The following is a 72,089-nucleotide window of genomic DNA, read 5'->3' on the forward strand; positions in this document are numbered from 1 at the left end:
CATATATAATTAACTAGTTCAATTATATCATATATAATCGAACTCCCTCTTGTCAATTTGAACATTTCAAACTGACCCAAAAACTGATTCTCGACTTTATCCAAGCTACCTAGGGGACCTTATGAACCTGTGGCTCGAAGCTCTAATAGTACGTGAATAGCTGACTAAACTCTTTAGCCACGAGATCCACCATCCGTTAACTGTCAAGCATTCCACTAAAGACCAACAGTTGAACTCTTCTTACCACAAATATATTTATGTGTCCATCGGATATAACCAATCATGAGTATAATGACCTTTCACAGATGCTCGTAAGTACAGCTGAGCCAATTTACCGTTTTTCCCCTGTAGTTACATCTCACTCCTTGAGTACCACTGATTCCTCTAATGAATAATACAATATAGTCCAACTATGTGTGAACACCTCTTGGGCCAAGAGAAGATGTGTGGTGCTACATCGTTCAAGCCCTGAAATCAGCCCTTAAGGGAGCTATCTATCTACTTGCCCCTACTTCGGGGAAGGAGGGAATTCCATCTTGTGTAGCTAAGTTCCCACTCCCAAATCAAACGAATCCCCAAAATGGTAGGTTTGAATCGGCGACCTGGCCACTCGCACCCATACAAATCAAAGGACCGCCCTCAACTCAATCAGGATTGAGATCATGTTACATATGGTCATCTTAGTGAAGTGAAGTCTCTGTCATGAACGATGTTATTGAAGGAACTCTTAACAAAAAGCATCCATGAGCGCATTTGGATTTTTTCAATTTCATCGTGACCGACATACAACTCATACATTCCAACAAACAGTTATGTAAATTAACACTAATTAATAACATGCTTCGAACATAAAAATACAAGGGAAAGAGTTCACATACAAGTTGAAGACTCTCTTCAAACATCGAACTCAGAAGCAGCAGAAGAACCTCTACTCGAACTCTATCGCCCAACAAACCAGTCAGCTGCAGCAGCACGATCGTCTACACGAACGACAGTAAACGAACAGACAATAACAAGTGAACAGCAGGGACGATACCACCAATTGGCGCACTTGGTATTCTCGGAGTGAGAATCCAAAGTGTGGTCTTTGGTGAATTTGGTAGAGGTCGGAGAAAACACAAATCGTGTAGACGATAAACAAGTGGGAAAGAAAGAGCTATCGTATAACAAAGGTACTTATCGTTTAGAAGAAGCTACACGATCGTGTCGGTTTTACTAAGCGATCATTTAATAAAAGGTAGACGATCATTTAGCAAATGCGGCATGTTATACGATCGTTTAGGAAAGCTAAGCGATTGTTTAGGGATGGGCGTGGGATCATTCAGGCACTGGTGTACGATTGTTTAGGCGATGAGCAACTATCTTATAGGCTCTCAAACTAGGCGATCGTTACGTTTTCACACCGAATGCGAATTTTCGAACTTTTTTGCAAAATGAAACAAATTTTCATTTTATTCTTCGGTTACAATAACCGACTTCGGATTCTCCCACTAATGAACAACCAAGGAGAGTTTTCGGCCAATTATCATATAATTAACCAATTTAATAATTAAGAAATATAATCATATTATATTCTTACTCTATAGTTTGATATCACATATCTATTATAGTAATTTCTCCTCCACTTGATATAAATCATATTTATATCTATTTTCCTCCAAAATAATGTATCTCATATATTTAGCCAATTATATCATATATAATTAACCAGTCCAATTATATCATATATAATCGAACTCCCTCTATCAATTTGAACATTTCAAACTGACCCAAACACTGATTCTCGACTTTATCCAAGCTAACCAGGGGACCTAATGGACCTGTGGCTCGAAGCTCCAACGGTACGTGAATAGCTGACTAAACTCTTTAGCCACGAGATCCACCATCCGTTAACTGTCAGACATTCCACTAAAGACCAATAGTTGAACTCTTCTTACCACAGATATATTTCTGTGTCCATCGGATATAACCAATCATGAGTACGATGACCCTTCACAGATGCTAGTAAGTACGGCTGGCCAATTTACCGTTTTGCCCCTGTAGTTACATCTCACTCATTGAGTACCACTGATTCCTCTAATGAACAATATAACATAGTCTAACTATGTGTGAACACCTCTCGGGCCAAGAGAAGGTGTGTGGCGCCACATCATTCAAGCCCTGGAATAAGCCCTTAAGGGAGCTATCTATCTACTTACCCTGCCTCGAGGAAGAAGTGAATTCCATCTTGTGTAGCTAAGTTCCCAACTCCCAAATCAGACGAATCCTCAAAATGGTAGGTTTGAATCGACGACTTGGCCACTCGCACCCATACAAATCAAATGACCGCCCTCAATGGGAGGAGTTCCCAACCCACTTAGGATTAAGGTCATGTTACCTATGGTCATCCTAGTGAAGTGAAATCTCTGTCATGAACGGTGTTATATAACGAGACGTTAACACTTCGTTGTCAGGTCTTTACAAACTCTTTGTATAGGACGCCCCCGCTCGCATGTCCCCAACACGAATGATCAGGATCAGACCATCTCTGACAAGTCACAATACTTGTGACCATTCCACAAAGCGGGCCACATCCGTAGCGTTACCAAGATAAGGTTTCCCTCTTATATCCATATAGTACAGACCATTTTGGTTATCACTCAAGACATGATCCAATTGTATGTCACCACATACATGCTTAAGTTACATACAGATAACTAGGGATTTTATGTTTATTGGTTTGTGGTAAAGCAAATAAAACATATAATTGAGCAAAAACAAGATGTGAAGTAAATATCATATATTATATAACACAATCGTTCGAACAAACTGTTTACAAACTACAGACACGAGACTTTAGGGCATCAACCCCAACAATTATATAACGAGACATTAACACTTCGTGGTCAGGTCTTATACAAACACTTTGTATAGGATGCCCCCGCTCGTATGTCCCTATACGAATGATCAAGATCAAACCATCTATGACAAGTCACAACACTTGTGACCATTCCACAAAGCGGACCACATCTGTAGCGTTACTAGGATAAGGTTTCCCTCTTATATCCATATACTACAGACCATTTTGGTTATCACTCAAGACATGATCCAGTTGTATGTCACCACATACATGCAAGTTACATACAGATAACTAGGGATTTTATGTTTTTTGGTTAGTGGTAAAGCAAATAAAACATATAACTGAGCAAAATCAAGATGTGAAGTAAATATCATATATTATACAACACAAGCGTTCGTACATACTGTTTACAAACTACAGGACACGAGACTTTAGAGCATCAACCCCAACAATAAGCTCATCAAACAAGAGCCAATTACAAATTTAAACGAGAAATTAAAGTTCAAAACTCAGAAAACCATATCAGTACAACAGTTTCATATTTCTTATATAAAACACCCACCAAACCAAAATTAAACCAAATTGAATGCTTATATGATGCTCTGATACCAATTGTTGGAAAGGTAGCTGCATGCAGTAGAAGCGACGAGGATCGATAAGCACTCTAATTCATTAATTTTGGCAGAAAAAAAACATGCTCAAATAGAATTTAATGGGTTTCAAGATATACCTTTGCAGAACCGTTGAAATCTCGAATTTCAGCTGCTAAATCCTCCAAATCTTTGTGCAGACCACCACAAGATGATCCCTACTATTCTCTTGGTACTCTAGATTGAGTTGTGGAACTTAAAATAATCTGGAATCAAATGAAACTTGGAGAATGCTCACCGTAACAACCCAATGTAGAACACTTTCTTCTATTCGAATTTTTCAGAAAAATTCAATCGATTGCCTTCACTTTAACTTCACTCCAATGTCTTCGATATATTGCAAACTATCATGCAAAGAGATTTGTTGCATGGGATGTAGCTCATGCTTGGAGTTATTGAAGGTTGAAGATAATGGGTTCTTTGTGAGCTAGATGAAGATGAAGTTGAAAAATCCAATTTTTCATTTTTGTGTTTTTCTATTTCCAAAATCCATTTTTTATTTTAAAATCATATTTTATTTCTAAAATCAAAATTGATTAATTTTACAAATTAATTTCATAAATTACATTTCTAATAAAATTAATAAATAATTCTAATTAATTTAATATCCGATATTAAATTAATTTTACACAAATTCATCTTCATATATTTAAATCATATTTAAATATATATTATCCAATTCTGTTTGATTCTAATTTGAACGTTTCAAAGTAACTTATCACGCTACTCTATAGCTAATCCATTTCCGAGCTAGTGGGGACCTCATGGACCTATAGATCATGAGCTCCAACGATCTGAGATTAATCTACTAAACTCATTAGACCAATCTAATCCTCATCGTTAGCTAATGGGTCACTCCACTAAAGCCCATAGTTGAACTCCCCTTACTGTAGGTATATTATGTCCACTCGATATAACCATAATCAGTAAGTAAACCCTTCACAGGTTGTTCGTAATAACGGTTCGGTTGAATCTCTGTTTTACCTCCGAAATTACCTCTTGTTCTTTAAGTCCTCACTGATCCCCTAATGAACAATTTTTTATGATCCAATCAACAAAACCAAGTCTCTCTCGGGCCAATGAGAAGGCAGGGACCTGATAACTTGTAGAGATACAAGTTATTTATGCTGCCTTATCTAGATATTGTGGCCAAAAGAGAAGGACTATGCGTCGATTGTATGAAAATGAGCTCAGAAATACAATAATTATAAATTATCGTAATTACACCCACTAACAGTGTCAAGATTGTAGAAGAGGATACTTTTACTCTGTTTTGCAGGAAACCAAGTCACCGCTCGCGATCAAGGCTCAACGAGAAACTGAACAATGCATCTCTGTTACATTGTGCCTGTCAATCAACAATGAAAAGACTATTAACGCAGTGACGGCGCAATGCGACAGTCGATCCTGAGCTGAATTTCAACCGCATGCGGTAAACACCGCATGCGAGCAATCGATCGAAAGATGCATCTGAGCAACGCAAATGCGAAGGATTATGACACATGTACGACTAACCGTTGTGCAGATTTGACGGTCTGATTACATAACAGAAGGAATATTTTCCCCCATCTTCGGAATTTCCATAACAAGAAGTGGGGTCCACAAGCCAAGAGTCAAAGCTTTTCACCTATAAATACCCCCATAGAATTCAAAAAGATATACAGGATACGGGTATAATTGATGTGAGTGCTAATTGCTGCTAGATTATTGAGAGAAAAGGCTGAGCTGAGTACTGATCGGAAGAAATTTGGGAAGAGACGAGACAAGGCCGAGAGGTGAGTCTCAGTGCGAATCTGCCAGATCCCCGTCGAGAAGCTCAGTGCTTAGATCCCTGCTGCCGGTTGAGCAAGCCTGAGAGGGAAGCTCATCCATTCGTTCACTCCATCTACGCCGACAAGAAAATCTTCATCCAGATTAGCGCTAAGACATTGGTACTTATTTGTATTTGTTTCTAACTTTATTTCATCAAGTGTATTTCATCTTCTAAATCTCTTCATTCACAAATCATGTATCAGACGCTAAATAGTTTTATTGAATGTCTCGATCACTTTCACTACCACTTTTCTGTCTATTTCCGTTCCTCCATTAATCGATTTCTCTATGAAGTTTTCTTAATACCTTAGTAATTAATATGGATTAAACGAGTAACTTAATCTGTGCTAAAGAGATAAATGCGTTTAGCTAAGGCATGCTAGACGACATCTTCACCTGTGAGAGCAGAAGTGAAGGTGTCATTCTGATCTGTCGAGAGAAGGTTAGAAGAATGCGTTAACTAAAGCGATTAGTACTTCCAGAGATGGAAGCAACATTGCGTTCATTATGTTCATCCCTGTTTCACCACAGAGATGTGGGAACGTGGCTGATCACTGAGAGGTGTACGCCAAGGGAAAAGCGGAACAGTACTTATATCTTTAGCGCAATTAAGGAACTTGCGCTGTTTATATTACTTATCTTTTTTATTTATGCTTCATACATAAGACTTGCCACCACATTACACGATCTTTGCATAATCTTCACAGCTAGCCTTGACCTTAGTATCTTGTATCATAAATCCTGTATCTTGTATCATCTTAGCTTAGTTTTACTTTATCGCAATTTTACTTTAACGTAATTTATGTTATTAATGCATTTTTACTGCTTTACTTTACATTATCGCATGTTTAATTTCCTGTACACAAGAACTTTATTAATTTGAAAAAAAAAAACCCTGGTCGCATGTATCACAAGCATAATGTAATAACCTAAAACAGTCCCTATGTTCGACCTCAAATCACACCGAGAAACTTGCAGTGAACTTATACTTGGTTTCAACGCAAGGAAACTTGTGATAACGCACAACATACTACAAGAACATTTGTCAATAAAGCATATCTAGAAATAGTATCACATATCATCATCGCATAAAATCTATGTCACAACAAATTTATGACGCATAAGATTACATTTTGCGTTTACAAGTTTATGGCATGGACATGCATTGCATTATACAAATTTTGCGATTGTCAGGCCCCTTGTTCAAGACCCAAAATCAGCACTTAAGGGAACAACCTTTCTACTATCCCTAAAAGCGGGTAAGAGTGAATTCTGTCTTGCACCCTATGTCCCCAGCTATCTATCCGATCTTACCCCTGAAATGAGAGGTTTATTGTGCCGACGCTGTTGAGCCAACCCTCACTTATACAAATCTAAGGCTAATTATAAATAAACAGAAGTTCATAGTTAGCTCAGGATTAAGGTCAAGTTACCTAGGTCATCGCTTTGAAATAGTCAGTCTTAAACAGTAAATAGCGTTATAAAGTAAAAGTAACTAATTTTTTGGTCCGATCTTGTACAAACTCCTTTGCACAAGGACACCCTCACTCCTCATGTCCCAACATGAACGAATTAGGATCACTTCGTTTGTAGCACTTTACAACTCCTTGTAAGAACTACAGAGCAGACCACATCCAATAGTGTTACCAGAATAAGGTATCCAATCTTATTCATATACTATAGATCATTTTGACTATTTACTCAAACTCGATCCACCTTTATGTCGCCACAAAAAGTTCGAGTATTCATCCAATAGTTAAGGGACTTTTAGGTTTATTAGATTTCTATTTAAGCAAAACGTCTATTCAATAACACCATATTGAACTTTCAGAATAAGTTCTATTATTTACATACCACGAGTTTTAGGACATAAAACCCAACCATTCCTGTAAATTCAAGTAGATTTGCAGGCAAATGAAGGTTGAGAAATAGGACGTGTTGACCTATTTAGGGAAACACACTCTAAAGGTGGCAAGTTCGTGAACGAGGCAGTTGAAAATGAACATGTGACGTTTTTTTGTTTTACTTTCATGTTGTTTTTCATTTCTAACTTCAGTCGCTTGTACTTACATATTTAATTAATATGTTTAGAATCAAATATTAGAATTATAATCCAACCCCACTTCAGAAGGTTCTCAACCAGTAACAGGGGATGAAACCTGTGAGACGGTTTTGGGTAGATGACCCAGATATTCAAAAGGCCTAGGTTGGGACCCTAAACCTAAGTCAAGAAGGGGTAGTAGCTCATCAAGTTCGTCATCTACTCAAGGAACAGAGAGGGAGGTAAGGGAATTGAGAGCCAATTTTGAACAGTCTCAGTCGAGGATTAAGGAACTTGAAGACGTTCAGAAACAAATGAAAGAGGATCGTGCAAGACAAATAGAAGAAATGAAAAAATGATTGAAGACTCGATACGATCACAGAGAGGAGGCCATCGAATTTGAAGGATCTCATTCTGAGAGTTCCATGAGCGTGTTCAGATCGCTCCGATTTCACAGTGATCGAAACACAAAAGATATACATTCAACAAAACAGTTATGCATATTAAACCTAATTATCAGCATGCTTAGAACACAATAAATAAAAAAGAAAGGATTCATACCAGTTGAAGACTCTCTTCGCACGTCTGACCCCTAAACAGCGAAAACCCTCCAACAGATCTACCAATACCCGGCTATATGTCGACTGCAACAGCACGATCAGTACAAACACGAACACTACAGTGGGGATGACACCACCACAAGTGAAACCTGAGTATCCTCAGAATCAAAACCCCAAAGAGGGGGCTTTAGTGAGTTTAGTAGAGGATAGAGGCAACGTGTCATGTAAACGATAAGCAAGTGGGAGAAAAGAAGTGCTATCGTATAGCGGAAGTGCTTATCGTATAGAAGAGCTACACGATCGTGTATGAAAGGCTGAACGATTGTAGGAAATACGTATGCGATTGTTTTGAGAAATCGTGAGGTAGACGATCGTTTAGACGAACGAGCTTCTATCGTATAGGCTCTCGTGATCGCTTTCACGAATTTTTTTTGGGCGCGGACGAAAATATGAATGCACGATCTGAAAAATGAAAAACAATTTTCATTTTTAATCCGTCGGTTACCACAACCAACGCAGCCCACTTTCCACGTCCAAACATAGACAAATTAGTTAATTATCAAATAATTAATCAATTAATTTAATTAATAAATATAATCATATTATATTATATCCTATAGTTTGATATCACATATCCACTATAGTATTTTCTCCTCTACTTGATATAAATCATATTTATATCTAATTTCCTCTATATTAATGTATCTCATACATTTAGCCAATTATATCATATATAATTAACCAGTCAAATTATATCATATATAATTGAACTTCCTTTTGTAATTTGAACATTTCAAATTAACCCAAACACTGGTTCTCGACTTTATCCAAGCTACCCAGGTGACCTAATAGACCTGTGGCTCGAAGCTCCAACGGTACGTGAATAGCTGACTAAACTCTTTAACCACGAGATCCACCATCCGTTAACTGTCAGCGATTCCACTAAAGACTAACAGCTGAACTCTTCTTACCATAGTATATTTCTGTGTCCATCAGATATAACTAGTCATGAGTACAATGACCCTTCATAGATGCTCGTAAGTACAATTGGGCCAATTTACCGTTTTTCCCCTGTAGTTACATCTCACTCCTTAAGTACCACTGATTCCTCTAATGAACAATACAACATAGTCCAACTATGTGTGAACACCTCTCGGGCCAAGAGAAGGTATGTGGCGCCACATCGTTCAAGCCTCAGAATCGGCCCTTAAGGGAGCCATCTATCTACTTACCCCTGCCTCGGGGAAGGCGTGAATTCCATCTTGTATAGCTGAGTTCCCAGCTCTTAAATCAGACGAATCCTCAAAATGTTAGGTTTGAATCGGCGACCTGGCCACTCGCACCCATACAAATCAAATGACCGCCCTCAATGGCAGGAGTTCCCAACTCACTTAGGATTGAGGTCATGTTACCTGTGGTCACTAAGTGAAGTCTCAGTCATGAACGGTGTTATATATTGAGACGTTAACACTTTGTGGTCATGTCTTATACAAACTCTTTATATAGGACGCCCCCGCTCGCATGTCCCCAACACGAATGATCAGGATCAGACCATCTGTGCAAGTCACAACATTTGTAACCATTCCACAAAGCCAGCCGCATCCGTAGCATTAAGGTTTCCCTCCTTTATCCATTTACTACAGACCATTTTGGTTATCACTCAAGACATGATCCACTTGTATGTCACCACATACATGCTTGAGTCACATACAGATAACCAGGGATTTTATGTTTATTAGTTTGTGGTAAAGCAAATAAAACAATTAACTGAGCAAAATACAAGATGTAAAGTAAATATCATATATTAACAACACAAGTGTTTGTACATACTGTTTATAAACTACAAGACACAAGACTTTAGGGCATCAACCCCAACAGAATTAGGTATGATTACAACATTATTTAGTTGTCTAATATATTGCTATCCTGCAGTTATGGTAGCAAAGTAGTTATGTCTTAGTAGCTTTATGATAAATAATTGTTGGCTATCCTCCAATTATGGTAGCCAAACAACTAGATTTTGATGTGCTTTTTGTCGATTAGTCGTTTATGTGTGTTTATGAATGTTTAGGTTTTTTTTAGTGTTTTTTGATGTTCTGGAGGTTTCATGTTTGTCGTGGGAGGTGGGTAGAGGTTGATTATACTCGTTTTGTTGTTGAGCTTGAAGTTTTTGTGTGTTTATGAATGTTTATGAAGTTCTAATGTGTTGTGGAGGGTGAGTGGAGATTGGTTTAGATTGTTTTGGGGAGAAAGTTTGAGTTTTATGTGTGTTCATTCTTGTTTATGAAGTTTGAATATGTTGTGAGGGTGCATAGAGTTCGATTGTAATCGTTTTGTAGTTGAAGTTATAGGTTTTTGTGTGTTTTTTTTTTATGTTCGGGAGGTTTCATGTTTGTCGTGGGGGGTGGGTAGAGTTTGATTATACTCGTTTTGTCATTGAACTTGGAGCTTTTTTGTGTTTATGAATGTTTATGAAGTTCTAATGTGTTGTGGGGGGTGGGTCGAGTTTGATTATACTCGTTTTGTCGTTGAATTTGAAGTTTTTGTATGTTTATGAATGTTTATGAAGTTCTAATGTGCTGTGGGGTGTGGGTTGAGATTGGTTTATATTGTTTTGGGGAGAAAGTTTGAGTTTTATGTGTGTTCGTTCTTGTTTATGAAGTTTGAATATGTTGTGGGGGTTAGGTCGAGATTGGTTTAAATTGTTTTGAGGAGAAAAATTGATTTTTATGTGTGTTCGTTCTTGTTTATGAAGTTTCGTTTAGATTGTTTATTTATGAAGTTTGGTTGGACGTGTTAGCTTTAGGTCTTTAATCAAACCAAGTATTTTGATGATAACAAACTCAGATTTTTTGTACTAACATTTTTAGTGTTTCAGATTCACTATCTTGTAGAGCTCGAAAAAGCGATTCCAACGCAATTTTAATCGCTCAAATCGGAGTTCAAACGAGAAAGTTATAAGCAAAAGAAGATTGGAGAGGAAATCCAACGTGGCAGTGACACGTGGCACCTTACTGACGTGGTACATAAACGGTCAATATTGATGACGTGACGCTCCAACCGGTCACTTTTTGCTGACGTGGCACATGATGTGGCAGTGACGTAGCGACCGTGGACGAATGAGATAATGACAAATGGCAGTCACCCAGCTTCACGCACGGACGCGCGCGTGCGCCGCGCGTGCCTGCGGTTTCTTCAAGAATGCGGCGCGTGATACTCAATCTCCTCCCCTATGCGCATGGTGCTCATATCATCCGGCTATTTTTTATTTTCATTTTTATTCTCTAATTTTCCTTTAATTTCTTGATCCAATTTTCTCCAAAATCTCACAAAATTTTAGCCTTTTCAAATTTGATTTCCTTCCTAAATTTTCATTTTTCAAATCCTTTTTATTCTCCTCTTTCAAAATTCCTTTTCAAATCCTTTCCTTTTCTATTTTTATTTAATCTCCACCCTTCATTTGCTATCATATCCAATGGCCAAAATTTATCCCCCTCACCTATAAATTCAACTTGATTTTACTCTTCATGGACACACCAAAAGCTATCAAGTCTTAAGCTCTCAATTCTCTCTACTCTCAAATTCTTGTCCTCCTTGCTCCTAAATTGGCCTAGAGTTATTTTTGTGAGTTTTTTTTCTGAGTGCTCAACTTGTGTATTTAGCCTCCAAGAGGTAATATTGTGAGGTTTTCTTTTAATTTTTGGAAATTGTATTAAGGTGTGGGTACACCTTGGGTTGTGAGAAAAAGAAATTGGTTTGATCCTGAACCAGTAAAAAGGATCTTGGGTTTCTCTTTAGCATAGGAAAAAGAGGGTCGTGTGTCGGTTTAGTACTCACCTGCAAGAGGATCACTTAGTGAAATACCCAAGGAGTCTTGGAGAGTGAAGTAGGCAATTTGCCGAACCACTATAATTCCCGTTATTTTCTCTTCCTCTCTCTCTTTTATTTCTTGTTTTCAAATTGCATGATTTAATTTTTAGTATGTCATTTAAATTTATCCTTGATTAAATTTTCTTTAAATTTGAAGTTATCATAGCTTGCATGATTTAAGTTTTGTCTTGCATAAATTTTCTTTAATCAAATTAGTGGGTTAACTTTATTGAGCATTGTTTGGAGATAAAATTATTTAAGAAAAAAAATTGGTAGCCAACCCTATTCACCCCTCTAGTGTTGCCTTTAGATCCTACATTATGACATTTGTGGATGTTTTGTTTATGAAGTTTGAACGTGTTGGGGATGTTTAAAGATTATGTCATTTTAATGTTTTTGTTTTATTGTAGGATTCTGTTTGGAGATGAGGTTGGACGATTGTTCAAGATGTTGTGTTCCAAACGTTGTTTTCTTTTTTGTATTTATTGATGTTGTTTTCATTTTATTTCTTCTATGTATTTGTGAAAACAAATTTCTTTTATTTAGTATCGATTTTGTTTTATTGTAGGATATTGTAACTTTTCATTTATTTGTTATAGTATGGACTTCGTTTTCTTCATTTTATTTATTATGTGAATCTGTTTGAGTTGGTTAATTATGTTTTACAGGTTATTTAGATCAAATTTTTTTAAAAAATTACAAATTATAAATTAAAAAAATTTAAAAGACAATATTCAACTAATGAAGGAACCCCCCACGCATATTTTAGTGTCTAGTAACTCCCGACAAATAAAACAAACCGTCGGGAGTTTGCATGAAACAGGGCGTCGAGAGTTAGTCGAAGAACTCTCGACGTATGTATAGGGTGTCGGGAGTTCCTCAAACTGCTGACGCCGTATATAATGCATCAGTAGTTTGAGGAACTTCCGACGCCCTATACATGCGTCGGAAGTTCTTCGACTAACTCCCAACGCCTTGTTTTATACGTCGGGAGTTCCTCTCTCGATAGATTTTTCCCGACCAAACTCCTGATGATCCATTATTCGTCGTGAGAGGTTCTCCCGACGCATTTTCCACCCTTTTCCGACGATTTGTGGTATCGGGAGAAGTGCGATTTCTTATAGTGATCAATGTCATATATAGACATTGATATAAAAATGATAGATATGCAACACAAAATTTTGGTAATAGCTTTTTATTCTCGGTGGCTTTACAGTTTAGTATCAATCAAGAACTACGTTCATTCTCCAGTTCAAGCTTATCTAGTGAAGATTTCCTTGCTTGCATTATATTCTTAACAACCTAAGAAAAAAGAGAATGAATTAGAAACAAGTATAAAATAGTAAATTAGATAGCATTCGAACAACAATCATGTAATAATCAAATAGTAATCATATGACAATCAGATAGCAACCACATGACATTTAGATTGCAATCATGTGATTAGGAGTCAGAATTGAATAATGATACAAACAACTATTACTAAAATAAAAGGTAATTATATGACAGATAATTAAATGACAAAATCAGAAACTGTTAACTATGTGACAAAAAAAAGTTAATGAGATGACAATTAAAAGGTAATCAAGTGGCAATCAAATGATAATATAAAAAATTACTGGTTATATGACAATAAAAGGTAGACATAAAATAGAAGTAATCACATTGCAATCAAAAAATAATCAGATGACAATTAGAGACTAATAACTATGTGACAGAAAATGAAAGATAATCAAATGACAATCAGAAGTGAATATTAGGAACTATTAATTATTTTTAACTTTCGTCTGCCATTTAAACAAAAATTGTGCAGCTTCCAACAATGATGTTTTCAGGATCAGAGGCCGAAATAAAAAGACGCCATCTTTCAAGCAGTCGTAACTTTTCATCGCGATCTGCAAGCAGCATATTAAATTTCTTTGAAAATTTCGAACTAATCTCCAACTTCAACGTGTACAACCCATTTTCTTCTCTAACGCAATGATTTTTTTCCCTCAATTCTTAGGTAAATCTCATCCTGCATTTGGTCGACAATCAAGATCGAAGGTAACTAATGCTATATCTTTCGATGTGTGGTTTTGTTTTGGGTGGGTATTTTCAAAGAAATCAAATAGGAACTGGAGAGGAAGGAATCGGCATTGAAGGAGCCCAAATTGATCCAAAACAAAAAAAAAACTCTAAAGTTACGTGAAGATGAAGAAGTGGGTGCGAATTGATTCAAAATGTGGGTCATTTTCGTCTTTTCCTTTTCAATCCATTAGTGAATACATGGCATATGGACCTAATTTTAAAATTCATTTTTGGCATAGCTGCAACTGCCCCTTTCTCTTACTGGAATCTATTTACTAACAAAGCAACGTTTACGGTTTTAATGAAGTTTGCTTTCAAAAAAAACAAAAGACAAAACAACGTTTACTTATTGATTATCCATTGGATTTAGAATATTATTTCTTTGTTCTTATTTTGTAAGACTTAATTTAGCATTACTGTAACTCTAAAGTAACTGGTGGTTGTTGCTCTTTTAAAAAAATCAGTTGTGAGATGAACTAAATTAATGTTTTGTAAATTTTTAACTTTTTTAGATCTTGGTAAATTTTAACTTTATATTAGGAAAAAAAAACTAGTTATATTGTAGGTAAATTAACATTAAATTTGTGTAATCTAGTTATATGAATTAAAGTAGACTTATTATTTCAATTAATTTTTCATTGATAATTAATTTATAGTTTATTGTAATACATTTTAAAATTTTATATGATTTGAATTTCATCTAATTTGTTTAATATAAATTATTTGACAAAAAATAATTGTTACATAAGACTGAACCAAATAAGATTTGATAATAATATAAGTGGCAAAATATATTTATATAGAATGATAAATTTAAGATTGTATTAGAAAAAGAAAATTAGATTTGTGGTTGGTAACCAACATCAGCTTTTTAGAAAAACTAAATCTAAAACTAATATCTATGAACTTTTACACATTTTTTAAAATTAAAAAGTGATTATGAAAGATAAATAAATAATTATTTTACCAAGCAGTGTAGTCAGTTAAGGTTTTCCAATAATCTCTTTTTATAATTGTAAACACAATCACAAATGAGGCCTAGAGTTATTTGGAATTAAAACTCAACTTACGAGTGTTTATCTTAAATTGTCATTAATCAAAATAGCAATATGACGACCATAGTTTACACAACTCAATTGTCATACGTATATGTAAGCAATTAAGAGGTCTATGTTCGAATCTCTTACCTCTATTGTACTAAAATAAAACTACAACAAAACACAATACAAAGACTAGCAACCTATTTAGTCATTGTTGTTAATCACAACAATTTAATATTTATCAAATACTATTTTAGGCTTAAAAGCTGAAATCATAAACCCTACCATTTTAGGCTTAAAAGCTGAAATTTACTAAAAAAGAATAATTGCCAGTAACTTTTTGAAAGCAAAAGCAACCCCAAACTAAGCATTAGTTGACGATGTAACCTTTGAAGGATCTCTTAACGAAGAGTTCCATGAGCGCCGCCATATCTCTCCAATTTCACCGTGACCGAAATATGCCAAATGCATTCGAACATACAGTTATGCAAATATATAGTAATTAACGGCATGTTTTGAATACTAAAATAACAAGGGAGAGAGTTCTCATACCAGTTGAAGACACTCTTCAAGCTATGGAACTCAACGCGGTGGAAGACCTCTACCCGATCAACAAACGCCCAGTAGATGCGTCGGCTACAACAGCACGAACAACCGCAAACAAATGAACGCAGCAGGGACGACACCACCAGAAAATAGCCCTAGGTATTCTCGGAGTGAGAACCCAAAGTGTGGTCTTTGGTGAGTTTGGTAGAGGTAGGAGGAACAATTGACCGTGTAGACGATTAGCAAGTGGGAGAGAATATGAAGTTATCGCATAGCTAGATGCTTATCGCTTAGAAGAAACTACACGATAGTGTAGATTTTACTGAACGACCGTTTAAGAAAAGGTAGGCGATCGTTTAGCAAACACGACACACTATACGATCGTTTAGGAAAGCTATCCCATCGTTTAGGAACTAATGTGCGATCGTTTAGGCGTTAGGTAGGCGATCGTTTAGGCGCTAGGTAGGCGATCGTTTAGGCGCGAGATATGCGATCATTTAGGCGCTAAGAGACTATCGTATAAGCTCTCGACTTTAAGCGATCGTTTACATTTCCACACCAATGCAAAACCTTCCGATCTTTTTCCTAACTCTTCAAAATGAAACCAAATTTCATTTTTATTCTTCGGTTACAATAACCGACGCTGTTTTCCCACTAACGCATGTCCGAGAGAGATTTTAGGTTAATTATCATATAATTAACCAATTAAATTATTAATAAATATAATCATATTACATTTTTACCCTATAGTTTGATCACATATCTACTATAGAAATTTCTCCTCTACTTGATATAAATCATATTTATATTTAATTTCCTCCAAAATAATGTATCTCATACATTTAGTCAATTATATCATATGTAATTAACTAGTCCAATTATATCGTATATAATCAAACTTCCTCTTGTCAATTTGAACATTTCAAATTAACTCAAACACTGATTCTCGACTTTATCCAAGCTGCCTAGGGGGACCTAATGAACCTGTGGCTTGGAGCTCCAATGGTCCGTGAATAGCTGACTAAACTCTTTAGCCACAAGATCCACCATCCGTTAACTGTCAGACATTCCACTAAAGACCAACAACTGAACTCTTCTTACCACAGATATATTTCTGTGTTCATCGGATATAACCAATCATGAGTACGATGACCCTTCACAAATGTTCGTAAGTATAGCTGGGCCAATTACTGTTTTGCTCTTGTAGTTATATCTCCCTCCTTAAGTGATATTGGGGTATGTCCTAGTTTATTGTATATTGTACATTTTTATATTGTATTGTACATTAGTCTCCCGATTCATTAGGACAAGTGGGAGATTGTTGGGATTGGTGTCCTAATTCTCCTGGAGTCTCGTTGTTTTGTAAAGATACACATTGTTTAATGAATAAAATAAGTGTTATTTAATTTTGACATTTACTCATATCCAATAAATAAAACTCCTTAGTTATCTTATGTGAACTTAAGCATGTATATGTGATATACAAGTGGATCATGCCTTAAGTGATAATCTAAATAGGTCTGTAGTATAAGAATTAAGGTGAGATACCTGATCCTGGTGACACTACGGATATGGCCCACTTTGTAGAGGTTTCCACGTGTTGTAAACTACTACAGATGGTAGATCCTGACCATTCATGTGGAGATGTGCGAGTGGGGGTGTCATATACAAAGAGTTTGTATAAGACATGAACCACGAAATGATTAGTATCTGTATATAACGTCGTTGATACTAGAGACTTACATCACACCTAAACGACCATAGGTGACACGACCTCAATCTTGAGTGTTTTGGAAACTCCTACCTTTGAGGACGGTCCTTTGATTAGTATGGGTGAGATTGACCAGGTTGTCAACTCAACATGCCTACCTTTGTAGAGACTTGTCTGATCTGGGAGTTGAGAACTCAATCCACAAGATGAAATTCACTCCTCTCCCAAAGCAGGGATAAATAGAGAGATTGCTCCCTTAAAGGCAGATTCTAGAGCTTGAACATAGTGGTCACAGCTTCTCTTTGGAAGAGAAGACTCAATCATAGTAGAACTATGACTTATGTTCATTAGAGAAATCGGTGGTACTTAAGGAGACAAATGTAACTACAGAGGCATAACGGTTATTGAGCCAACTGTACTTACGAGCAATCTGTGAAGAGTTGTCGCACTACTGATTGGTTAAGATGGATACATAATATATATGTGATAAAGAGAGTTCAGTTGTCGGTCTTTAGTGAAGTGTCTGGCAGTTAACGGATGGTGGATCCCGTGACTAAAGAGTTTAGTCAGTTATTCATATATCACTGGAGCTTCGAGCTACAAGTCCATAAGGTCCCCTTGGTAGCTCAATGGATTCAGTTGAGGATCAGTTCTTGGTGTTTATTTGAAATGTTCAAATTGACAAGTGGTTTTTTTGCTATATATATGATATAATCGGTATGATGTATGAGATACTTCTAGTGGAGGATTGATGTAAAAGAGATTTACATTAAGTACCATGGAATAGAAAAAGAACTATGGTTTATATGTTTTATGAGACGAAATATTAAAACTATAGGTTATAAATATAATATAATAAGTTGGTTATCATTTATATTTATAATAATATTAATTATTGGATAATTAATTCTTTTTCTTTAATAACCAATTGAGGGATGGTTATTGATTTTCATGGTAACCATGAGATGAAAATGGTTTTCCTAATTTTAGTAATTTTTACAAACTGTTGAAAAGTTTCCATAAAATTTTTTGAGATTTCTCTTGACAAAAAGGATCTCACGGTGTTGTCAAGTAAATATAGATTTACTAAACGATAGCTTGGGTGAGCTAAACGATCGTACAGTATTTACTAAACGATCACATACTTTTTGCTAGACGATCGCTGACCCAAAATAAACGATCGTGTAGTATCTATAGGCGATAAACCAAGCTAAACGATCGCATAGCTTTAGCTAAACAATTGGACATCGACCTATACGATAAGTCTCCACCATCTCCCACTTGCCCAGTCTTGTACACAATCGGTGTTTCCTCCTTCGTTTGCCTCATTTCAAGTCCGAACAGAGCCCACCATCTGGATTCTCACACCGAGAATACTAAGGTAGCCTTGTTGGTGGTGTCATACTCAACTCAACACCGTCGAGGTTTTTGGAGGTCGTTCGTGTTGTTGCTGAGGAGTTCGTGGCCGAGGGGATCGTTGAGGACGAGCACGAAGTGTTTGTGCTGTGTTGCAGTCATGTAGATCGAATGTTCGAGGTTGTTGTTGTTCGAACGATCGTGCACAAAGGAGCGTGGAGACGATCTTCAAATGTTCGTAGAGTTTTTTCTTTGTTCATTTGAGTTTTCATGCTGTAATTTCTGTATTAATTGTATAACCCATGTTTTGAAGTCCACTGTAAATGTATTGTTCATTCATGATTGTAATTTGGAATAATCTTAATTCCGCTGCTCATGGAAATCTCGAGTCTGATTTCCTTCATTAAGTACCACTGATTCTTCTAATGAACAATATAACATAGTCCAACTATGTGTGAACACCTCTTGAGCCAAGAGAAAATGTGTGGTGCCACATCGTTCAAGCCATGGAATCAGTCCTTAAAGGAGCTATCTATCTACTTACCCCTGCCTCGGGAAGGAGTGAATTTCATCTTGTGTAGCTGAATTCCCAAAATTGGCGACCAGGCCACTCGCACCCATACAAATCAAAAGACCACCCTCAATAGCAAGAGTTCCAGGATTGAGGTCATGTTACCTATGGTCATCCTAGTGAAGTGAAGTCTCTGTCATGTATGGTGTTATATAACGAGATGTTAACACTTCGTGGTCAGGTCTTATACAAACTCTTTGTATAGGACGCCCATCGGACCGCATCTGTAGCGTTACCAGAATAAGGTTTCAGACATAATCCACTTGTATGTCACCACATACATGCTTGAGTTACATACAGATAACCAGAGATCTTAAGTTTATTGGTTTGTGATAAAACAAATAAATGAGCAAAAAAAAATGTGAAGTAAAATATCATATATTATACAACAGAAGCGTTCATACAAACTATTTACAAACCACAGAACACGAGACTTTAGGACATCAACCCCAACAACCTTAACATTTTTCTAAAATTTAAATCCTATTTTGGTCCTTGTATTTTTTGTTTTAATTTATTTTAGTTCCTATACTTTTAAAATGCTCATTTTGGTCCTTTTAGGTTTATTTTGGTCCCTCTTCTTTCAAAATGTTCATTTTGATTCTTCTACTTTCAATTTTGGGTTCATTTTAATTCTTAAACTTTTGGGTTCATTTTAGTTCCTAAACTTTCAATAAGCTCCATCTTGTTCTTTTAAAAATGAAGTAAAAATGAAAACAAATAGACCAAAATGATCACTTTGAAAATATAAAAACTAAAATGAACCAAAGATGGAAATATAGAAGAACCAAAATGAACCAAAGCCAAAAATAATGGGACCAAACTTATATTTAGTTTTTTTTTTAATGTATACATAATTGAGCTAAGTCGACAATAAAAATAGTTTAAAATAAATCCATCGCTAGTACATTTTTAATAATGAGATTCTAATTACAAATTTTATTGGTTGTCATCCATTTAAAAAGTGTTTGCCAAAGTGAGTTTAGTTTAACAATAATTGTGCTACACCCTCTACCTTGAGGTCCAAGATTCGACTTTTCATCCCACCACCATGGCACTAAAACAAAAGTTCCCACTATTCGTGAAGAATTATGGAAGTTCGAAGGACTAATGAATAGACGAAACATCAAAGTTCAAGGAAATTAGGAATATAACCTAATAATTTATATATACATCTTTTTACAGAGAACGGCGTAATAAAGAGAGAGATAACAGTACCTCGACATAATATCTAATCCTCGATTTACCCTTTATCTGCAATTGACAACAAAAAGAAGTTGACAAATTTATTTTAACCAAACAACGTTGCCTAAAGACAATTTGAAGTGGCAATCACAAATCTCAGTAGTATATCTTTATTAGAATGTACTAAAACAAAGTATTCTAATAACTATTTAAATGCATATATGTTATCTATATTAACTTTGTTTCTGACCTTTGGAAAATGAATACAAACTCATTTACCTACAGAAGCTCATTTGTCGTGGAACAATACTCATTACAATTTGCTGATCTTAACAGGTCCCATCTCCTTGGCCTTCGCTCTCAGCAGATGCTTTTGAACTTTCCCAGTTGCTGTTTTTGGTAGCTCCCCAAATACCACAGATTTTGGGACCCAGTAAGCTGGCATCTTTGACTTGCAAAACTTCATAATATCCTCAGCCATTCGTTGCTCATTACCCTTATCTACCTTGGATTTCAATGTCACGAAAGCACAAGGAGATTCTCCCCACCGTTCGTCTGCCCTAGCGACAACCGACACCTCCAGTATCGCCGGGTGTTGGTAGAGAGTGTTCTCTATCTCCACACTGCTAATGTTCTCACCTCCAGAAATGATGATATCCTTTGATCTGTCTTTTATTTCTATGTAGCCATCTGGATGTTTTACGCCAAGATCACCGGAGTGAAACCAGCCATTTGCAAACGCCTCTTTGTTTGCTTTTGGGTTCTTTAAGTAGCCTTTCATAACAGCATTCCCACGCATTACAATCTCTCCAACAGTTTTTCCATCAGAAGGAACGGGCTGCATTGTTTGAGTGTTCACGACGTCTAGACCCTCTAATCCAACGTACCGTACACCTTGACGAGCATTCATTCGCGCTTGGGCTTCTGGAGGCAATGAGTCCCACTCTGGCTTCCATGCACATATTGTAGAAGGACCATAAGTTTCAGATAGGCCATAGGTGTGAGTGATCCGGAAGCCCTTCTGTGACATTGCATGTAATACCGAAGGGGGTGGAGCAGCTCCTGCTGTCATTACATGGACAACATGGGGAAGGGGAAGGATAGTATCTTCTTTAGGGGCATTAACAATAGTATTAAGAACCACAGGTGCAGCACAAAAGTGTGTTACTTTATGCTTGGCTATGGCTGAATAAACTGACTTAGCTGTGACCTGTACCGACAACCAAAAACAAAAATTTGCTATCAACGAGAACGATAACATGGAATATGTTCTACAGCAATTAGAAGCCAGGACACCTAAAGCTTACTGCATCACAGCATCAGGCGTTGGCACTCACCAAGTTTCCATAGAATGAATAAGAATGAGTTCAAAATAATCTTCCATTTTCATTTCCAAAACATTGTTAGTGTTTTCACTATTCTTCACAATCTATTGTCGTTTGGATTTATCATACTAGGAACTGTTCAATAAACATAAAAAGGTTCAAAATATTTTGTTGTTAATACCTGCCGGAGGCAAATACTTGTCCCACAGAGGGCAGCCAGTGCCCAAGTGTAACACCAACCATTGCAATGAAACATTGGCAGAGTCCAAAGATATATAGCTCCTTCATTCATACCCCACACTAAGCCTGCACTCAAAGACATGACATATGCCCCTCGGTGGCTCAAAACCACCCCTTTAGGACTTGCAGTTGTACCAGAAGTATAGCCTAGAGTAATGCTCTGCCACTCATCCTCTGGTGGTTTCCAAGCAAACTCAGGATTGCCCGTTTCCAAGAATTTCTCGTATTCGATGGCCCCTTTTGATAAAGCATATTTGAGTGCCTCCGGATCACAGCTTTCATCACCAATTACAATTAGAAGTGGGGGCTTGTAATGGCCATCACTCTTTTCAGCTAGAATTTTCAAAGCTTCTTCTGCTAAGGGGAAAAACTCTTGATCCACCATAACAACTGCAGATGACGAGTGACCGAGAAGAAATGAAATTGTTTGAGCATTTAGACGAATATTAACACAGTTCAGTACAGCTCCAGCCATGGGAACTCCAAAATGAGCTTCATAGATAGCTGGAATATTTGGTGCAATTATTGCTACCTAAATACAATATCCAAGAAACCAACCATTTATCATTCAGTTAACATCAATAAATCGCCAAAATAACTATCAGACATACTTTAACTAATAAACTTCCAAGATAACATATCAGACAGATTTCAAACCCTCTGGATTCTCGTAATTTCCGCAAGTCAAGATGAGAGCTCAAAAGGAACATGCGTCGAACGCTATCGACTACTTGTAGCGCAATCCTATAGAATTTCATGATGAATTTCAAAATAATTAAGATTACAGCTACAGACTGAATAGAGAAAGTTCAGTAATCGAATATTAGGAGTCATCAAATACCCGAAGCTTTGTTAAGTGTCATTAAAGCCTACAAACTTCACTGTTCCGACTTTCCACATCATAAAGTAGGCATGACAAGGCTAAAATCCGACCAACGCTTCATCACTTTATGCAAGAAAGGGGTTCCTATTTAGAACCTACTGCGATAATTCTCCTCCATGATCAAGTTGACTTTCATCCAAAAAGAAAAAAGATTCATCCAGCAATTACTTTCCACACGGCACTCGCCGATTCCGGATATTTCATGGAGGACAACCATCCGTCAAGGCCAGTCAGAAGAATCACTCTCGCAGCGACAATTAACAAGCAGCAAAAATGGAAAAAAACATAGAGGGAAACGAGAAGTACCGTATCTCCGGCGCCGATGGAGCGGTTTGAAAAAGCGGAAGCCAAACGGCGACAGCGTTGGTAAGTCTGAAGCCAGTTGTAGCGGCGAGATCCATGGACGATCGATAATCTGGATGGATGAACCAACGCGGCTCTCTCGATGAACCACAGCGGCGTCAAGGCGGTGTAGTTGGCGTCGTTCTTCGGCAGATCGTCGATGTCTCTGGCTCCGGCCATCGCTCGGCAACCGAGTTCCTCCTCTCTCTCTTGGGTATCTGTGCTTCTCTATCTAGCAACAAATGTCAGGCGGTGATGTAAGTGAGAAAAGGGGTGGAGCAGAATATATATATATATATATTATATATATCAGCGGGAACTGCAGAGAGAGATCAACACATCGGACGGCTGGCGAAAGCCCAGTGTTTTGACACTGCCGCCCATCGGATTCTTTCTTTTCCTTTTCTGATCATTTCATCGGACTGTCACATTGGAAGTGCATGAATTAATTTTTTTGGTTTAAATCTTATTTGGATAATTTGAATCGGGAAAATTAAAAAGATATTGTCTTTTTAGAAACTATTTAGGAAAATATTATTTTTTTTACCTATTTATAAAAATATTGTTTTTTTTAATAAGTCGAGGATCTTCGATCTTTCCACATTTGCACTCAAACTTTGAACCTTCGACCTTGCCCTAACATTATTATTGAGTCTGTTTAATTATCATTCTAAAGACCTTCCTCATAATTATTTGATGTGGAGAGAACGAAAGATCTTCCTCATTCCGGAGACTTTCCGAGACCTTCCTCATAACACTCATAATTATTTGATGTGTTAAAAATAATTTTGTATTGGGAGAGAACGAAAGAGAGAAGAGTAAGAGAGAGAGCGAGATTTGATAGAGCTAGATTTTGAGAGAGAACGAGATTTGAGAGAGCGAGAACGAGATTTGAGAGAGCGAGAGCGAGATCGAGATTTTGAGAGCGAGAGCGAGATATCCGTACAAATTTCCCTTTTTTTCTTTTTTTAATTATTACATATTCCAACTTCTTCTTTCTTTCTTCCTTTTTTTTAATTTTCTATTTTATAAAAACAATTTCTAAAAATATTTTATTATTATTTATAATTTTTTTTTTTTTAAAAAAAAAAAAAAAAAACTCCATCAAAATCTTGGTACCAAATGTACAAAAGGAATCCAAGATCATTATTGTAAAATCTTTTAAACTATTTTGTGATTAAAATTTATGTTCTTTATATCAATAATACAGTCTTATTTATAGACTTACATGTGAAGGTTTTGAGTGTTGATTTGATTTATTATGTCCCCAAATTATTATCTAAAATATGTAAATTTGAATATTGAAGTTTTTTTTACCTAACTTTTTAGATTTAGACTATCTGATGTTATTATTTATGTCAGTAACATTTAAAAGCTTCTATATCAAAATAATTGCTATTCATAATATATAAAAAGAATAAATTAAAAAAATAATATCTCATAAAAATAAAAAAATGTAAATTAAATATCTCATTTATATAAAAATAATTACAAAAATCAATGTGTCCCACAAGGCGGACGTCGTCGATTTCGAGCTGGTTGTCGTCGTCGACTTCGAACTTGAGGTTGCTTCGAGTTCTTCTTGATGTTGCTCTGGTACCTCTGCAAGGCGCTTCATAATATAAATATTCATTATGCTCTCCACGACCCGACCATGTCCATGCACGTATGAAGACGAAGGACCAGCCTCTGAGTCATAATGTCCTGAACCAAATGTTGGCATCATCATCATCGGACTAACATAATCAGTTTGACTCTGCATCTGCATCATAGGGGGCAACTATTCCACATTATGTCAACCTCATCAAACTCATTCTCTTCCCGAACAGGTCCTCTACGTCTAGGAGCTGGTGGAGAAACAATAGGCATATCGTACATATAATGAATTTCCTCCATATAGCTTTGGTTGTCATTACATATAGCAAGAACCTGGTTCGGATCATTCGCAACCTCACGGAGTCTACGATTGTTCGATCTCTGTGAATTATAAAACAATTAGACAATATTTAAAATAAATTTAAATTAAAAATAATTAGATAATATTCATTTACCAGATGACCCACAGTTGCTCTTGGACGAGTGATGTAGTGCCTTGTGATATTATTATACCAATGAATATATTCTGGAGTGACATCTGTATCAAACTGTTCAAGAGAAACCCCCACTGCAATAAACATTGCACGATAGTGCCATCGCACTACCAAATGTGCAACTTTTTCGGACCAATCTCCAATCCTTAGGTCAATATCATGCAGTACGGGTTCAGTATTAAAGGCGATAGGACATTCTGCTGAAAACCGAATTGTCTCATCACCCTATCAGAAAGATGCCACTCACCAATGTGAAAACATATGAAAGGACTCATCGTCCGCCATATGTTTTGACGATTCGTACAAAAATTAAGCAAAATATGCATAATAATTTTGTACGACTCCCAAATAACCTGAAACACAAAATATTATATTAGAGAATATTAAAAACAAATACAATAAAAATGTGTATAAAATAATCAATTAGGTTAAGTGTAATATACCTGTTTAGGTCAAAGCAGATCAAACATGTATCTATACTGGTTGACTACATGCGTGGCTGTTCTAGTCACACAAAATTTGTCTCTCCACCTAAATTTTTAAATTGAAAATTTAGAATTTAAATTAACTAGATGAGTGATATACAAATTAAATTGAATTAAAATAACATATCGAGAACCGTAGGCTCATCCAACTAACTAAGTGTCATTAACATGTTGTAGCTGTGGAGCCATTGTTGGAAATCGCTCCCAAGCCCATAGTTGTAAAAGTATGAGAGGCCCAGCTATCTCTCAAACCTTAGGTTTTGTTGCTTTGCATAGTTGTCTATACAACCATGATGCCAAGCATGCTCTACCCCACGAATACCGCCTCACATCATGGAGGCACACCCATCATTTGTAGTATATATGCTCGCGCATATCTTATGACGATTTCCTCGTCTGCATCATCTGTGAGCTCACAAAATTGTGTTCCTAACCATATTAAACTTACCCTCGATCCTTTAATCTTGTCGGCATTGGGGTCGCACCGAGGTACAGTTGACAAACTTCTAACCAGTCATCGTACATCACTCCAGTGACTGGCTCACCGTCAACAGGTAATCCCAACAACACTTCTATATCTTGTAGAGTGATAGTGCACTCTCCAACAGATATGTGGAATGTATGCGTCTCGGGTCTCCATCTTTCGACCAAGGCTGTGATCAGATGCCAGTCCAACTGAATAAATCCTAATCTAGCAACCCCATAGAATCCAGATGTGTGCAGTAGTGGTAGTATTCGAGGGTGGAGCAGGATAGTGCGCTAGAGAACTGCCTCTCGACGCCTGAAAAATATTTCTCCAGTATTACGATCTCGCCATACAACAGATGATCGATGAATGGACTAGTCGTACAAAACATCGGGATCAACAAGTCATGGGTTTAAAGCCATGATCTGAAAAAAAATATATATTTCTCAATTAAAAAAATATTTGTTTCTCAATTAGGAGAATAATGTACAACTTAATTAGAAGAATAATGTACAACTTAATTAGAAGAATAATGTACAACTTAATGTTGGATTTTATGTCCTAAAACTCGTAGTTTGTAAATTAATAAATATATTCTATTTTGTTTTTCGATAAAGTTGTTATTGAAATTGTAATCTTGAATCCAATAAACTAAGGTTCCGAGGCTATTTAATATAATTTGAACTTTATGTAGTGACATAAATGTGGATCAAGTTCAAATATATAGCCAAAATGGTCTATAGTATATGAATAAGGTTGGGCGCCTTATTCTGATGACACTATGGATGCGGCCCACTTTGTAGATAGTACAAACGATGTGATCCTGAATCGTTCATATAGAGATATGTGAGTGGGGGTATCCTATGTAAAGAGTTTACATAAGACTGAACCATGAAATAGTCACTTTTTACGTTCTAAATGTCGTTTTATGTATAAAACTGACTATTTCGTTAATTGATGACCTAGGTAACTTAATCTTAATCCTAAGCTAACTATGAACTCCTGTTCACTCGAAATTATTCTTAGATATGCATAGGTGACGACAGCTCAATATCGCTAACCCAATAAGCCTCCCATTTCAGGGGTAAGATCGGGTGGATAGCTGGGAACACGGGGCGCAAGACGGAATTCACTCCTACCCGTTATAGGGATAGTAGATAGGTTATTCCCTTTAGGACTGAATCCAGGTTTTGAACAAGGGGCCCCACCCTCTCCTTGGCTCGAGAGGGATTCGGTTTATAGGTTGGACCTTAAACCAATTGTTCATTAGAGGATCAGTGGAACTTAAGGAACAAGATGTAGTCTTGAGGATAAAACGGTTTTTATGACCCGGCCGAGATTACGAACAACCTGTGAAGGATTAACTTACTCATCATGGTTATATCAAATGGACACAAATATATCTATAGTAAGAGGAGTGCAACTACGGAACTTTAGTGGAATGACCCGTTAGTTAACGAATGTTGATTAGCTCCGTCTAAAGAGTTTAGCTAGCTAATCTTAGATCGTTGGAGCCCATGATCTATAGGTCCATTAGGTTCCCCTACTAGCTCATATGGAATAAACTTAGACCAGTATGATAGAATAATTTGAATTGTTCAAATTAGATAGAGAGAGAGAAACCGACAAGTATATGTGATATAGTGGTCGGGTTTTTTTTAGCTTAGAGATACAGTTTTAATATTTAAATGTGATTTAAATATCAAGAATATGAATACGTTCATATTCGGAAGTTCGAAAATGATGGAAATGGTCAAAGTTGTAAAAAGTCAAAGAGTTGACTTTTGACTTTGAAAAATCAAAATTTTGATCGACCTTATATTCAAATGTGATTTGAATTTCGAGAAAATGAATACGGATTCATGCTCAGGAGGTCAAAATTAGTCAACACGGAAAAAATCATAAAAAGTCAAAATGTTGACTTTTTGGTCAAAGTTTTACTTTGACCAAATGACTATTTTGCCCTTTGACTATAGTTAGTGGGAAAATCCAAAATTTTATTGGATAATTCCACTACCAAAATAGTAGGCTAGGTGTTGGCTTATAGTGGAGACATTAAGTCCACTAAGTAAGTTGATTCTAGGTGTTGGATTTTTGTGAAGTTTTTTCATGCAATTATTGCATGCCTTTTTTCTATAAATTGGGCTTTTCAATTTAGTTAAAAGACTTTTGCCATTTTGAAAATTAGTTTTTTCATATTTGGGCTGGAAAATTACAACTTTGTGAAAAACAAAGGAAACACCCAAACCTACTCAAAATTTCATTCCTTATTTTCATTTCTTTTCTCTCTCTCGGTTCTCTTCATCCACCAGGTCCCACAACTCGGCTCTGAGTCTAGAGGATAGTAGATCAATTCTAGTGGTGGTCCAAAAGAGTTCGGGTCGAGATTCGACGAGGAAAAGCGTTGTTCAGGAGCTTCAAAGGTAGCATCTCATCATTTTTAATCACTGTTTTCCCTTCAATTGTATGCTATTATCCTTTAATTTAGAAGCAATTAGAGTGTAATTAGGTCCCAATTCTGCTGCATATGTCTCGTATTCCATCATGTGGTATCAGAGCATGCTAGAATTACTCTCAATTGCTTTTGATGGGTGTTTTTTTTTCCTATCTATTCAAATGTTGAATGAAATGGGGACTAAAGTGGGTTTATTATGATTTTGGCATTTTTTCTCTTTAAATTTCTTGTGAAAATTTGTAATTGCTCACTTGTTTATGAGCATTAATGTGTGAAAAAGGGTCTGTAAATTTGTTGGAGTCATTAGAGTTGAAATTAGGCTGTAATTTCTTGATTCCGGGAGAGAGAACAGCAGCAAAAATGGAGAAAAAAATGGCTTACAGGCCCGAATTAGCTTCCAGACCCGAGAGCAAGCTCCCAGACCCGACCCGGTTCGGAGAAGCTCACACGCGCGCCTGGCTTTGCACGCCTGCCCCCCGGATCGAACCCGTTCGTCCGCTCCACTTCGTGCAGTCTCGTGCGCCCGTTCGCCCGCCTGCCCAAGACCCGCTCCGCGACCCGCACGCTCACACCTCCGTTGACTGCCCCAGCGTGCGTTGACCAGCCAGTCCAGATGGTTTGGACCGGTCCGTTTGACCTGGTTAAGCCGGTTTGACCGGTTCAGCTTGGTTTTTGGTGTTTTCGGGCCGGTTCGAGTGATTTCTGAGCGATTCCTAATGGTTCAAAGTGTTTGAAGCTGGTTCAGAGAAGCTGGTTGCTGAATTTTGTAATAAATTATTTATTTATTTGTTTTTAATGCCAAAATCGATCCACTTTAATGTTGTTTACTTATTATGCATGTGATGTATAATGTTGTTTGATTATGTGTGCATATAGTATGCCATATAGTTTTAAAAGTCCACCATAGGAAAAGCATGTGACATGCATTTGTTATATCTTATAAGTGTTATAAAATAGATACTATGCATGCTTAGTTTTAATATAAGTGTTATATTAAAGCATGTTTGATTGAAGGAAGCATGTTATAGATGAATGCTCTAGGGTTATAATCGTTATAATTTATTTTATAATTTTTATAAAATAACCTAGACTTCTAAAATCTATAACAAAGATAAGATGCATGCTCATTTAGGGTTAACCATCGAGCAATCCCAATTTTCATAGAAAATAGGTCGATATCTTGTAAAACCGAAGTTACAAGAAAACTCACCCGGAAAGATCTTGGAAAAAAGTCAGATAAGATGACAAAGGTTGAAGGTTTTTAAGTTGACGGTTCACAGAACACCTACTACCTGGAGATCGAGCCGACGTCTAAGTTAGGTTAAACTGGTTTTATGAGCATGCGTGAGCGGTGTGAGGTAATAAAATTTGTTTATCACCTAGACATTGTAGGTTAAAAATCCAGTATAAAAGTTATACTCGGATGAATCACCTAGACTTAGGATATGTTTAGTTAGCCGAAATGTATTGCTAAGTATTTTATACCCTAACCGTCTAAAACATTTCAGCTGGAGATAAGTAATGTACTTTTAGCTCTAGCGTCCCTAAGAGTTCACACCGTGAGATTCATGCTTGGCTTTGGGTCGCCCTGGGAGCGGACTCCATTCGGAGAGTGTTTGCATGAGTCAATACCAAGGTGAATAGGGGAAGTTGTTCATAGTAAGTGGGAGAAGGAAGTGTGTCAACACATCCTACGGTCTCTTCCATTAGGTCACACCGTGAGATTCCTATAATGCGCCTGCATGTCTGCCCTAGAGCGACCTTACCAATCGGAGGGCTGTATTATAGGATTTGGAACTCCGCGAACTCTAGAAATAGATAGGGTCTCTCAGGTCCGTTTTCATTCTTGTCTTTCCAACTTCGGGAGCATAATGATTCCGATCTTTGAGGTCTGAAAATGGAGGGTCACACTTACGAGAATTATTAAGTATTAGTAAATTCTTGACCAAAGTTGCGATAACTGAGTTACTATAGGAATAAAAGTTATTCTGGTGATAGTATCTAGTCAAGATAGTCTTGGTTCAACAGAGGAATAGAGGTTATTCCAAAACATTCAAATATCGTTGTAAAATATAATAATAAGGGTACATTATTAGATTTTTTTTTGCTAAACTTGATTGGATTTAACAGATTAATGTTTTTACTAAAAAGGATATGTTTTTCTTTTCAGCATGACTAGCTCTTTAGATCAACTCTTAGCTTCTGAGAAACTAAACAACGATAATTACTCAACATGGAAAAACAATATGAATTCAATACTAGTAATAGATGAATTGAGATTTGTCTTAACTGAGGAATGTCCTCAAGCCCCTGCCTCGAAAGAAGCACAAGTTAAATATGATTTACTAGTTGCTGAGACATGTTTAGTAGAGGATGATACCTCAACCTAGATATTAGATTCATGAGCCACTACACATATTTGCTTTTCTTTTCAGGAAACTAGTTCCTAGAAAAAGATTGAAGAAGGCGAGATCACCCTCAAGGTTGGAACATGAGAGGTTGTCTCGGCCGAAGTAGTGGGAGACTTGAAGTTGTTTTTCAACGATAGATATATCATACTTAAAGATGTTTTGTATGCATCTCTTATGAAGAGGAATTTAATATCTATCGCATGTATTATGGAACAAATGTATAAAATATCTTTTGAAGTTAATGAAGCGTTCATTTTCAGAAAAGGTATTCAAATTTGTTCTGCTATACTTGAAAACAACTTATATAAGTTAAGACCAACTAAAGCAAAATTTGTCTTAAATACTGAGATGTTTAGAACAGTCGAAACTCAGAATAAAAGACAAAAAGTTTCTTCTAATGCCTATCTATGGCACTTAAGACTTGGTCACATAAATCTCAATAGGATTGAGAGATTGGTTAAGAATGGACTACTAAATCAGTTAGAAGACAATTCTTTACCTCCATGTGAGTCTTGTCTTGAGGGAAAAATGACTAAGAGATCTTTTACTGGAAAAGGTCTCAGAGCCACAATACCCTTAGAGCTCGTACATTCGGACCTCTGTGGACCGATGAATGTCAAAGCTCGAGGTGGGTATGAATATTTCATCAGTTTTATTGATGATTATTCAAGGTATGGTCATATTTACCTAATGCATCACAAGTCTGATTCTTTTGAAAAGTTCAAAGAATATAAGGCTGAGGTTGAGAACCAGTTAGGTAAAAAAATTAAGACACTACGGTCAGATCGAGGTGGGGAGTACATGGACTTATGATTCCAAGACTATATGATAGAACACGGAATCAAGTCACAACTCTCTGCACCTAATATGCCTCAGCAGAACGGTGTATCTGAAAGAAGAAACAGAACCTTGTTGGACATGGTTCGCTCAATGATGAGCTTTGCTGAGTTACCTGATTCCTTTTGGGGACATACATTAGAGACTGCTGTCTATATTTTGAATAACGTTCCCTCTAAAAGTGTTTCAAAAACACCTTATGAGCTATGGAAAGGGCGTAAAGGCAGTTTACGTCACTTTAGGATTTGGGGATGCCCGGCACACATATTGGTGCAAAATCCTAAAAAATTGGAACATCATTAAAAAATATGCCTATTTATAGGTTATCCAAAAGAAACAAAAGGTGGTCTATTTTATGATCCTCAAGAGAATAAGGTATTTGTATCGACAAATGCCACATTCTTAGAGGAAGACCACATAAGAAGTCATCAACCTCGCAGTAGACTAGTATTGAATGAAATTTCCAAATACGCTATAGATAGAGCTAGTTCATCTACTAAAGTAGTAGATAAAAATGGTATATCTGGTCAGTCATATCCTTCTCAAGAGTTGAGAATGCCTCGACGTAGTGGGAGGGTTGTTCATCAGCCTGACCATTACTTGGGTTTAACAGAAACACAAGTCGTCATACCTGATGACGACATAGAGGATCCATCGACCTATAAACAGGCGATGAAAGATGTGGACCGTGATCAGTGGGTCAAAGCCATGGACCTCGAAATGGAGTCTATGTACTTCAATTCTGTCTGGAAACTTGTAGATCAACCAAATGATGTAAAATCAATTGGTTGAAAGTGGATCTACAAGAGAAAACGAGACCAAGCCGGTAAAGTACAGACTTTTAAGGCTCGACTTGTGGCAAAGGGTTATACCCAGAGAGAGGAAGTGGACTATGAAGCAACTTTCTCTCCCGTTGCCATGCTTAAGTCGATTAGAATACTCTTATCCATTGCCACCTTTTATGACTATGAAATTTGGCAAATGGATGTCAAGACAGCCTTTCTAAACAACGATCTTGAGGAGAGTATCTATATGGCTCAACCAGAGGGGTTTATTGCACAAGGTCAAGAACAAAAGGTTTGTAAGCTTCAAAAATCCATTTATGGGTTGAAACAAGCTTCTAGATCTTGGAATATAAGATTTGATACTGTGATCAAATTTTATGGCTTTGAACAGAATGTTGACGAGCCTTGTGTCTACAAGAAGATCGTCAATTCTACTATAGCGTTCTTAGTTTTATATGTTGACGATATTCTACTCATTGGGAATGAAGTAGGTTACCTAATTGACATCAAGAAATGGCTAGCAACGCAGTTCCAAATGAAAGATTTAGGAAATGCGCAGTATGTCCTCGGGATTCAGATTATTCAAAACCGCAAGAATAGAACATTAGCCATGTCTCAAGCAACTTATATAGACAAAATGTTGTCTAGGTATAAGATGCAGAATTTCAAAAGAGGTCTGTTACCTTATAGATATGGAATTCATTTGTCAAAGGATCAATGTCCTAAGACACCTCAAAAGGTTGAGGATATGAGACGCATTCCCTATGCTTCCGCAGTAAGGAGCCTGATGTATGCAATGTTATGTACTAGAACTAACATATGTTACGCGGTAGGGATAGTCAGTAGGTATCAGTCCAATCCTGGATATGATCATTGGACTGTCGTTAAAAATATCCTCAAGTATCTTAGGAGAATGAGGAACTACATGCTCGTGTATGGTACTAAGGATTTGATCCTTATTGGATACATTGACTCTGATTTTCAAATTGATAAAGATGCTAGAAAGTCTACATCTGGATCAGTGTTCACTCTTAATGAAGAAGCAATAGTGTGGAGAAGTGTAAAGCAAAACTGTATTGCGGACTCCACAATGGAAGCTGAATATGTAGCTGCTTGTGAAGCAGCAAAGGAAGCAGTATGGTTGAGGAAATTTTTGATAGATTTGGAAGTAGTTCCAAATATGCATCTGCCTCTCACCCTATATTGTGATAATAGTGGTGCAGTTGCAAACTCAAGAGAACCAAGAAGCCACACGCGCGACAAGCATATTGAGCGCAAATACCATTTGATCCGGGAGATTGTACATCATGGAGACATTGTAGTGACCCAGATATCTTCTGAGCAAAACATTGCTGATCCTTTTACAAAGGCCCTAACGGCTAAAGTGTTTGAAGGTCACCTACAGAGTTTAGGTCTACAAAGTTTGTAGACTAGGACAAGTGGGAGAATTTTTGGGTATATGTCCTAGTTTATTGTATTCATATGTTTATTGTACTCATATATTTCTCACTTAAATTCAACATTGTGATACTCCACTAGGAGTTTTAGTCCAAGTGGGAGTTTGTTGGATTTTATGTCCTAAAACTCGTAGTTTGTAAATTAATAAATATATTCTATTTTGTTTTTCGATAAAGTTGTTATTGAAATTTTAATCTTGAATCCAATAAACTAAGGTTCCGAGGCTATTTAATATAATTTGAACTTTATGTAGTGACATAAATGTGGATCAAGTTCAAATATATAGCCAAAATGGTCTATAGTATATGAATAAGGTTGGGCGCCTTATTCTGAGGACACTATGGATGCGGCCCACTTTGTAGATAGTACAAACGATGTGATCTTGAATCGTTCATATAGAGATATGTGAGTGGGGGTATCCTATGTAAAGAGTTTACATAAGACCAAACCATGAAATGGTCACTTTTTACGTTCTAAATGCCGTTTTATGTATAAAACTGACTATTTCATTAATTGATGACCTAGGTAACTTAATCTTAATCTTGAGCTAACTATGAACTCCTGTTCACTCGAAATTATTCTTAGATCTGCATAGGTGAGGGCAGCTTAATATTGCTGGCCCAATAAGCCTCCCATTTTAGGGGTAAGATCGGGTGGATAGTTGGGAACATAAAGTGCAAGACGGAATTCACTCCTACCCATTATAGGGATAGCAGATAGGTTGTTCCCTTTAGTACTGAATCCAGGTCTTGAACAAGGGGCCCCACCCTCTCCTTGGCCCAAGAGGGATTCGGTTTATAGGTTGGACCTTAAACCAATTGTTCATTAGAGGATCAGTGGAACTTAAGGAACAATGTGTAGTCTTAGGGGTAAAACGGTTTTTATGACCCGGCCGAGATTACGAAAAACCTGTGAAAGATTAACTTACTCATCATGGTTATATCAAATGGACACAAATACATCTATAGTGAGGGGAGTGCAACTACGAGACTTTAGTGGAATGACCCTTAGTTAACGAATGTTGATTAGCTCCGTCTAAAGAGTTTAGCTAGCTAATCTTGGATCGTTGGAGCCCATGATCTATAGGTCCATTAGGTTCCCCTACTAGCTCATATGGAATAAACTTAGAACAGTATGATAGAATAATTTGAATTGTTCGAATTAGGTAGAGAGAGAGAAACCGACAAGTATATGTGATATAGTGGTCGAGTTTTTTTTAGCTTAGAGATACAACTTTAATATTTAAATGTGATTTAAATATCAAGAATATGAATACGTTCATATTCGGAAGCTCGAAAATGATGGAAATGGTCAAAGTTGTAAAAAGTCAAAGAGTTGACTTTTGACTTTGAAAAGTCAAAACTTTGACCGACCTTATATTCAAATGTGATTTGAATTTCGAGAAAATGAATGTAGATTCATGCTCGTGAGGTCAAAATTAGTCAACACAAAAAAAATCATAAGAAGTCATAATGTTGACCTTTTGGTCAAAGTTTGACTTTGACCAAATGACTATTTTGCCCTTTGACTATAGTTAGTGGGAAAATCCAAACTTTTGTTGGATAATTCGACTAACAAAATAGTGGGCTAGGTATTGGCTTATAGTGGAGACATTAAGCCCACTAAGTAAGTGGATTCTAGGTGTTGGGTTTTTATGAAGTTTTTTCATGCAATTGTTGCATGCTTTTTTTCTATAAATTGGGCTTTTCAATTTAGTTAAAAGAATTTTGCCATTTTGAAAATTAGTTTTTTCATATTTGGGCTGGAAAATTACAACTTTGTGAAAAACAAAGGAAACACCCAAACCTACTCAAAATTCCATTCCTTATTTTCATCTCTTTTCTCTCTCTCGGTTCTCTTCATCTACCGGGTCCCACAACTCGGTTCTGAGTCCAAAGGATAGTAGATCAACTCTAGTGGTGGTCCAAAAGAGTTCGGGTCGAGATTCGGTGAGGAAAATCGTTGTTCAAGAGCTTCAAAGGTAGAATCTCATCATTTTTAATCACTGTTTTCCCTTCAATTGCATGCTATTATCCTTTAATTTAGAAGCAATTAGAGTGTAATTAGGTCCCAATTCCGCTGCGTATGTCTCATATTCCATCACTTAATTAAAAGAATAATGTACAACTTAATTAAAAGAATAATGTACAACTTAATTAAAAGAAAAATGTACAACTTTATAATAAAAAAAAATTGAATATACAATAAATTTATTTACTTTCCATAGAAATATATATATATACATGACGAATGAGAAAAAAAAGCTAGTAATCATTAATGAAAAAATAACAACAATAACATAATTTTGAATTGTAAGAGAAAGCGAGATTCTGAGCGAGATTGTAAGAGAGAGCGAGATTGAGAGAGCAAGATTGAGAGCGAGATTGTAAAAGAGAGCGAGATGTTCAGAGAGAGCGAGATTGTGAGAGAGAGCGAGATTGAGAGCGAGATTGTAGGAGAGAGCGAGACGCATACATTCCATAGACGTTGAAGATTGTCCCATCCTACAATCTCGCTCTCTCCTACAATCTCGCTTTCAATCTCGCTCTCTCCTACAATATCGTTTTCAATCTCGCTCTCTCCTACAATCTTGCTCTCTCTTACAATCTGCTTCACCCATTTATCTTCCTTGTCGAGGGTTGAAGTTTCGACTTATGTATGTCAAAACTAGCGAGATTTTCTTTTCCTTGTCGAGGGTTGAAGTTTCGACTTATATATGTCGAAACTTCAACCCTCGACAACCCTGATTTACGTATTGTTTCCAACTTTTCTTTGTTTGTCGAGTTCTCAACTTTCAACCTCTACATTAGTCGAATCCTCAACCCTTGACTTCTAACATCGAACTCCCAAAACAACAATATTTCTCTAATAAGTTTCAAAACAACAATATTTCTCTAATAAGTTTTGAAAACAACAATATTAATATTAAAGGTCCAATTTGAATCTGGTTCTATTTTGATCTCTATCTTTTAAAAAATAACTATTTTAGTCATGAATTTTTAAAAAATATTTATTTTGATTTTTATTATTAAGATTTTGTTAGTCCTATATGAAATTAGGTCTAGCATGTGTTGAATAAAATAAAAATAAAGTAAAATACCAATAACCAATACGACAAAGTACTAAATAATCAAAATTTTAAATGCAAACTAAATTAGAAAATCACCTATTTTAAAATTGAAATCCTACATTTTTTTAACATGATTAATTTATTTGACAGCCTGATCATTTTAAAATACAAGCTAGTTGTAAGTATTTTGGATTAGAATAAATATTTTTTAATTTAGAGGTCAAAATAGAAAAAACATATTTTTTTAATATAATCTTTTAGGTTGAAATTCCAATTTAGTTTTATCATACATTTTTTAAGTTTAGAAAGTTAAAGGTTTAAAAGTGAAATTAATCCTATCCTTTTATGGAATTTTTTTTATTAATAATATTTTTCTAATTTATTATAATTAAATTTGAAACTAATTAAGAAAATAAATCTTACATATATGATGCATACACTACAGAAAAAAAAAATCCTATGAAATCCCAACAATACAAAATTTTGAACAAATCTCTTGATTTACATGGTCCGATCCTATCTTAAAGATATAAATCTGAAAGTTGAAGAACTATACTGAAAAATCATAAATGTAGTAAACTATTCAAAAGAAAACTCATTTGGAAAAGAAAGTTGAAATCAAATTGAAATTACTATTAGAGAATTCCAAAAATAAAAAGTTTTAATTATAAATTTAAAACCAATTTAAAATATCATTTGGAATCTAAAATAAAACCAATTTGAAAGTCATTGGAAAAGGCAAAGTAAAATCAAACTGACATTTTATCTTTAAATTCCCAATTAAAGTCAATTTAACACTTTCTGAAAAATTTGAAACTAAAACTAATTTGAACATCAATTAATAAATTCAAATTAAAATTGAATGGAAAAATTATTTGAAATTCTCATGGAAGTCTCAAAATCCAAATTCAAATTTAAAATAAAATAAAAATTCATTGACAAATGATCAATTAGCTACGAGATTGAAATACTTTTAATGTAACACCCTGAATTTCTATTATTTATGTTATTTCAGTAATTTTTATTAATTGAGGGAATTTTTGAAATTTTTGGACGTAAGTGTAATTGCGGGAATTTAATTATTGACGTTGAAATTATTAAATTTGGAAATTAATTGATTGATGTTGAAATTGTTCAATTTGAAAATTAATGACATGAATTAATTTCATTTTGAAAGGAATGGGTGTTTCAATTTAATAGTTTAATCGGAGGGAAGTTATAGAAATTGGACTTTTAATATCACACAATTTTTTTTTTTTTTTTTTAGAATATGTGATAATATTATACAATAACAAGAGGATCCCACAGCCCGAGATCTAGGCATCAAAGCAACAAAGCACAAACAAAGACAAGACATCAACAAAGACAAGACATCAAAACCAAAACAAAGCCAACAGGATAAGACCAGAACAAAACCAACACATAGATGCAAACTCGTAAACCACCAGGAGGAAAGGCAGAGAAACGAACCCAAAACCCCACAAACTAGGGGCTATAGCAAAACAGAGAACAATGTGAAGTTCAAAAAGAAAAAACATCCGTACACACACTAGATAAGACCAAGAAGGTCAACTCGCCAGGAAGTAGCATGAGCACGAACCGTAGAGACCATAAGGTGAACCAGCGCAGACACCAACCTCGGTCAACCTCCATGCAGCCGCCGATTACGCTCCTGCCAGATGTAGTATATGGATGCACACCAGAAAACACGGAATAACTTACTATGTACCCCCTTACCCGACCCCACTCGGCACAACCAACTTAACTCTACATCCCAACCAGCCACCCGATGCATCAAACCTAACTGATGCAACACACTATACTACACCTCTCTCCCAAATCCACACTCAAAAAATAAATGATCTCGCGACTCCACACCTCCCCCACACAGAAGATACCCCCTTTGACAACACACCCCAACTCCTCAACCAATCTCGCGTACCCAACCTGTCCCTCACTGCTAACCACGCACAGAAGGAGTGACGCGGAATACCACCCCCGCCCACAAAATACCAGCCCAAGACACTTTAGGACGATGAGGACGTATACTCTCCCAAGCACTAGCGATAGAAAATTGACCACTAGCATCCGATACCCAAACCCAATAATCTTCTCCCCTCACCCTAGGCCCCACTGCCTGGATAAAACCCCAGATCTCAAGAAGCTCCCAAGACACTGTAGGCCACCTCCAACCTCTCTCACCATCCAAGAACTCCGACAACCGTGCTTCCAAACTACTCCTTGCATCATGAACCACCGTAGACCCGTATGAATCTAAAATCGCGCCCCCCGGTAGCCAAGGATCCCACCAAACAAAACAAGACCGTTCATCGCCAATCATCAAACGAACCAGATGCTTGAATCTATCTCTACTTCGCAAGATAGCCCTCAAGCACCAAGACCTCCCAACCTCACTTTGAACAGCCCACAACGACTGCCCATACAAAATTAATGTCACACAAATTTAATTTGAAATTAATTTCAAGAATTAATTTCAAAGGAAGGGGGCTATGTCACACAAATTTAATTTGAAATTAATGTCAAGAATTAATTTCATTTTGGAAGGGGGTTATGTCACACAAATTTAATTTGAAATTAATGTCAAAAATAATTTCATTGTGGAAGGGAGTGAGTTAAATTCTTTGTAAATTGAAAATTTTACAGGAGAAAAGGATTAAAAGTTGGAAGCAGGGTCTGATTGAAGGAAGATTTTGGAGATTGGAATCTTGAAGGTGGTTGTTGTTCAGGCTTCGTTGGGGAATTGAATTCAAAGATTGATTATTGAAGACTGCCGCTTAGATCGATATTTGAATCTAGTATTGAGGTAAGTAATCTTACTACTGGAATTGCCCACGGGCCAGACTAGATATATGTTAGCATAATAGATGAATGTCAGAATAGAACGATAGCAGGATAAACGGATAGTATAGTATGACCGATATATGTTCTTGTATGAGAATCTGAAAGATCTATTTGTGTATGTAGATGATACTTGATTCACTGAGGTTGTATTTGATATGAGGATATTGAGGCATATATGCATGTTGTATAGCCATGATGTTGAGGTGTATATGTATGTTATAAAACCATATTATGATAATTGTGATGTTGAGACTATGATAGTATCTATACTGATTAGTTAGATACCCACCAGGAATTGTGTTTCCTATGGGATTCACCAGATATTGTGTTTCTTTCGGGATTCACCAGATATTGTGTTTCCTTCAAGATTCACCAGATTATGTTTCTTTCAGAATTCACCATATATTGTGTTTCCTTCGGGATTCACCAGATACAGTGTTTTCTTCAGGATTCACCAGATTGTGTTTCCTTCGGGATTCACCAAATATTGTGTTTCCTTCAGAATTCACCAGGGGTTGTGTTTCCTTGGGATTCACCAGAGGTAGTGGGCATACTTAACTATAGTAGGATAAAAACCAGATTTTCATGTATGTATATGTCCGATGAGGACTAGAGCAGTTTTTATGTTCCGCCAGAGGTAAATATCTAGAGGACATAGATACCTAGCCCGACCCCAATAGTGGGGTTATTTACTGCTTTCTCGTGTTGTTGTTTCAGGTAAAGGTTAGATGCACCAACGATTGACAAGCGGAATTCGTGATCGAACCACTGGGACCAGTTTTATTCTTCTACTATGAGATTTAGATTTCTTTTCATGTTTTGCTTAACTTTCAGTTTTGATGTTTGAAACTATTAAGAATTGTTTTCAGACTTATTTATTAACATTTATGATTTATGGGTATCCTATTGTTGTTTTTAATATTTGAATTTAATGAAGAGCTTTTGAACTTACCTTATTTATTTAATATTTATTTCACCGGTGTCGTTTTAAGTTTCATGCATGCATGTATTTAGTAATGGTCTAGCTTGAGTCCTAAGGGGTCGAGTCGTTACATTTGATGAAAAAATATTTTAAATGACAAAACTACTGAAAATATTTATAATTAATAGCAAAATATCATTATCGTAGATAAATCGTGGATATTTTACTATTAATTGTAAATATTTTGGTTATTTATTTATTTATTTTATATTTAAAAGCGGCTTTACTTTTAAATCCCGAATCAAAATCAATTTGAAATTCATTTCGACAATTTGGATATTGAGAACCATTTAAGATAAACATGTAAACATGAATTCTTTATTTGCTTTTTTATTTTAAATAAAATGGAAAGATATAAATATAGAATAAATAAAATAATGGTGGGCCCATCACTTTACCAGATTTTCTCTCCTAACCTTCCCTTCATGGGTCTGCCATAATCTTAGGTCTCCTAGTTCTCTCCTCAATCTATAACACAATTGAAATATATTAACATGACACATTTTTCATAATTAGACATATAAAGAAAAAAAAAGTCTAAATATATTTCATTTAAGAAGCATTCAAATTCAACCAACAATTTCTAGAAAAAAACTACAATTTACTAGTTTTATTAGTTTTTTACGAAGAAAATTCACATATAAAAAAATGTCAAACTATTTACAAAAGTCGCAAAAAAATATTGATAGACATCTATCAATAATAGAAACTAATAGAAGTTTAAAATAATTAAATTTTGTTATTTTATGTAAATAGTTTTTTTTATTTATGAAAAAAATCTTTTATTATTATTATTATAAAAAGAAAGAGCTATAATTCAAAAGAAATTTATGTTTGCTTTCTCCCCTTTTATCATTATTTTCATATTTTTATATAAATATTTTGATTTTCAATGAAATTCAAAAAATAAAAATTAATTGGTCATCAAATGGCAACATATGCCACTAGCTTTTTCACCTTTTATTATCAAATTTCTTATTATTTCCTTTCTCAAAAAACTACATATGTATCCAAGTAAGGATAGTTTAATTGGCATTCAAGCGCGATAGTATCACTAGATCTATAATTCATATTTTATATACCTTACGAAAAAACCATAATAGTTAAAATAAATTTAAAAGTTTCACATAAAGTGAGATTCAAGTTTTTCTATAAAAGTACGACAATAGACTTATTCAAAATTCAAACTCACCTCTAAATTGAATCCATAAGTTTCTTATAAGTTAATTTAGTTATATCTAGAGGAAGAGAGGTAGATTAAATGAATGTAACAATGAGCATCCAAAAAAGATAAAGAAAACAAAATGGAAGGTGCTTTGTTTTGTTTAAACTTTAGGTAAAAAGTCCATCTTTCCCTCTAAATTTGTTTGATTGTATGAAATTTTATTTTAAGCTTTCAATTTTATAAGAACTAACCTAAGGTTAGATGATGTTGCAATTTTAACTTTAAATTTTAAAATGTTTTCAACTTTTGTTGTTGGACGCATTTTTTTTTAAATCATTATATATATATATATATATATATATATATATAGTTTTGTCCGACCTCTTTTTAATTACTTTGAAATTAAGTTGTGAATTTTTCATTTTTTTTTTTTTGTCTTTTTATTTGCTAATTAAAACCTAACTTCATTTGTAAAGTTTTGGTCACTTTTTTTAAATAACTTATTTAGTTAGGATAAAAGAAAAAAATAAATGTGGAAAAGTTTTGAATTTACTTTTGGTTGCCAAAAAGTTGTTCTTCCTTTTTTATTTTAGTTTATGTTGACAAAATCTCAAATTGGAAATAAAATTTAATTAAAAAGATAAAGACAATTATAGAAATATTTTGGATTTTATAAAGGAAAATTATTTCAAATGGTAAAACTGTTGAAAATATTTACAAGATGTAGCAAAATTTTAGAGCTATCAATAATAGATGTTGATAGACACTGATAGACTTCTATAGTTCTATTAGTCTTATCAGCTTCTATCATTGATAGTTCTAAAATTTTGCTATATTTTAGTTCATTTATCTATATTTAAAAACAACTCTTTTATAAACTTATTTTATCTTCAAAAACCTAGTTAACCTCCTTCAACCCTAATTAGTAATCCCCTTTCTCCAACCACATAGAGCCTCCATCCACAACAACCTTAAAATCCCCATTTTCTCTTAAAAAAATCATAACTAGCCACCATTCCACCAAGAAACCTACAGAGCAACAACACCCATTTTATTCTCTTTTAGCACCCCTTAATTCTCTATCTTTCTCACAAAAACTTTCTTATAAATCAAGAATCCAACACACAACAAGAAAACTACTTAGTTGGAGGTGCATTTGGTAGGGTTTTGGTCCCAATGATCCACACTTCAAACAAAAAAAGAGTTTAGTGTGTTTGGAACATTTCTTTCTTTTTTTTTTCTTTTTTTTTTTAATTTAATTTTCTTCAAGTTCCAAGCAAAATGGCTAAATGATTAAATATTTTGTTTTTGTTTTTGTTTTTTTTTCCTCCATTTTTCATTTTCTTATAATTATTTCTTTATTATCTTGTGAGCTTCTCTTTTATTTATTTATTCATGTATATTGCTCACATCTTGTTGTTTACTTTTTTTACTCATTATTTGTTCTTACTTTTCCTTTCTTTTTCTTGTAAATTTCTTTCCTAATTCATTTTACTTATAGATTTTGTTTTACATTCATATATGCTTACTTAAATGTTTGGTTTTTCTTTGGGATCCATTTAATATATTCCAGTTACTTAAATTTGTTAATATTTTAATTCATTTTTACTAAAAAAAACATCCTCCACCAATAAATTCTAGAAATATTTGGGAGTCCGACTTTCCAGAATCTCAAGGTAAGGAGTTTGATTCTTTGAGAATTCGAGATTGATCTCCAATATGTTTTATTAAATTTTTAACCCTTGTAAATATTATTGTTTGTTTGTTTATTTTTTAAAATACATCATTATTAAATTGCATATTTTGCACATGTAAATTTACGTATTAAAATAGTGTTAACTCTTTAGTAATGTTCATTAAATAAGTTTTAATTCTTTTTCTTAAAAAAAATGTTTTCAAAAGCATTTTCTCTTAAATTTCCTACCATAGAATGTAGACGTATTTGGGAATTCGATCTTCTAGATTATTGTGGTGAGATTTCGTGATATTTGGGAGTCCTAGATTTTGGGCCAAGAGAAAATGAATTTAATTAAAATCTTTTATTAAAAGGCAGTCTAGGATGTATTTGAGAAATTGTAATATTTTCTCATATTCTTGAGGTGAATAGTTTTTCATAATTTCTAATATAGCCTAATTGATGGAATTTCCACTTATTATATGAGAACTAGGATGGGCAAAAATCTCTGCGAGTCCCCACCCCGACCGGGGTTGGAAATCCACAATTTGACGGGGATCAAATCAAAGATTATAATCGCGTCTCCGGTCAGGGATGGGAGGGTATTCCCACCCGTCCCCATCCCAACGGCCGATTAACTTTTTTTTTTACTATATATATTTATTTTTTTAATTGCAAATATAATTACAAATATATATATATATACATACGGGGAAGGGTCCCCGTGGGGACCTGTTTCCTCAGTGGGGATGGGGAAATATCCCCGTAGAGACGGGGATGATTTTTTTTAAAAGAATATTTTTAGTTCAAGATTAAAATTTGACCATCGTTTTTTAACTGGTGTTGTGGGGTGCTAACACCTTCCCCATACACAAGCTACTCCTGAACTTAATTTAGTTTCGCAAACCATTTTTTCTTTTTAATTAAATTTTTTTTGTTTTACCTCGGTGTCCAATCACACCGTAAAAATTGTCGACCGCTCCGCATCGTCTCAAGTCCATTGCGATAATATATATGTATGTATAGTTTTAATGAATTGTAAAATATTTATTTATTGTACAAAATCGATAAAAATAAAAAATAATAATAATAACATGATATTTAGACTTCCTTTGATAACTATTTTGTCTTTTGTCTTTGGTTTTTGAAAATTAAGCCTATTTCCTCTCCATTTCTTACAATGGTTTGAATCTTTAAGTACAATAGTTGAATTCTTAATTAAATTCTAAAATACAAAAATAATTTTTTAAAAACTACTTTTTTTTCAAAAATATGGCTTGGTTTTTCAAATAATTGGTAAAAAGTAGATAACCAAGGAAGAAATTTGGAGTAAAAACGTCTATAGACTTAATTTTAAAAAACTAAAAACAAAAAAATCAAATGGTTACCAAATGGGGTCTTAGTTTTTGGTTTTTAGTTTTTTAAAATTAAGCCTATAAATATCATTTCGTCTAAATTTATGTCAACTACTTTTTACCTATGTTTCTAAAAATCAATCAAAATTTTGAAAAATAAAAAAAATTAGTTTTTGTTTTTAAAATTTTACTATGAATTCAACTCAAAAAATGTAAACTGCTATAAAAAAAAAAAGGCTTAATTTTCAAAAACCGAAAACAAAAAATGAAGGTTCCATTTGGTATGCATTTGATTTTTTTTTTATTTGATTTTTTTTTTTGTATTTGAAAATTAAGTCTATAAACATTACTTCCATCTCTAAATTTATTCTTTTGTTATCTACTTTTTACCAATATTTTAAAAAATCAAGCCAAAATTTAAACACTAAAAAAAAATAGCTTTTAAAAACTTATTTTTATTTTTAGAATTTGGCTAAGAAGTTAACAATTGTATTTAAAGAAAGATGCAAAAAATTGTAAGAGATTGGGAGAAGACAGGCTTAATTTTCAAAAACAAAAAACAAAAAACGAAATAGTTACCAAAGGGGCCAAAATGTTTACTAAACGGGCCTAAAATTTTGTAAAAGTTTGGTGTTTTATTAAAGTTATTTGATGGCTCATTTATTGTTCGAGATTGTTAGACACCAAACAAATAAATTTATAAACCGCTCTTAAGAACTTGTACTAGTGGAGATAGGTTGTCTCCACGGGGAATCTTGAGATATTAAAGCCTATTGATGAATTCGAATGGTCACATGGGGTTTGTTGGTGGTTTTATTTGCAATTGAATTTAAATAGCATGAATTTAAAAGTGTAACTCAATAATTAATTCAATTAAAAGGCCAGCTCACGGATTCAGAATCCACCCATTTACTTGATTGATCACCAAACTTCTAAATCATGCAATGCTTGCTTGTTTTAATCTAAGCTCATGTGCCTAGAAGACTAAAGCTACATGCCCTAATGTGTTGATAAATTTTTTAATAACTTAGATGTTCAACTAATTGGGTTCATCAGTGTCAATATCAACATTAAGCCAGTAATCTAGCTAAGTTTTTAATAACCTGGTTAGCCTAAGTTACCAACTGATTCGTTCTTGAAATTAGCTAATCATGCAATGTTTGTGAAAAGATTATTCTAAACAACCTAAATTCACACCCAAACATGCTTTAACCCTTCATTTGATATTAGAAACACATTAGGTGCCTTCCTATTCTCTAGCAACCAAAGAATAGATGAGAATGGACCAAAAACCCATAAATTCCATGCATAGAAATTTATTCACCATTCAAGAATAGATAATTAACAACAAGTATACATCAAAGAAGTTAAAATTCAAGTCTTCTAACCATGATATAGTGGGTTTCAATCCTACCCTAAGCTAGAAGTACTTACTAGCTAGCCACTCATAATGTGGCAAGATGAGTTTTGAAGTTGAAATAAATGAAAATACAGAAAGATAGGTGTTGGGAATGAAGAATTATAGAGAATTTAAGGCTAGAACTACCAAAGTTACGAAATGACCTAAAACGGCTAAAATATATTTATATAAAAGGCATGGCATCGTGACATTGAGGTGCAGCATCGCACGCTCTCTCACTTTGCCCCAGACCCTAGCGTCGTGTCGTAGCGTCTGGGAGGCACTGCGATGATTGGCACGCCCGTCACCTTCTGTCAAATTCTGGAGCGTTGTGGTACTCCTCAATGGATTCAATGAAAACAAAGTTATATTTCATGATTTCAAATATATGCTTGGTAGTTGATTTGGAAATTTAATTATCTTAAATTATTATTTTAAATGTGTTTGATACTATACTTATAAACCATAAAATTAATTGTAATTAGCCACTAAATATTATGTTAACTATAAACTATAAATAATTAATTTATAAACATATTTTATGTTAAAAAAATTGACTATTATTGTATAATATTATATAATTTATAATACATATTTTAGTCTTAAAAAAATTAATTGATTTATAACACGACATACTATATTTTTAAGCAGTTTTATCTTTATCTAACTCAATTTTCACTTTAAAATTTAAAATTTGAAATTTGAAATTTGAAATTTGAAACTTGAAATTTGAATGCACTAAAATCATAGAAAATATTGTTTTCAGAATGGATTACAAAATTCAAAGATGATTTTCGAAAACATAATTGACCTGTGAATTACATATTTATTAAACTCGTTGACTTTGAAAATATAAAACAAAATCTGAATTGCTATGAAATATATGCTTAATAATTCACTTGTTAAAGCCCAGGTTAGAAAAACCTCCAGAATTATTATTATCATGATAAAAAGATGAAAAAAAACAAATTACAAAAAATCACCTATAGAACTAGTTGCAATTATATCTTTAACCCTCAAAATTATATAAATATTAAAATTAAGTCCACTTAAAATTCAAATTTATATAATTGTATAAATTGTAACCGTATAAGTTAATTAATTATCATCTTTTTTTAGAGGTATTTTTGCACTTTGTTATATAAAAAAAAGTTGCAATCTGCCAAAATTGACTTTTTCGACCTTTATACCAATTATAATTATTTTTGTTTTATTTCTGAAACAACCCACGATGATTTCACTTTTTATTTCTATGTTTTTTCAAAATTTATGTTCTCTCAATCTTTCTATTACAGTGGTCTAAAAGATATTTAAATTTCTAATTAAATTTTAAAAACAAAATAAAATTTTGAAAAACTTATTTGATTGTCCTATGGTTTTTTATTTTTAAAAATTAAGTTTATAAATATTACTACTTTTGTTATGTATTCTACTTTTATAAGTGTTTTAAAAACCCAAATCAACTAATCAAGTGTCAAAATAAACATAGTTCAATTGAAATCAAACATATATTATTGATCTAGAAGTCAAATATTCAATTCTTCACCCCACTCATCAAAAAAAGAAAATCCTAGTAATTCACATATTTGTGTTAGAAAGAATAAAGATAGTTCTAAGGATTTTGGTGTGAAAATTAACACGATTTCAAAAACAAAAATATGGTCATGTTTGGTAATCATTTCGTTTTTTGTTTTTGACTTTCTAAAATTAAGTCTATTTTCTCCCTATTTCTTAGTAGGATTTGCATTTTCCTTAAATACAATGGTTGTATTCTTAGCCAAAATCTAAAAACAAAAATAAGCTCTTAAAAGCTACATTTTTTTTTTAGTTTTCAAATTTTAGTTTGGTTATTTAAACCAGTGATAAAAAGTAGATAACAAAAAAATAAATTTGGAGGTGGAAATAGTATTTATAAGTTTAATTTTCAAAAACAAAAAACTAAAACCAAAAGATTATCAAACGAGCTATAGCTTTTCTTTTTTCCAATCTTCTTTTCTTATTACTCAAACAACGTGTAAACCTTTTTCTTTTTATAATTGTGACGTAGGAGAATCAAACATCTAACTTCGAGATTGAACTTCTTTTTATAACTGTGATGTAGGAGAATCGAATATCTAACTTTGAGATTGATAGTTCAACCCCTATACTCATTTTGGCAAGCAACTAATGGAATTTAAATCTCATGTGTGTGTTTTCATTTTTTTTTTTTTTTTAATTTTCAAACGTTTAGATTTCCACAAATCATTTTTTTAAAATTAATATTATTTTATTGTTTAAAAAATGAAGGAAAAAAAAAACAAACTTTGGCATTTTAGAGGGAGTTTGGTCTTTTGTGTGTGGAGGATTAAATTACAATCTCAATGGGTCTCATCCACCGAAAAATGCTGTCACACCAGCCTATCAACTTGGCCAATGGGAGAATTTCAATTATGTCATCTAGATCTAGTCATTTTAAAAGCCACATACTATTTTGTCCAATTGAAGAATTTCAATTATCCTTTTAAATATTGGAGAATTTCATCCATTTGAATGAATGGGAGAATTTTAACTTTACAAGTGAACGGGACAAAATAATAACATACATTTATTAAACAGGAGATCTTTTGTTTTTTTTTTTTTTTGTTTTTTTTCTCTAGATTTTAAAGTCTTATTCCCAGAAAAAAAATATAATTTTGATAGTTGAAGTTTAACTTTTAATTTATATTTGATCTTGAATTTTTAAATTAAACACTTTTAGTTCATAAGATTTAGAAAATTATTTTAAATAATTTCAAATCGTTAGTTCAATTAAAAGAATGTTGACATGACACTTATATGGTTGACTAGGATGTGATGATATGACAAAATTTAACTTAAATGGCAAAGATATATGAAGTACAAATATATTTTCTTGCTGAGTGGGATGATTGGCGTGACTATCTTCGAAAAAATTTCATACACCACGGTAGTATGAACAATTTTTCATATTATCTCCACTTATCGTGTGTCACATTGACGCATTTTTAAAAATAAGATATGACCCACTAACATTAATATGAGGTTCTCAAATATTTATAAAGATAAATTTATACTATGAACAAAGAGAGTATGCTACTCTCATACTACTAGAAAATTTTTCGCAATCTTCCCCATCTCTCTCTCTCTCTCTCTTTTTTTTTTTTAATTTAATTTAATGGAATGGAGTTCATTACAGTTCTATTAGTAAGAGCCTCATCCATGAAGGTCGACCTTTTAGATTGAGGAATATTCTAGGGCGACAAATGATATCCCCAATCTCTTGATTTCAAATACATTTTGGATCATCGAAATGGAATAAGATTATTGAGAATCTAATTGCCATGAGATTTATTGATAGGGTTTGTGTTTGAATAAACTTTTTATGTTTATATCAATTATCCTTTTAAATATTGGGTTGAGTTGGATTGGATTTGATGGTTTCTTAATTAGTATTTTAGAGTGTCTTTGTCTTATTATATAACTTCTTATGATTATTTTATTTTGTAAAAAAATAAAATTGCATTTAGTTATTAAAAAAGGAAAATGCATTTCATAGTTACATGATTTGAACCCAAACTAAAAACTTTCTTAAAAAAACTTAACTCATAACTTACTTCCGAAACTTGAAAAATATTAATTTCAATTCTCCCAACCCCAAATTTTATTCTACCACCTTGCTCGACTAAGTTGCAACTTAACCGAAGTATTCTATTCTTAAAAAAAATTAACCCAACCCAAACGGAGATTTTGCTCAATCCAACACAACCTTTATGATTCAAGTGGGATTCAGGTCGTTGGATTTTTTAAACACCCTTACAATAAAGTTCTATGTTATCATAATGATATGATCTTCTTATATACATTGACATTATGGCCTCGTGACTTTACTTTTAATTTCAATAAAAAAAATTCATAGCCAGTGTGAGACATTGTCGTGTTTCCAACCATTACTTCTCCTGTTTCAGCTCAATATAAAAAATTCAGCTGAAGAAATACACACAACACAATATAATATGCAACATGCATAATACAGAGAATGTATTTATGTTACTCAAATGGTTCACATTCCGAACTTGGAGAATACATTAATTAATGACTATAAAAACTCAAATGAAACGTCAAAATTTAGAACAAACAGAAGGAAACATTAATAAACATCAATTGGATATACACAATGAGAACTCACACAAAAAATAGTATATGTATCTTGAATTCTTTCTTTCCCTTCAATTCAATAGCTTTATACATCACAAAACATCTTAGTTTGACATCCAATTATTCATATTCTTTCATTCTCCAGAGAGAATCAGATCAAGAATAAGTTGATTGAGACAAAGACGAACCTCAAGAAGATGACGAGGATGAAGAAGATGATGACTCAAAAGGTTCCTGCTCGGCACAGCTCAGGACTTCATGGGGTCCGGCTTCTTCTCGACCAATGCCCATTAGATCGAGGTAATGCAAGTAATGGGAGATGGGGTTGTTCATGGAGTCAACTTCACCCTGCCCACACGCAGCATCGCCATAGAGGATGTTTATGGTAGTGCCAAAGCCAGGCAGTCGCTTGGCCAGTGTGTCGTTCTTTGTCGGTTTCCATTTGCCTACAAACACATCATGTGCTGAGGGCTGGTTCTTCTTCACTGGGGTCATCCACCTCCAAATTGCAGCCTGAAATGCTAGAGTGGCATTGTCTTCAATGTACTCTGGATGGTCCAATAGATTAACATTCAAGGCTTCTCCTGTTTTTCCATAGTTGTAGTTCCTGTCAATTGGAAAGTCCCACATTTGGCACAAGGTAGTTCAATAAGGTTCAACAACAAATTTGGTCTACGAACTTTCATAGTTACATCTATTTAGTTTCTAAATTATAAATTTTGAACTTTGAATTATGATTGAGTTCATATCTTTAACATCATTCGCCAAATGATGACATAATATGAGTGTTGAATAAATTTAACAATTGGATCTATCTAGTCTCTAAACAATGTTAAAACTTCTATGATGTTTCCAGCTGCTAAATTGTGTTTCTACAGTCCTTGACATAATATGTCATGTTGATTGAGTGCCAACATGGTAGATAGAGATTAGAAAAAGTACAATAAAATAAAACGATAAATGCAACTCTACTCTCATTTCAAACCAACTTACTACATAACCAACTTATTACAAATATATTTTTGTCAGACCAGCTTGTGTACACATCTAACTACAACCACATCATGAGTAGTAATTCATAAGGTGAATAGATGACTACTATGACTTTGACCCATTCCTTTTAAGCCATTTATTATTTACATGATTTTGTTTGACCACTAGACCAATCTATAGTAGAGGTGTAAGTTGTTTAGTTTGGCTTGGTTTGACTGTCAAATCAAAACCGAACCGTTTAAATATATGCAAGAGAATAAATGCCAAACCGAACTGCCTAGGAAATACAACCACACCGATAACAAATGGTTCAATCAGTTTGGTCTGACCGGATCGCTGTTTGATACTAGCCCGGCGCAGTATTGCAGGTGTTCGGGCGTGGGCCTAAAAGATGACTGAAAAGGAGGGATGATAATATATAAACAAAACATTGCATTTTCCATGCTTCGAACTCTCGAACACTTTGATATCTACTTTAAATTTATACTATAGCTATCATCGGTCGGTTCAGTTATTTTGGGTTTAGTCTAAAGAAAACTTGAAACGCACCAAGAATATTTGGTTTTCTTTATTTCAAAATTGAAAATTGGCAACCCGAACCGACATCAATTTTGGTCGGAAGTGGTTTGTTCGATTTTTCTATTTTCATTTGCACCCATAATCTACCGTGGTTGCAACTTAATGAATCGATTATACAGCCCAAACTACATTATTTTGGCAAACCATCCACTTTTCTAAGAGTTGGGTTGTTGGGCGAGAAAAGTGAAGATCTGGCCATAATAATAGATGCGATAAGTTATAAAATGCGATAATTTTCTTTGACGTAAGCAGAAGGAGATTAAATTTCGTATATGGGGACGGATCATCAACGGTTAAAATCCTTCTGTCATCCTTACCCCCAAAAAAGAAGAAAAAGCTCCTTTTCTAATCCATTTGTCTACCGTATTCAAACTCTAGAAACACGACCATCAAACTTCGGTAAATAACCTTCCATCAAACAGCAGTGGCATGTTAAAAATGGAGTGGATTTAGAGTAGGCATACCAATAGATGGGTAAGGCACCACGGCCATGGTAAGAAACTCCGGGAGTACAGGGATAAGTGAGCTTGTAATATTCATCACAGTACAATTTATCAGGGCTCAGCTCCTTGTTGTAGCACAGACCCCATGCCAATGGACCTCCAGTCGCCACTCCATACCCACCTGAATCATTCGATCAAAATTTCCCCTAATGAGAAGAGAACACCCAAACAGAGAGAGAAAAACAAGAAGAAGAAGAAGAAGAAACTTACAAGTGGTTTTACTGCCAACATGACCGAGAAAAGCAGCAATTTCCTTCATCCCCATTAGCTTCCCACCGGTGGTACCGAATCCATGAGGCTGAAACAAAGCCGCCGCCGTAATAAAAGATCGATAATCCCAAAACCCTACGGCGTGAGCGACCGGCGAGTTCCGCTTGGAGAACAAATTTTCAAATTGATAGGTCTGAAAGTAATCAGAAACGGTATGATTACAGCAATATTCCGACCAGCCTTTACACTCCCATCCTTTGTCACAGAGCTTCTTCCCTTTCACAATCTTCACCAATGGCTTGACGGAGAATTCAGAATCGTCTCCAATCACGGCGATCGCGGCCAGAAGCAGAAGCAGAACCCAGAAGAAGCGCTTGGATTCCATTGTGTGATGAAGGAATAATGGGTGAAGAAATGGGGGAATGGAGGAGGGAATTTAAAAGGGGGAAATGGGAATTGCTTCATTTGAGAGGGAAAGTGATGGAAAATGAAATTACAGCTTGATTAGGAGGAAGAGGTTTATCAGAGTTGAAGGATAAATAGTGTTGTTGTGATGCTGCAACAATTTTTCTTTTTTCTTTTTCATTTTCTTTTGAAATTTCTTTCAAGTTTCTTCTCCTACTTTTGAGTGATTTGCAAGCGATGCAAACTTACGAACAGACCGAATGCTTGCTTGTGTTGAAGTGCTGCTGCACCTTCCTGCGATCTCCCACGTGTTGGCAGGTTTTCCTTTGCCAAACGAGGGTAGGTTTTTGGAAAATTAAGTAGAAAATCTAGTCTTTGATTTTATCCCACCATAAACATTATTTATAAGATTTTATTGAACTATATAGATTAAATTATAACTTTTAGAATCATAGAGACTAAATTTTAATTTCATCTAAACCATAGGCACCGAATTTATAATTTAATCTTAAAATTATTACAAACAATACTATTACTCACAGTTTAATTGCCCCGGGCAACCCGTCGAACACGATAGCCATTTGAGGCACCAAATGAGCTATGTTCACAAAACCGTTTGACATACGTCTTTTTTCCATCGTTCTTAACTCTTGGGTCCGTTTTTGCGCACAAAATTGGGCTTCGGGGCAGCCCCACTGAGCCCGATAGCCATTTGGGACACCAAATGAGCTCCATTCGCAAAATTGTCCGGCGCACGGGTTTCTTCCATTGTCCTTAATCCTTGGGTCGGTTTTCACGTTTTCGCCCGTTGAAAAGTTCGTACACAAAAATTGGGCCCCGGGACAGCCTCGCCGAGCCCGATAGCCATTTGGGGCACCAAATGAGCTCTGTTCGTAAAACCGTCTGGCGCACGACTTTTTTCCATCATTCTTAACCCTTGGGTCCGTTTTTCAGTTTTTGCCCGCCGGAAAGTTCGCGCACAAAAATTGAGCCTCTGGGCAGCCCCACTAGGCCCGATAGCCATTTGGAGCACTAAATGAAATATGTTCGCAAAATCATATGGCGCATGGCTTTTTTACATCGTTCTTAACCCTTGGGTCCGTTTTCGTGTTTTCACCCATCGGGAAGTTCGCGCATAAAAATTGGGCCTGGGGCAGCCCCGCCGGACCCGATAGCCATTTGGGGCACCAAATGAGCTCCGTTCACAAAACCGTCTGGCACACGACTTTTTTCATCGTTCTTAACCCTTGGGTTCGTTTTTGCGCTTTTTCACTCCGGATGGTTCGCGCACAAAAATTGGGCCTTGAGGGCCGTTTGGAGCACCAAACGAGCTCCTTTCTCAAAACCGTACGACTTTTTTTCGTAGTTCTTAACCCTTGGGTCCGTTTTCGTCCTTTTGTGTCGAAATTCGCACACAAAAATTGGGCCTTGTGGCAGCCCCGCAACACCCCTGTAGGGCCTCGCAACACCCCAACGAGGCCCCGCGACACCCCTGTGGAGCCTTGCAACACCTCTGCGGGGCCTCGGGGACTGTTTGGAGCATCAAACGAGCTCCATTCAAAAAACGTCTGACACATGGTTTATTTTCAACCCCTGGGTCCATTTTCGCACATTTTCGCGCCAGAAGGTTCGAGCACAAAAAGTGGGCCCCGGGGCCTCGAGGGTCGTTTGGGGCACCAAACGAGCTTTGTTCCCAAAACCGTCTAGCACACGACTTTTTTTAATCGTTCTTAACTCCTGGGTCCGTTTTCGCGCTTTTTCGCTCCGGAAGGTTCGCACAAAAAAATTGAGCCTCGGGGCAGCCCACGGGGCCCCGAAGGTCATTTGGGGCACCAAACGAGCTCCATTCTAGAAACTGTCTTGCACACGGCTTTTTTTCATAGTTCTTAACCCTTGGGTCCGTTTTTGCGCATTTTTCGTGCCGGAAGGTTCGAGAACAAAAATTGGGCCTCGTGGTAGCCCAGCGGGGCCTCACGACACCTCAGCAAGGCCCCGCGACACCCCCGCAGGGCCCTAGGGGCCGTTTGGGGTACCAAACGAGCTCCGTTCCTAAAATCGTATGACACACGATTTTTTTCATAATTCTTAACCACTGGGTCCGTTTTCGCGCGTTTTTGCGCCGGAAGGTTCGAGCACAAAAAGTGGGTCCTGGGAGCCGTTTGGGACACTAAACGAGTTCGGTTCCCAGAACCATCGGCCACATGGCTTTTTCTCATCGTTCTTAACCCCTGGGTCCATTTTCACGTTTTTTCGCTTCGGAAGGTTCGCGCACAAAAATTGGGCCCCAAGGCCGTTTGGAGCATCAAACGAGCTCCGTTCCAAAAACCATCTGGCACACGACTTTTTTCATAGTTCCTAACCCTTGGATCCATTTTCACCCATTTTCGCGCCGGAAGGTTCGTGTACAAAAAGTGGGCCTCGGGGCCCTAGGGGCCATTTGGGGCACTAAATGAGCTCCATTCCCAAAACCGTCTGGCACACAGCCTTTTTTCATCATTCTTAACCCTTGGGTCCGTTTTCGCGCTTTTTTGATCCGGAAGGTTCACGCATAAAAATTGGGCCCCGAGGGCCGTTTGGGCCACCAAACGAGCTCCGTTCCAAAAATCGTCTGGCACACGACATTTTTTCATACTTTTTAACACCTAGGTCCGTTTTTGCGCATTTTCGCGCCAGAAGGTTCACGCACAAAAATTGGGCCTCGGGGCTCCGGGGCCTGTTTGGGCATCAAACGAGCACTGTTCCCAAAACCGTCTGGCCTATGGCTTTTTTTAATAGTTCTTAACCTTTGGGTCCGTTTTTGCGTTTATTTGTGTCGGAAGGTTCGCGCATAAAAATTGGGCCCTGCAACACCTCTGCGAGGCCTCACGACACCATAGCGAGGCCCTGCGACACCCCCGCGGGGCCCCATAGGCGTATGGAGCACCAAACAAGCTCCGTTCCAAAAATCGTTTGAAACATGACTTTTGTTCATAGTTCTTACCCCTGGGTCCGTTCGTGGGGACCCGAAGGGCTATTTGGGGCACCAAACGATCTCCGTTGCCAAAACTGTCTCGCACACGGATTTTTTCATCATTTTTTGTGTTTTTTTTGCTCCGGAAGGTTTGTGCACAAAAATTGGGCCCCGGGGCAGCCCGCAGGGCCCCGGGGTCCGTTTGGGGTATCAAACGAGCTCTGTTTCAAAAACCGTCTGGCTTACGACTTTTTTTCATACTTCTTAACCCCTGGGTCTGTTTTCGCGCATTTTTGTGCCAGAAGGTTCGTGCACAAAAATTGGGCCCCGAGGCGCGTTTGGGGCACAAAACGAGCTTCATTCCCAAAACCATTTGGCCTACGACTTTTTTTCATCATTCTTAACCCTTGGGTCCGTTTTTGTGCTTTTTCGCTCCGGAAGGTTCGCACACAAAAATTGGGCCTCGGGGCCACCTGCGGGTCCCCGGGGGCCGTTTGGGGCACCAAACAAGCTCTGTTCCAAAAACTGTTTTGCATATGCCTTTTTTTCATACTTCTTAACCCTTGGGTCTGTTTTCGCGCATTTTTACACCAAAAGGTTCGCGTACAAAAATTTGGCCCCAGGGCCTCGGGCTTGTTGGGGTACCAAATGAGGTATGTTCTCAAAACCGTCTAGCATACGACTTTTTTTTCATAGTTCTTATCCCCTTAGTCTGTTTTCACGCTTTTTCATGTCAGAAGGTTCGCGCACAAAAATTGGGCTCACCGGGGCCTCGCGACACCCCAACGGGTCCTCATGACACACTAGCGAGGTCCCGCGACAACCCCGCGGGGTCTCGGGGACGGTTTGGGACACCAAACGAGCTTCGTTCCCAAAACCATGACTTTTTTTCATAGTTCTTAACCCCTGGGTTCGTTTTCGCGCATTTTCGTGCCAAAAGGTTCGGGCACAAAAAGTGGACTCCGGGGCCTCGGGGGCTGTTTGGGACACCAAACGAGCTCCGTTCGCAAAACCGTATGGTATATGACTTTTTTTCATCGTTCTTAACCCCTGGGTTCGTTTTCGTGATTTTTTTGCTCCAGAAGGTTCACGTACAAAAATTGGGCCCGCGGGGCCCCGGGGGCCGTCTGGGGCATCAAACAAGCTTCGTTCCAAAAACTGTCTGGCATACGCCTTTTTTTCATACTTGTTAACCCATGAGTCCATTTTCGCGTATTTTCGCGCCTGAAAGTTCGCGCACAAAAATTGGGCTCCGAGGCCCCGGGCCCATTTGGGGCACCAAATGAGCTTCGTTCCTAGAATCGTCTGACACAGGGCTCTTTTTTCATAGTTCTTAACCTTTGGGTCCATTTTCACCAATTTTCGTGTCGGGAGGTTCGGGCACAAAAAATGGGCCTAGGGGCCATTTGGGGCACCAAATGAGCTCCCTTCCCAAAACCGTCTGGCACACGACTTTTTTTTTATACTTGTTAACCCCTGAGTCCGTTTTCATGCATTTTTTCTCCAGAAAGGTCGAGCACAAAAAGTGGGTCCCAGGGACCCAGGGGGCGTTTGGGCACCAAAGGAGCTCCGTTCCCAAAACCGTCTGGCACACGGCTTTTTTTCATCGTTCTTAACCCCTAGGTCCGTTTTCGCGCTTTTTCACGCCAGAAGGTTCGTGCATAAAAATTTGGCTCTCGGGCCCCGAGGTTCGTTTGGAGCACCCAATGAGCTCCGTTCCCAAAATTTTTTGGTATATTGCTTTTTTCCATATATCTTAACCCCTCAGTCCGTTTTCGTGCTTTTTCATGACGGAATGTTTGCGCACAAAATTGAGCCCCGTGGTAACCCCGTGACATCCAAGCGGGGCCTCGCGAGGCCTCAGCAAGGCCCTTCGACACCTTCGTGGGGCATCGCGATACCCATGCGACACCCCCGCTGGGCCTTGCGACAACCCCACGGGGCCTTGGGGGCTGTTTGGGATACCAAACGAGCTCTGTTCCGAAAACCATCTGGCACACGACTTTTTTTTTCATAGTTCTTAACCCCTACATTCGTTTTTGTGCATTTTCATGTCGGAAGGTTCAGGCACAAAAAGTGGGCCCCGGGGGCCGTTTGGGGCACTAAATGAGCTCCGTTCCCAAAATCGTCTGGCACACGACGTTTTTTCATCATTCTTAACCCAGGGTCTGTTTTTGCGCTTTTTCGCTACATAAGGTTCATGCACAAAAATTAGGCCACGGGGCAGCCCGCGGGACCCTGAGAGTCATTTGGGGCACCAAATGAGCTTCATTCTAAAAACCGTTTGACGAACGACTTTTTTCATACTTCTTAAACCCTAAGTCCGTTTTCGTGCATTTTCGTGTTGGAATGTTCATGCACAAAAATTGGGCCCCGGGGCCCATTTGGGGCACCAAATGAACTCAGTTCCCAAAATCGTTTTGCATACGACTATTTTTTCATAGATCTTAACCTCTGGGTCCGTTTTCACGCTTTTTTCGTGCCGGAATGATTGTGCATAAAAATTAGGCCCCATGGCAGCCCCATGACACCCCAGCGGGGCCTTGCTGTTGGATCGATATGGCAACCCTAGAGAGGGAGGATGAATAGGGTTTAATTAAACCTTTTTTTTTCTAAATTAACCCAATTAAACTAATTAATACACTTTTTTATAAATAATAAGAAAAATTCAATTTATGCAACAAATAAGATGACAAAAATGTGATAATTTAATTCTATCAAATTTTAGCAAATAAATAAGAACAAACTAAAACATACAATAAATTGCTTAAATTAATTGCAAAAATAAAAAGAAAAGAGTTAGAGAAGAAGACACCGTAATTTTTATAGTGGTTCGGTCAAACTCGACCTATTCCACTCCTGAAGCGCCTCTTGAGAATTTGAATAAAATCTTTCCGACTCTTTTCACGGATTAGGGCCCAACCATTATACCACCGCTCCTTTTACGGGTTCAAGAGCAAACCCGATCCTTTCCATGGTTTAGGATCAAACCGTTACAAATGTTGGAATTTTTGAAGAACACAATACAACTCTCACTAGAGTGGATTTACAAGTTTAAGCATTCAATAAATTTATCCTCACAATACAATAACACTCTCCCAAGAATAAGATGAAAAAAAATTGGGAACGAACAACAATGGAACTTTTGAGTTTTGGAGGATTATGAAATGTAAAATTTGTTCGTTTAAAATTTAGAGAGGAAGATGGTTTATATAAAGATGGAAAATTTTTTTTAGAAACCACAATTAATTTGGATCATTGGATTTTGGAAAAGAAAAGTCAATGATGGAGATTTTAAACTAAACCAGTCGTTAGATACAAACAAAATATAATATTAAATTTATTTTTTTTAAAATTAATCCAAAAAATAAAAAAAACATACCATGTGTCAAAAACTAGCCGTTAAACACAAACATAAAATAATATTAAATTTATTTTTCTTTTAAATTCATTCTTTTTAAAGTCAATCCAAAAAAAAAAAAAATACCATGTGTAAAAAACTAGCCGTTAGACACAAACATAAAATAATATTAAATTTATTTTCCTTTTAAATTTCTTTTAAATTTCAATTTTTTTATTTTAAATCAATCCAAAAATCAAAAGTCCATCATATGTTAATCTCTTAATGATCCACCATTCAACTAATATGCTGCCACATGTCTACATGCAAATGGTCGGTTATGCCACGTCATCCACCACGGTATTTTCTAGACTTGTTTCGGTCATATCGTCTTCGTTTTAGCTCTGATTTGAGTGATTCAAGAGGTGTTGGAATCGTTGTTCCGAGCTCTACGCTATGGACATATCAAAACACTAAGTTAAAAATTGAGTTTGTTATCATCAAAACATTGATTAATTAATTAATTAAAATTAATTAATTTGAGATTAAGGGCCAAAAAGCCAACAATCTCCCCCTTTTTTATGATGACAAACCATTCAAGAAAAATAGCTTGAAATACATGTAAACCATATGTAGCACATAATAAAATTCAACATATCACCATAAAGATCATTCTTGAAATTCACTCAAAAAAAAAAAAAAAAATTCTCCCCCTAATTAATACAATCAAAATCATAACAAATTTATAACATATTTTTCTTAAACTTCTCCCCCCTTTGGAATCATCAAAAAGAATAATTAAGAAAAATTTAGAACTACATGAATGTTTCCCTTAAAAACATGAACATAAATTTAGCACAACTCCCCCTAAGAATATCAACACATGCTTTCCATATCTCCCCCTATCAAAATGCCTTCTAAAAGATTTAACAAGTAAAATTATAAAATCAAGAGGCATCACAACAAATAATACCGAGCTCTAGCCTATTTTTGCAAAAGGTTTCTTCATTCAAAGGTTTGGTAAAAATATCCACTAATTGATTATTAGAGCCTACAAATTCAAGAGTAATATTATCATTTTGCACATGCTCTCTAATAAAGTGATGCCTAATATCAATATGCTTAGTCCTAGAATGATGTATAGGATTTTTAGTCAAATTAATAGCACTAGTATTATCACAAAATATAGGCACATTATCAAACTTTAATCCAAAATCACAAAGAGTTTGTTTCATCCAAAGAATTTGAGCACAACAACTAGCAACTGCAATATATTCCGCTTCGGTAGTGGATAAGACAACCGAATTTTGTTTTTTACTAAACCAAGAAACTAAGGAACTACTAAGAAATTGACAAGTCCCACTAGTACTCTTATGGTCAAGTAAACTACCCGCAAAATCCGCATCGGAATATCCTACCAAATTAAATTCAACATTTCTAGGATACCATAAGCCTAAATCAATAGTACCAAGCAAATATTTAAAAATTCTTTTAACGGTATGTAAATGTGATTCCTTAGGACAAGATTGAAATCTAGCACAAAGATATACATTAAACATAATATCGGGTCTACTAATGGTTAAATAAAGTAAAGATCTAATTATACCTCTATAAGTTTTTATATCCACACACTTACCTTTTTCATCCTTGTCAAGCTTAGTGGATGTGCTCATAGGAGTTTTTGCAATTTTACCTTCATTGAATTTGAACCTTTTGAGTAAATCCCTGTGTATTTTTCTTGACTTATGAAAATGCCATCCTTGAGTTGTTTGATTTGGAGTCCAAGGAAGAAGCTAAGTTCTCCCATCATACTCATGTCAAAATTACTATGCATACACTTAGAAAATTCTTCACACAAAGATGGATTAGTAGAACAAAAAACAATATCATCCATATATATTTGTACTAAAAGCATATCATTTTCTTTAGTCTTAATAAAAAGAGTAGTATCAATTTTACCCATTTTAAATCCATTCTCAAGCAAGAAATTACTAAGTCTATCATACCAAGCTCTTGGAGCTTGTTTTAAGCCATAAAGAACCTTCTTCAACTTATAGACATCATTAGGAAAATCAAAACTTTCAAACCCCGGAGGTTGTTCTACATAAACTTCCTCCATGATATAACCATTTAAAAATGCACTTTTCACATCCATTTGATACAAAATGAAATTCTTATAAGAAGCAAAAGCAAGATTACGGGTGCAAAAGTTTCTTCATAATCTATTCCTTCCTCTTGACAATAACCTTGAGCTACAAGTCTAGCTTTATTTCTAATGATATTTCCATTTTCATCCATTTTATTTCTAAAGACCCATTTAGTTCCAATTATAGAAGCATGAGAGGGCCTAGGGACTAACTCCCAAACTTTATTCCTTTCAAATTGATTTAATTCTTCTTGCATAGCTAAAATCCAAAATTCATCATTTTCGGCATCTTTAAAACTTTTTGGTTCAATTTGAGAAACAAAAGCAAGATAGGAACGAGTTTTCACACCTTGTTCGGGATCACCAAAAATTAATTCTTTGGGATAGAAAGGAGCATACCTCCACTCTTTAGGCATGGATGAAGAACCAACTTCGTTCTTTTCGATTAAGCTCACCTCTTGCTTACTTGAAACAATTTCCTTGCCTTTGTCACTAACAAGTAGATCTCCAAAATTTCCTTCTAATACATCACTATAAATAGGCTTATTAGAAATAAAATTGCAAGATTCATCAAATACTACATGCATAGATTCCTCAATTACTAAAGTTTTTTATTGAAAACTTTATAAGCTTTACTAGTAGAGGAATAGACAAGGAAAATACCAACATCCTTCTTAGAATCAAATTTTCCAAGTTTTTCTTTGTTATTCAAAATAAAACATTTGCAACAAAAAAACTTTGAAATACCCAATATTTGGAATTTTGTTATGCCAAAGTTCATAAGGAGTTTTATCCAAAGAAGGTCTAATTAAAACTCTATTTAAAACATAACAAGCGGTGTTAACGGCTTCCACCCAAAAGTATGTAGGTAACCCATACTCATGCAACATTGATCTCGCAAATTCTTGCAAAGTACGATTTTTCCTTTCAACTACACCGTTTTGTTGAGGAGTTCTTGGAGCGGAGAAATTATGAGAAAAACCATTTTCTTCACAAAAAGTTTCAAAAGCATTGTTATCAAATTCTCCTCCATGATCACTCCTAATTTTAGAAATAAAAAAACTTTTTTCATTTTGAACTCTTTTTACAAAACTAAAAAAGCTTTTCAAAGCAACATCCTTATGTTTTAGCATCAAAACCCAAGTAAATCTTGAAAAATCATCAACTATCACAAAGGCATAATAGTTCCCTCCAAAGCTAGCAATTCTAGAAGGGCCAAATAAGTCCATGTGTAATAGTTGAAGGGGTCTAGTTGTAGAGATTACATTTTTAGATTTGAAAGAGGACTTAGTTTGCTTACCTATTTGACAAGCATCACAAATTTTGTCTTTTTCAAATTTAAATTTGGGAAGACCTCTAACCAAAGAATTCTTGGAAATATTTGAAATTAAGTACATGCTAGCATGTCTTAGTCTTCTATGCCATAACCAAGAATCATATGCAAAGCTGATAATTTATCATTAATAGGACAATCATTCAAATCAATAATATAAACATTTTCATCTCTATTTCCAACAAATATAACTTTTCTATCACTAGCATTTTCAATGATGCAATTCTTGTTATCAAACACAACTCTAAAGGCTTTATCACACAATTGACTAATACTAAGTAAATCATGCTTCAAACCATCAACCAAAAGTACATTTTCAATTAAAATAGAAGATTCATTACCTATACTACCTTTACCAATTATTTTACCTTTCTTGTTGTCACCAAAGGTTACAAGACCTCCACCCTTTTTGGAGAGAGAGACAAACTTGGATGGGTCTCCCGTCATGTGTCTCAAGCAACCACTATCCAAGTGCCACTTGTTTTTCTTAAAGGCTTTCAAACAAACCTACAAACACAAATGTTCAAGTTTGATTCTTTGGTACCCACACTTGTTTGGGTCCTAGATGGTTAGCATTGACAAACTTAGGAATCCATTTCATTTTTGCATAGACATTTAAGACATTGGATTTAGACAAGTAACAAGAATAAGTTGTATGTCCAAACTTGCCACATGAGAAACAAACAACATTATGCAAAGATTTATCTCTTAGAACAAATTTATGCACTCTACTTTTCTTGAAGAAATTATTCCTTGGAGCATTGTGAAACTTTGCCTTTTGAGAAAAATTTCTTCTTGGAGAAGTAGTATGAGCATATTTCAATTTAAAACACTTAGGTCTAATATGGCATTCAACACCACAATAATGACATATAGGCACAAAGTTAGATTTAACATGCTTAGACACAACCTTAGACATATTATGAGATGCTTTAACAAAGATAGTTTTAGAACTTGAAAGAGTAGAACATTCATCAATATAGCCTAAACCTCTTTTATCACCAAAAGGCTTGCCTATTTCAATTATCTTGTCTAATCTTTGAGCACCTATTGTCAACTTTTTAATAGATTCTTTAGTCTTATCAAGTTCTTGCAAAGCACTAAATTTCTTTTCTTTGAGTAATTTAATCAAATTATCTTTTTCACAACTATCATGCTCAAGAAATTTAACTTTGTCAAGCAAGACATTTTTCTCATCACAATCAAAAGCATGCTTGTCACAAGAAATATTAATTTCATCAATATGCATAGCATCATGCTCATTCTCTTTTAAGCAAGCAATTTCTTCAAGTAAAGACTTACTTTTACTAGATAAAACATTGTATTTCTTTTTAAGTACAACATACTTAGAACTAAGTTTTTCTAAATCATTTTGCATATTTTCAAAAGCTTCGAACAATTCATTATAAGAAAGAGGTTATAGAGTTACCTCATCATTTTTTTCATCCTCTTTGTCACTATGAGCCATGAAGCAAAAATTGGTCACTTCTTCATTATCACTCCCACTTTCGCTTTCATCGCTATCATCCCAAGTAGCTTTTATTGCTTTCTTCTTGGATTTCTTGGATGATTTGAGAAAAGGACAATCGGTTCTAATATGACACGACTTCTTGCATTCATAGCATATTACCTCATCATTTTTGCTCTTTTCACCTTTTGACTCTTTTTGGTTGGAGATATGCTTCTTTAATTGCTTCTTTCTCTTGATGAAGTTCTTATACTTACGTGAAAGATAGGCAACATTATCTTCATCAAGGTCATCTTCATATTGGGAGTCAACTTCTAAAGAGATGGTCTTTAAAGCTATACTTTTTTCTTTCTTTTTCTTCTCATCCTCCATGTTTTTCTTGATCTTTATCTCATGCGTCAACAACGAGCCCATGAGTTCATCAATGGAGAGAGATTTGAGATCCTTTGCCTCTTGAATGGCGGTGACTTTAGGCTCCCATTGTTTAGGCAAAGACCACAATAACTTCTTTATCTTCTCAAGATTTGAGTAGTTTTTCCCAAGTCCTTCTAAAGCATTGACAATGTTAGTAAATCTAATAAACATATCGGAAATAGCTTCATTTTCATAAATTTTAAACATTTCATATTGATGAACTAACATGTCAATCTTTGTTTCTTTTACTTGACTAGTTCCTTCATGAGTAATTTCTAATTTATCCCATATTTCTTTAGCGGTTTTGCAAATGGACACTCTATAATACTCAACTTCATTCAAAGCACAAAATAAGCAATTAATAGCTTTGACATTTAAAGAGCATGCTTTCTTTTCATTTATTGACTATTCGTCCTTAGGTTTTATAGTGCTAACACTATCAAAGTCTTTTGTTGGAATTTTAAAACCTTCCCTAACAATATCCCATAAATCATAATCAATAGAAAGCAAGAAAAATCTCATTCTATTTTTTCAATAACTATAATTAATACTATTAAAGAAAGGAGGCTTTGTAATAGATTGACTATCGATAAAAGGGATAAAACCTAAAGTTACCATAGCTCAAAAACAATTAAGTTTATCAAGAAATAAATATTTCAAGAAGAGCAACTCGTTTGATACCAATTGTTGGATCGATATGGCAACCCTAGAGGGGGTGAATAGGGTTTAATTAAATTTTTTTTTCTAAATTAACCCAATTAAACTAATTAATACACTTTTTATAAATAATAAGAAAAATTCAATTATGCAACAAATAAGATGAGAAAAATGTGATAATTTAATTCTATCAAATTTTAGTAAATAAATAAGAACAAACTAAAACATACAATAAATTGCTTAAATTAATTGCAAAAATAAAAAGGAAAGAGTTAGAGAAGAAGACACCGTAATTTTTATAGTGGTTCGGTCAAACTCGACCTACTCCACTCCCGAAGCGCCTCTTGGAAATTTGAATAAAATCTTTCCGACTCTTTCCACGGATTAGAGCCCAACCGTTACACCACCGCTCCTTTTACGGGTTCAAGAGCAAATCCAATCCTTTCCACGGTTTAGGATCAAACGTTATAAATGTTGGAATTTTTGAAGAACACAATACAACTCTCACTAGAGTGGATTTACAAGTTTAAGCACTCAACAAATTTATCTTCACAATACAATAACACTCTCTCAAGAATAAGATGAAAAAAATTGGGAACTTAGAGAGAGCAACAATGGAACTTTTGAGTTTTGGAGGATTATGAAATGTAAAATTTGTTCATTTAAAATTTGGAGAGGAAGATGGTTTATATAGAGATGGAAATTTTTTTTTAGAAACCCCAATTAATTTGGACCATTGGATTTTGGAAAAGAAAAGTCAATAGTGGAGATTTTAAACTAGATACAAACAAAATATAATATTAAATTCCTTTTCTTTTGAAATTCATTTTCTTTTTAAAATTAATCCAAAAATAAAAGAACATACAATGTGTCAAAAACTAGCCGTTAGACACAAACATAAAATAATATTAAATTCATTTTTTCTTTTAATTCATTTTCTTTTTAAATTCATTCTTTTTAAAGTCAATCCAAAAATAAGAAATATACCATGTGTAAAAAACTAGCCGTTAGACACAAACATAAAATACTATTAAATTTATTTTCCTTTTAAATTTCTTTTAAATTTTAATTTTTTTTATATTTTAAATCAATCCAAAAATAAAAAATCCATCATATGTTAATCTCTTAATGATCCACCATTCAACCAATATACTGCCACATGTCTACATGCAAATGGTCTGGTTATGCCACGTCATCCACCATGGTATTTTCTCTATAGACTTGTTTCGGTTATATCGTCTTTGTTTTAGCTCCGATTTGAGTGATTCAAGAGGTGTTGGAATCGTTGTTCTGAGCTCTATGCTATGGACATATTAAAACACTAAGATTTTCAGTAATTAAAAATTGAGTTTGTTATCATCAAAATATTGATTAATTAATTAATTAAAATTAATTAATTTGAGATTAAGGGCCAAAAAGCTAACACTTGGACACCCCAGCGAGGCCCTGTGACACCACCGAGGGGCCTCAGGACACCCTCGCGGGGCCTTGGGGGCCGTTTGAGACACCAAACGAGCTTCGTTCCCCAAACCATTTGACGCACGACTTCTTTTCATAGTTCTTAACCCCTGGGTCTGTTTTCGCACCGAAAGGTTTGGGCACAAAAGGTGGGCCCCGGGCACCCGGGGGTCGTTTGAGGCACCAAACGATCTTTGTTCCCAAAACCGTCTTGCACATGATTTTTTCATTGTTCTTAACCGCTGGGTCCATTTTCGTGCTTTTTCGCTTCGAAAGCTTTGCTCACAAAAATTGGGCCCCGGGGGCCGTTTGGGGCACCAAACGAGCTCCGATCCGAAAACCGTTTGGCACACGGCTTTTTTTCATAGTTCTTAACCCCTGCATTCATTTTTGCGCATTTTCGTGTCGGAAGGTTCAGGCATAAAAAGTGGGCCCCGGGGGCCATTTGGGGCACCAAACGAGCTCCATTTTCAAAGCTGTCTAGCACACGACATTTTTTTTATCGTTCTTAACCCTGGATCTGTTTTTGCGCTTTTTCGTTACGGAAGGTTCACGCATAAAAATTGGACAACGAGGCAGCTCGCGGGACCCCGGGGGCCGTTTGAGGCACCAAACGAGCATCGTTCTAAAAACGGTTTGACACACGACTTTTTTTCATACTTCTTAAACCTTAGGTCCTTTTCGCGCATTTTCGCGTTGGAATGTTTGCGCACAAAAATGGGGCCCCAGGGCCTATCTGGGGCACTAAACGAGCTCCGTTCCCAAAATCGTTTGGCATACAACTATTTTTTCGTAGATCTTAACCTCTGGGTCTGTTTTTGCGCTTTTTCATGCCAGAATGCTCGTGCACAAAAATTAGGCCCCGTGGCAACCCCACGACACCCTAGCGGGGACTTGTGACACCGAAACGAGGCCCTACGACATTGCCGAGGGGCTTCAAGACACCCTCACGAGGCCCCGGGTGCCGTTTGGGGCACCAAACGAGCTCCGTTCCCCAAACCGTCTGGCGCACAACTTTTTTTCATAGTTCTTATCCTCTGGGTTTGTTTTCGCGCAGTTTTGCACCGGAAGGTTCAGGCACAAAGGTGGGCTCGGGGACCCGAGGGCTGTTTGGTGCACCAAACAATCTCCATTCCTAAAACCGTCTCGCACACGGCTGTTTTCATCGTTCTTAACGCTGGGTCCATTTTTGTGCCTTTTTACTCCGGAAGGTTCGCGCACAAAAATTGGGTACCAGGGCAGCCCGTGGGGCCCCAGGGGCTGTTTGAGGCACCAAACGAGCTTCGTTCCAAAGACCGTCTGGCACACGACTTTTTATCATAGTTCTTAACCTCTGCATTCGTTGTTGTGTATTTTCGCACCGGAAGGTTTGGGCACAAAAAGTCAGCCCTGGGGGCCGTTTGGGGCACCAAACGAGCTCCATTCTCGAAACCGTCTGGCACACGACATTTTTTCATCGTTCTTAACCCTAGATCTGTTTTTGCGCTTTTTCGCTACGGAAGGTTAACACACAAAAATTGGGCCACGGGGCAGCCCATGGGACCCCAGGGGCCGTTTAAGGCACCAAACGAGCATCGTTCGAAAAATGGTCTGACGCACAGCTTTTTTTCATACTTCTTAAACCCTAGGTCTGTTTTTGTGCATTTTCGCGCAGGAATGTTCGCGCACAAAAATTGGGCCCTGGGGCCCCGGGGCCCATTTGGAGTACCAAACGAGCTCCGTTCCCAAAACCGTTAGGCATACGACTATTTTTTCATAGATTTTAACCTCTGGGTCTGTTTTTGTGCTTTTTCGTGTTGAAATATTCGCGCACAAAAATTAGGCCTTGTCGCAACCCACGACACCCCAGCGGGGTCTTGCAACACCGCCGAGGGGCCTTAAGACACCTCCGCGAGGCCCCGAGGGCTGTTTGGGGCACCAAACGAGCTCCGTTCCCCAAACTGTCTGGCGCACACTTTTTTTCATAGTTCTTATCCCCTAGGTTTGTTTTCGCGCATTTTCACGTCGGAAGGTTTGCACACAAAAATTGGGCCCTAAGACACGTTTGGGGCACCGAACGAGCTCCATTCCCAAAACCGTCTGGCCTATGGCTTTTTTCTACATTCTTAACCCCTGGGTCCATTTTTGCACTTTTTCGCTCCAGAAGGTTCGCACACAAAAATTGGGCCTCGGGGTAGCCCGTGGGTCTCCGGGGGCCGTTTGGGGCACCAAATGAGCTCCGTTCCAAAAATCGTTTTGCAGACGGATTTTTTTTATACTTCTTAACCCTTGGGTCCGTTTTTGCACATTTTCGCGCCAGAAGGTTCGCGCACAAAATTTTTCCCCAGGGCCTCAGGCTCGTTTGGGGCACAAAACGAGCTCTGTTCCCTAAACCGTCTGGCATACAGCTTTTTTCATATTTCTTAACCCCTGGGTCCGTTTTTGCGCTTTTTCGTGTTGGAAGGTTCGCGTACAAAAATTGGGCTCGTGGTCACGGAGCCTCTCGACACCTCAGCAGGGCCTTGTGACGTACCAGCGAGGCCCTACGACACCTCAGCAAGGCCCTACGACACCCTTGTGGGGCCCCGGGGGCCGTTTGGGGCACCAAATGAGCTTCATTCCCAAAACTGTTTGGCACATGACTTTTTTTCATAGTTCTTAATCCCTGGGTCAGTTTTCGTGCATTTTTGCGCCGGAAGGCTCTGGCATTAAGTGGGTCCCAGGGGCCGTTTGGGACACCGAATGAGCTTCGTTCGCAAAACCGTCTGGTACACGACTTTTTTCATCGTTTTTAACCCCTGGGTTCGTTTTCGCGCTTTTTTGCTCCGAAAGGTTCTCGTACAAAAATTGGGCCTGCGGGGTCCCGGGGGCTATTTGGGGCACCAAACAAGCTCTGTTCCAAAAACTGTCTGGCATACGGATTTTTTCATACTTTTTAACCCATGAGTCCATTTTCGCGCATTTTTGCGTCGGAAGGTTCACGCACAAAAATTGGGCCCCGAGGCCCCGGGCTCGTTTGGCTCTAAACGAGCTCCGTTCCCAAAACCGTTTGGCACAAGACTTTTTTTTCATAGTTCTTAACCCTTGGATCTATTTTCGACCATTTTCGCGCTGGGAGGTTTGGGCAGAAAAAGTGGGCCCTGGGGGCCATTTGGGGCACCAAACGAGTTCCATTCCCAAACCGTCTGGCACACGGCTTTTTTTCGTACTTGTTAAACTCTGGGTCCATTTTTGCGCATTTTTACGGTGGAAGGGTCGGGAAAAAAGTGGGTTTCGGGGCTCCAGGGACCGTTTGGGGCACCAAAAGAGCTCCGTTTCCAAAACCGTCTGGCACACGGCTTTTGTTCATCGTTCTTAACCCCTAGGTCTGTTTTCGCGTTTTGTCACGCCAGAAGGTTCACACACAAAAATTTGGCCCTGGGGCCTTAGGGTCTATTTGGGGCACCCAATGAGCTTCATTCCCAAAACTGTCTGGCATATTGTTTTTTTTCATAAATCTTAACCCCTCGATCCGTTTTCGTGCTTTTTCATGATGGATGTTCGCGCACAAAAATTGGGCCCCGCGACACCCCCAGCGAGGTCTTCGAAACCTCCGCGGGGCCTCGCGATACCCACGCGACACCCCTGCTGGGCCTCGCAACAACCCCACGAGGCCCCGAGGGCCGTTTGGGGCACCAAACGTGCTCCGTTCCGAAAACTGTCTGGCATATGGGTTTTTTTCATAGTTATTAACCCCTGCATTCGTTTTTTCGCATTTTCGCGCCAGAAGGTTCGGGCACAAAAATTGGGCCCTGAGGGCCGTTTGGGGCCCAAATGAGCTCCGTTCCCAAAACCATCTGGCACACGACGTTTTATCATCGTTCTTAACCTCTGGGTCTGTTTTTGCGCTCTTTTGCTATGGAAGGTTCGCGCAAAAAATTTGGGCCATGGGGCAGCCCGCAAGACCATGAGGGCCATTTGGGGAACCGAACGAGCTTTGTTCTAATAACCGTCTGACACACGACTTTTTTTTATACTTCTTAAACCCTATGTCCGTTTTCGTGCATTTTCGTGCACAAAAATTGGGCCCCAGGGCCCATTTGGGGCACCAAACGAGCTTAGTTCCCAAAACCGTTTGGTACGACTATCTTTTTCGTGCCTGAATGTTCGCCCATAAAAATTAGGCCCCATGGCAGCCCCACGACAACCCAACGGGACCTTGCGACACCCCAGTGAGACACTGGGGCCTCAGGACGCCCCAGTGGCCGTTTTGGGCACCAAACGAGCTCTGTTCTTAACCCCTAGGGCACTAAACGAGCTACGTTCCCAAAACCGTTTGCGTGCACGGCTTTTCTCATCGTTCAAAACCCCTAGGTCTTTTTTCAGATTTTCGCCCGCTGGAAACTTTGCGCACAAAAATTGGGACGCAAGGGACCCCCGCCGAGCCCGATAGCCGTTTGGGGCACCAAAGGAGCTCCATTCCCAAAACTGTCAGCGCGCACGGATTTTTCTCATCGTTCTGAACCCCTGGGTCCGTTTTTAGATTTTCGCCTGCAGGAAAGTTCGCTCACAAAAATTGGGCCCCTGGCACCCCCGCCGGGCCCGATAGCCGTTTGGGACACCGAATAAGCTCTATTCTCAAAATCGTCTGTGCGCACGACTTTTTTTCATCGTTCTGAACGCCTTGGTCCGTTTTTCAGATTTTCTCCCGCTGAAAATTTCGCACACAAAAATTGGGCCTCGGGACACCCCCGTCGGGCCCGATAGCTGTTTGAGGCACTAAACGAGCTCCGTTCCCAAAACCGTCTGCGTGCACAGCTTTTTCTTATCGTTCTGAACCCCTGGGTCCGTTTTCAGATTTTCTCTCGCCGGGAAGTTCGCGCACAAAAATTGTGCCATGAAGCACTCCCGCCGGGCCTAATAGTTGTTTGGGGCACCAAACGAGCTCCGTTCCCAAAACCATTCGCACGCATGGTTTTTTTTCATC

At 36.5% G+C, this 72,089-nt stretch overlaps 2 protein-coding genes across 7 annotated transcripts; both read right to left on the reverse strand.

Annotated features, from left to right (window-relative positions):
- Positions 1-20,198: 20,198 nt before the first annotated feature.
- Positions 20,199-23,527, reverse strand: AAE7 (acyl-activating enzyme 7). Of its 6 annotated transcripts, XM_090317701.1 has the most exons (5): positions 22,658-23,300; positions 22,428-22,560; positions 21,758-22,348; positions 20,531-21,461; positions 20,199-20,320 (listed from the first exon to the last, which is right to left on the reverse strand). In XM_090317701.1, the coding sequence occupies exons 2-4, from the start codon at positions 22,524-22,526 to the stop codon at positions 20,565-20,567; spliced, it is 1,587 nt and encodes a 528-aa protein (XP_090173827.1). In that variant the 5' UTR covers positions 22,527-22,560; positions 22,658-23,300; the 3' UTR covers positions 20,199-20,320; positions 20,531-20,564. The 6 variants fall into 6 exon arrangements, with proteins under 6 accessions (XP_090173827.1, XP_038892638.1, XP_038892674.1 ...); XM_039036710.2 differs by lacking the exon at positions 22,428-22,560 and having other exon boundaries at positions 23,006-23,527; XM_039036746.2 differs by lacking the exon at positions 20,199-20,320 and having other exon boundaries at positions 20,393-21,461; positions 22,474-22,560; positions 22,658-23,470.
- A 27,015-nt stretch (positions 23,528-50,542) lies between these two features.
- CTL2 (chitinase-like protein) lies at positions 50,543-53,755 on the reverse strand. Its single transcript, XM_039022063.2, has 3 exons — positions 52,974-53,755; positions 52,725-52,884; positions 50,543-51,295 (listed from the first exon to the last, which is right to left on the reverse strand). Exons 1-3 carry the CDS (start codon positions 53,356-53,358, stop codon positions 50,878-50,880), a joined length of 963 nt encoding a protein of 320 aa, XP_038877991.1. The 5' UTR covers positions 53,359-53,755; the 3' UTR covers positions 50,543-50,877.
- Between the last annotated feature and the right edge of the window lie 18,334 nt (positions 53,756-72,089).

The sequence above is a fragment of the Benincasa hispida genome, chromosome 1 (genome assembly GCF_027475165.1).
Source record: "Benincasa hispida cultivar pf3 chromosome 1, pf3_genome.v1.1, whole genome shotgun sequence".
Lineage (NCBI taxonomy): Eukaryota > Viridiplantae > Streptophyta > Magnoliopsida > Cucurbitales > Cucurbitaceae > Benincasa > Benincasa hispida.

Excerpts from the sequence above, each read along its gene's own strand:
- CTL2 (XM_039022063.2), bottom strand. The coding sequence starts at position 53,358 with ATGGAATCCAAGCGCTTCTTCTGGGTTCTGCTTCTGCTTCTGGCCGCG. Across the intron at positions 52,885-52,973 it reads TGTTGGCAGTAAAACCACTT|GTGGGTATGGAGTGGCGACT; the intron begins GTAAGTTTCTTC and ends CGAATGATTCAG. Across the intron at positions 51,296-52,724 it reads GGTGCCTTACCCATCTATTG|GAACTACAACTATGGAAAAA; the intron begins GTATGCCTACTC and ends TCCAATTGACAG.
- AAE7 (XM_039036710.2), bottom strand. The coding sequence starts at position 23,221 with ATGGCCGGAGCCAGAGACATCGACGATCTGCCGAAGAACGACGCCAAC. Across the intron at positions 22,349-23,005 it reads CCATCGGCGCCGGAGATACG|GTAGCAATAATTGCACCAAA; the intron begins GTACTTCTCGTT and ends TATTGTATTTAG. Across the intron at positions 21,462-21,757 it reads CAAGTATTTGCCTCCGGCAG|GTCACAGCTAAGTCAGTTTA; the intron begins GTATTAACAACA and ends TTGTCGGTACAG.